We start from the raw sequence: 72,089 nt of genomic DNA on the forward strand, positions 1-72,089 counted from the left end.
GCAAATTTATTGTAAATCTAAGAAACTATTTGCAGCAGACACCGCGTTGGTTACACTCCGCCTCTACAATGTTCACTACATTGTAATTGCTAATGGCGTCTATGCATTTGTCTTTTATGTGTTAAGAAAGCCAAAATACAATCTCACTTAGTCTTAACTTGCACCTAATAATGTCCATAAAAAATTATAGATTTAAAATAAGAAAACTAAATTGTAGATAGGAAGATTCTTACGTGCCATTTAATTCCATTTTGTTATTTACTACTTTATAAGTTATAAGTTAATCCTAGTTTTCCTTTGGCTATCGAAGAAACTTTAAATTGTCAATTTGATGAGTTCGACAAGAAGGTAGAGACAGAGCGATCGATTTCGCCACCTGGAAAGTGACAAATGTTGGCTATGTTAGGACAAACTTGTGTCGTCACAACTTTCCACACACTTACATTAGGTGATTCTCGACTCATTATCTTAGCTGTTTGCTAGTATATAAACTACATTATTACCTACTCAATAAACCTGGAACTAAAATGTGGAGAATATTTACTTTAAAATTATTATTTTAATTTTTATCGCGTCATGTCATGGTCGGTCATGGTGTAATGTCATGGACATGTCTTGTGTGCCATGGAAGTAGTAAAATAGAAAGATTTAGGCCTACTCAACTCAATATTACCATAGATAAAACATACTCCCCCAACTTGTGTTGGTTAGTCTATGATATTACTCTATAACCAACAGTATATTTTTCACAATAGAAGAAAATAAGTTATTATATATTTGAGACCACGTTTGAATTACGAGATTTATCGAGCACTTTAAATGGTCGAGAATGTGTATAGACCAACTTTTACTCGTGTTTCGATCATTCATTTTCGCTGCACTACCAAGACTAATTATCTTCTTAATTAAAACAGACTTTGGATATGTCTTTGTTACAGTTAGGAACATCACAAAACTCAGAGCATTTATTGGGTTATGCCTTAAATTTAAATAGTTACTTTGGTTGTACAGTTTTGTTTTTTGAAATTAGAAACAGTTGACAAAACAATAAAAAATCTTCGTTCGTTTATGTCGGCAAAATTCAAAAAAAGATAGGAAACATTACTTTTGCATAGTAAACACTCTTTTTCCCGAAGCAATGTAATGAATTTTCACATGTGATAAACATGTAACGAAAACAAGGCGTTTCACTGTAGTGTAGCGAAATTCTTTTTTATAAATTGTTACTAATTAGAGTCACAAATTTGAGATTTTCCTTTTACTGATTATACTCTTGAATGTGAGCTAAAATTTCACATTCCTTAAATCTCAGCTTTCACAGTTGTTGACATAGGACGACTAACGGTTAATCTAAAGGTTTAAATATTTGTTTTGGAAAATGATGAAAATACATTATGTATGTCTTACTGGATATACTAATATGTACAATATCTCAAAGTGGCAAATTTAACATCCCATGGTATACCCCCATTTGACTCTCCTTAAGTGTAAATTTAGTTTTATACCTTTTATTTAACCCCATTCTGAGAGTGGATATCCTACCAATCAGTTAATATATTTATTTATTAAGTAACTAGCTGAGTACCCGTCCTTCGTACGGGGTTGGTAGCCTATACAATGCTTATTGTAGTTAAATACTTGTGCTTTGCATTTGCAATGAGAGAGGACACGTTTTGAGAAAATTTGGTTTACTATAATCTACAGTATACTATAGTACATAGAACATCTACCATAGCCATAATGTTCTACCACTTCACCTAAACAATAGAAAGAAGTAAAGTTCTCACACTCAGGTTTTTGTTGCTGCTTGGTTCAAATTGGCTGTTGTCATAAATGTATAAAGAACTAATGGTGCTGCACCCTGTTGGTAAACCGTATAACCTTTTAATGCTATTGAATATCATAGAAACAAATTGTGTAGTTGAAACAGCTGGCAAAATTATTTAATTCCTTTTAAATATGAATACTCATAAGGTTAACATGGGAAACTCCAGAGCCGCTGGGGCAGAGCCCCAAAGGATTTTTGAGGTAGGAATATGTCTATATGTTAATCGGGAATGTGAGCTATCATCATACCAAATTTCAACACAATCCGACCAGTAGTTAATGCGTGATTGAACTTCAAACAAACAAACAAACAAACAAATAAACAAACAAACACACAAACTTTCACATTTATAATATTAGTATGATATGATGATGTGTTTAATTAGAGTCGATCTTATGCTTTTACTAATTTGACGTAGCACAAACAGAGATACTATAGATTATTTACAACAAACAATTCTTTGTACACATACTTGATGAATATTTGTTTCCCCATTAGGAATACATTCATCTCATGGATTTGTTTGGAGACATTTAACAAACTTTATAATCGATATTGAGGTACCAAAACCAATTGGTCAATAAAATCCTAAATAATTCAAGCATATCTCTTGAAACGCATTTTTATCGTGTGCATTGTAGGGAAAATCTACGCATACTTTCAAAATATATTTTCCTATAGAATGGCAGAATCTATTTTTAAATTAACATAGGCTAAACATAAGAACAAAAATGAATTTTAAGTTTTAAAAACATTAACATGGGCTTTGTAAGTTAAATACCACTGGACGACCTCTAGTAGCTATAGTTGAACATTCGTAAAACTCAAAATATTTAGTCTCAACAATAACTTTATTTTATTTTTATTCAAGTAAAATATAAACCATTAGACAATAATGAATTATTGATTATACTGTATTTATAATTTATAGTGCAGAGCTTAAAGCCGCTAGTGTTCGTATGGTAATTTATCATCCCAAGAGGCAGTATCTGCCCCTCGTAGCTGGGCTGAAGCCAACGTTTTGAATTGGATATTATATTCAGTTGATTAACTTGACAATATCTATAAGCTTTCACCTTTCACGAAAATATTAATGCCATAATATTAAAGTCATCTTTTTAATACGATCACCGCTCAATAGTATAACAAGGGAATGTGGGATAGATTACTATTTACTTATACTCTGTATTATAATTCGTAAATCTTTGATATTTTTTCAGTGAAATAAACAAAACGTCTGTCGGTGAATTCTGAAGCATACGTCAGAAAGGTATGTGGTGCAAAAAAAATTATTTTGACTTAATTGTTTCCTTGAGAAAAATAAGCCAAAGTGGAACAGGAAAAATGCAATGAATTTAAAAACAATGCTATTGCAATTTTGGTTTTTGTTTAACAATTCTTTGGGATATAGCCTACTTGTTAGTCTAACTAAGGCCGGTTTTATGCAACGCGACAGTCGTGTGTCGCGGCGCGACTCAAGTTCTATTGAGTTAAGGTGCATTGTCCCTGAAGCGACTCTTGCGATAGTAGCTGAGCGACAGTAGCTCAGCGATAGTAGCTTGGCGATAGTAGCTAACCATGTCATTGTCCCTGAAGCGATTGTTCTAGAGCGATTTTGTTCATTTTGCTGACTTTTCGAGTGAATTGGTGCCATGAGTGCCATGACACCAGCTAATTTTAAAACGTTTTTATTAGCTCACTTTCTTGTCCGGTACAAACTTTGCAATCAATAACTAACTTCCCGACGAGCTAGGGAATTGAAACTTGAAACATAGCTCAAAAATGGATGATAATGCAATATTACATAATTTAATTTTCATATTTCCCTTGGGCTAAGCCCCATGGGCTTCCAAATTTTTCATGTTTACATTTTGGAAGAATGTAGGCCTAAATATATCAATTGAAGTCAGCTGTAAATACTAAAATTATTTCTAAAATTAGTAGAAAATAATTATAAATAAAAAAAATTTAAAAAAAATACCACGTTTTTAAACACACTCAAAAGTAAAAATCCTTATATACGTATAATACGTGAAGGCGTTTTCTACGAAACACTACTCCTCCGATAATAATGGACGAATTTTTACAAACGATGTGTCAAAATGAAGCATTTTTTGTGTAGACGCCCCCTTTCACCAATTCCCGTAATAAAAGCCCTCGGGCTTTGCCCCACAGGCCATCGAAATCCCAATGTGTTTCTTATGATGAAAAGATTTTGTTTACTTAAACAGACGAATAATTTGTAATAATTACAGCTGTTCATAGTAAACACATTATACACACAAGAGCGTTCGTTTTCAGTTTCAATAACTGGAGTTGAGTGATTGATTAAATTATCTTTGAGTTTACTCTTTTAAGTCATCGGAAATTATGACTGTTATTCGTTTTGAAATAACGCCTGTAATACTTTGCAATTGCTCGAATTCGAGCAACAAGTGCACTAGTAATTTATAAATATGTGGAGAGGATAAATACTTGTAAGATTTAAAACGAAAAACGTGGGGAGCATGCAATGGATAATAATAGTTCAATAGGTGAAGATAATTCTAAATTAGCATGCGCCCCACGTTTTAAATCTTCAAGAATTTATTCAATACTTATTCTGTACTAACAGCTTTTCATCTTATTCAGGGGTAGAAAGCAGTTTTGTATTCTTTGAAGACATTACGACCAAAACAAGTCTACAGACAACACAAATCGCTCAGCGACTGCGACTCTGACTCCCCTCAGAGCAGACCCGCTACAGTCGCTGTGTTCAGCCGCTAGCCGCTCCAGTCGCAGTCGCGTCAAGGACAATGGTCCCATTTGAAACAACGCTAACCAGTGCGCAGCTACTATCGCTGAGCTACTATCGCTCAGCTACTATCGCAAGAGTCGCTTCAGGGACAATGCACCTTTAAGGTACGTTTTGCTTGGAGCGACAGGTGCGACGGTCGCGCAGCGACTGTCGCCGAGCGGCTGTCGCGGGACACTGATCTAAGGGGTTTTGCATAGTCCTGTTTTGCTTGGAGCTACTGTCGCTAGAGCCGCGAGCTGCAGTCGCGGGGTACTGCTCCAAGACCAGTCAGGAGCGACAGTCGCTTAGCGACATTTACATTTCTGATTGTTTTTATAGTGTATAACATTTTGACAAGGTCGACGACCTTTTATTTTCGCTATATGGCGTCGTCGGCAACCCGGACAACGCCTGGGATTAAGTTAAATTTTAGTGGTGAGGGAATTAAACGACAGTTTATTAGAAGTAGTGGCAAAATACCCTGCGCTTTATGATTTAAAACATATCTCCTACAAAGAATAAAGGTAACGTCTGGTTGGCAATAGCTGGTTAAGTCGGGAGGTTAGTTTAATATTATGTTATTGTATTACAAGTTATTTTAATATAGGTATTTTTTCATCTACAATACAATCAACAAAATATAATTTTCACTCTGTGAGGAGGTTGTTTATAACACTGATTTCCAATTCAAGTTATGCTTGTGTACTGCAATTAATGGAGAAATTGAGCAATTTTATTACATTTTGGCTTGTGACATGGCAGTTTTGCAATGTTTCTCATAACAAATAACTAGGCCTATAAATAATACTTTATTGTTAAGTTTTACCTGTTTTATTAAGTGAATTTATCGAATTTATTTAGTGACTTTATACTTAGTGCGCACTTTTGAGGTTAGGTGCACTGACGGTACCACGTCTCGTGACGCCAGGAAGAAGAAGTTGTCGCTCCAAGCAAAACAGTCTACCACCCCGCGACTGCCGGGGTGTCAGCGACAGTCGCTGAGCGACTGTCGCACCTGTCGCTTCAAGCAAAACGTACCTTTAAATGGGAGTATTTATGCACCGCGACAGCGACAAACTGCCGCGGAGCGACTCTAAATACCCGCGACAGGTTTTAGAATCGCAACACTACAGGGTAAACAACTTAATAATCACTTCTACATCAAAACACAACACACAACATTGGATTGAGAACAGATTGATTTCTTTAATTCCCCCACCACCGGATGTGAGTTTACGCGACAAAAAAGTGTCGCTGTCGCGTGACATTTTTGTCAGCCGCAAGACGTGGCGCGACTCGCGACTCGCGACTGTCGCAGTGCATAAAACCAGCCTAAAGAAGTAACTTGTTACAAAACTACTTTGAGAAACAAAACTCCCTGAATGTATGCGCAATTAAGTAAATAAAAATATAATAATTTGTACAACTAAACATTATAATATACATAGTAATATTACGGACTTTGTTTTAGTAAGGAATATTTAAAAAGCTTGAAATTCTACTCGATAAAAATATGGCAAACTTACAGTAAGTACACTTAACAGATATACATAACATATACATTCGATTAAGATACAACAACTTAAGAGGAAATTATGCTTTTTCGTTCCTCGTAGGAACGGAAACTTATTAAATACATATATTTATAAACATCCTAAATATAATTATAAACATGTGCTCTTGATAGAATATACTTTAATTCCAAGTTATTTTTATTAAAACACTTATTATTTGTTAACTTGGAAACAAACAAAAATAAGACAACTTAACCTATACATAACCATAAATTGAGGAATTCACCTATTAAATTAAAACCGTTCGTGTATTTTGTGGATACTATGGTCTGTACATATAACAGAACCATGTGCAACGGATACACTTCATCTATCAGAAAATCTGACAAAGGGTGTAATGCACTTGGGTCTGTTCAAGTTGATGAATTTACGCAGCGCATCGCATAGATTTATCTATCTTTTTACCAAACTACTGGCCCGAAAAGGAATGGTTTGCAAAGTGTTAACATTGTAGCTGTAATCGAAAGTTTTATTGCTGTCGGAAAATAGTAACCTTTGTGATCCTAATAAAATACTTTTGTTTTGTTTGTAAAATGACTCACTATGTCAGTCGGTTCTGGATTTGTAGATTTTTAGCTTACTATTATTTTTAATTTAAGCTACGATTTTGTTGTTTTTTACTTATAAATAAGCAAATAATTCCTTTGCCTACAAGGGAGTGATCACACTACTACGCCTGTAAACAGTACGCAGAATGCTCTTTTCCGCTCGGTAAATAACTAAATAAGCTGATTTTATTGTTGGCGTATACAGAGTGTCCCGTAATTTAACAGCCAAACTCCGGGAAATCGTTCTATGGGTCAAAATAAAGAGAAAATCAAGAATAACATATTTTCCAAAATCGCTTCGTTAACCAGATATTCGCAATTTTGTATTTTTCACATTAACATTTTTATCTTAAAAGTTTTTTAACCGATCATTATGAAACTTGGTACGTATGTTAAGGTCATATAGACCCATGCTAGAAAATTCATCTTGATTCATCCTAAAATTCCAAAATGGCGGCTATTTTAATTTTTTAACCTAAATTACTGGAGAATGGCTGATTTTTATTATAAAATTGCAAGAACACTTTTATTTGGCATTTTTAATTTCTTATCAAACGATGCCAAGTTCAAAAAGATCAAATAAGAAATAGCTTAAATATTAAGATTTTTTAGTTGTAAAGTGGGGTAGAAAAACACTAAGCTAGTCAGGTTTGTCCCATATTACAAATAAAATCGTAATATTGAAGCTATTTCTTATTCGATCTTTTTAACTTGGTATCGTTTGATAGGGAATAACAAACAAAGTCAAGATTTTCCTACAACCATAATTAACTTATCGTAACATTCATATTAACTTTTTAGTTGTACTGTATATTAAATGCCATTTTGGTTGTTTGCTTTTTAGGTTGTGTTATTTGTTTACCGGTCGTTAACCTACCGGATCCGCTGCTGTGGTTAGGGTAGAAACGCCAACGGTGATATCAGCTGATTTGCGAGCGGGAATGAATAATTAGAGGGTAAACGAGCTATTTTGCGTTTTGTTTTGCAGGTGTGACAACGTGATAATTTCCACCCACTAGTAGGACAACATCTTACATGCGCAAACGGACATTACTGGGCTCCTAATCCACAAATCGCCATTGCTCCCTTTCTACCATATAAACTCACGAAACGATGTGGTCATTATTATATATGTATTTACAAAATATTTAAATCGGATGTAAATAAGTTAAAATTGGCGACAAAATTGTTGCATGGTATTTCTTCAGTTTTTATACGCATTTTAGTTCTTAAGAGATTGGGACTCCACAACAACAACCACAATCCTAGAGCTTATGAACTAACCAGGCCCACGTGTTACTAAACATCAAGTATTTTTCAAATTCAAATCCTGTTTCTTCGACGAATTTTCCAAGTGGTTTTGGAGTTCAATATTTAATCTTTATGTTTTCCATCTGTATTAGAGGGTCATAAGTAAAACGTTGCATGCATCGCCTTCCACTCTTGATCTTAGTAGGGAACATTTATGTTACAAAATGAAATATCTACTTTCTCTTATCTTAACAGTCAAATTCCTCGGATTTTCCATTTTATGATCGATCTTTAAAAAAAGAAAAAAATTCGTATAATAGTTTCTATCGGGCTTAGGGGAGCAATCTGTCAAATGTAATGCATTGGTACTCTCATAGGTAATGGAGATTTATGTCACAGCATAATCAGTTTCCCTCCTCGTATGATGCATTGTGGGTAACCTGTTTACTTTCTCAAATTAGTAGAACCTTGATAACAAGACTCTTATAGGGATTATAAAATAAGACTTGTTATTAAGGTTGACTTCTTACTGAGGTTTTCAATAACATGTGATTAGGGGTAAACTAATTTCAAGGGGATTTGAAAATGACCCTTATTACTAAGGGTGACTTGTTATCGAGGTTCTGCATTTACTATTAGATTTAATATTAAATACAAATTTAATTCCTACGTACAGCTAGCCGAAATATTCTCATTTACGAACTAGAATGTAAATTTATTATACTACTTTATTGTTAAACGATCGAATTACTTTTACTTGTCTATTTAAATTATGTAAAAAACACCAAGAGTCGGTTAAACAAACGGCTTTTTCTGGGCATACTTTTTTAATAATATTGCTTTAATTGTATAAATCCATACATTCACATAAACGAGCATAATATTAAATTTGTTTGCTTATATTTTAAATATAAAAATATGAACTAAGTGTTTTTTTTTATAAAGAGTTTTAAATCTCAAAGCGAACTTATATTAAACTTGTAATACATAAAATTATTTATTTATTTTCAATCAATTTTAGCAATGTAATGGATCCATGTGTTTTTTTCAGTATTGTTCTGTATATGCAATGGTTTTAATCTCTGTTTAAATACTGTTCTAAAATATTATATTGTGTAAAAAACCTTTCGAAATGTTGTTAGGGAGGTTAATTATAGGAATTTGTATAACAATAACGGACACCATGCTAATAAATAAACTATTCAGGTTTGGATATAATTTATAAACTACTTACATAGAAACTACTATAATTTACGTCTTACAAATAAGATGAATACGTGTTCCCTGGTAATATGTTATTTCAATCAAAACTAAATAAAGCTTTCAATAAAATATGGCTGTTAATATTAAATGCAATGAAATAAATTATTCAGTAATGACAACCAGTATAAGTCCCACAAATCATTCAACTTTCCACACAATACTATCTCATACAATGGAGAACGTCAACCTGACTACGACTCTGGCCTGGAGATATGCCATTGTGGAAACTTAAGAGATTGATGTGCATTCAATGAGAAGTTGGTCTGATGCGGCCCAATATAAGTTTGTGGGTCAAAATCCTATTGCAATAGTTCCCATCTATAGACAAAATCTCTTTACCTAAACTCACCCATTGAATAGGACAAAGTTTAAGTTATTTATAGTTCAAACGTGCAGTCTTTGCAGGCAATTCTTTAGTTTGTCCCCAACTTATTTATCTGCTGGAAACACTTTTTACTATACAAAACTCAAACGAAAAAGCATTTAATTAAACTTAAATAATTGCTATTCTACAGCCAATATAAAATATGTCTATAGGTCAGTACATTACAATAGATAATAATAAGTTTAAATAAAAAAAGTTTAAAAGTTTAAATGAATAAGTTGACTCACGTTGATTAAACCATGTCTGTATGAATTTAATATTTTGATTTATATGACGGATTGTTAAAAAGATTAACTTCAAACGTAAGTATATTAAACTATAACTTTTATTAGTAAAAGAAATTTGGAATTTCCGCTTGAGGATGACAATGAATGTCAAGACGAGATGTTGATACGTGGAAGGAGTGGAATACTATTTTTTTTATCTTCAGAGCCCTTAATGGACATAGTTTTGATTTGCATAAAAAAGTTACATGCTGCCCACTTTCTATGCGTTTTTCAATCATTATTTAATGAAATTAATGAAACTACTTGAAATAAATATACTGTATCCAATAGTGTATTAAACATGTATTTGAAATATTGACAACCAAACATTAAACCGGTTTCTACATTGAGTCCATTTAAAAATGAATCCAAGAGTAGATCAATTCAAAATTTGATTGCAACACCGGTGGTATATTTCTATTGCTATTTCCACTGCAACACAGTAATTGATTTGCGATGAATAATTCAAATATGGTTCAAGCTTAACACTGACGATGACAAGGGTCGTAAGTTGGGAAGGTGATAATATTCTTGTGACAGGTTCAATGTAATCCTATTGTAGCGTGTCTAAATGTATTAACCTTTATCTGATGTTGCTGACAATGGATATTGTCATCTCCTCTTTTTATTTCCCTTTGAATTTATTTATTAAATAATTTTGGCAGTAGCTTAAAAACTGAGATTTAAAAATATGTTTCCTTCACAATGAATTTACGTCATTTACAAGTAAATGTTTTCGACGGTTCAAATTGATTATTTAACACAGTTAGTTTTTAGATGTCAAGAAATCATTGTTAAGAAACTGGGTACTGTATTTGCTACGTAGTGTCTCTTGTAGTACTCATTATTAATTATTGGTTCAAAATTCAAACAGTGTTTACTGTTGAATAACGTAAATAGGCCCTGAAAAATTAACTGAACTGAAAAGTGGGAACTTCCAATCTACGCAAAAGCAGAGACCAAATTATGAACTAATTGTTTCCACCAGTTTTTCCGTCACACCATCTCGCGCAGTGCAGCTCTTTTAATTAGTTTTGTAATTGTAGGTTAATTGGATGTTTATATTACAAAATGCTGTTTATTTATTGTAGACATAAAATTACTTCGTAACATATAATAATTTGAGCAGCAGGAATAGAATTAAGAGATCATTTCTGGTAGGATTCCAAATACTAAATATGTTATTATTTCTAGTTGCTTAAACTTTTTATATTTATTTTTTAAAGTTTTATCATGTATTTTATCACATTGTTTTATTTTTTTATAGTTTATCGGGAAAATGATTTTCTATTTTTTAAATTCAATTACAAGATGGTAATATCCACCCAAATACTTTGTAAAAAGAAAAGGATGTTTAAAAAGTATGGATAAAAGAACTAAAACCACATTATTTTGTTAGTTGCTTAGGTATACCGCGTATGCTTTTAGAAGGTGATTGAAACAGCTAAATCATTCATTATTGACATTCGGTCGTCATGGGAAATTGTAGATGAATATTGAAGTGAGTGAGAACAAAAGGGAATGTCTTGGGAGCTTGAAGCTTAATAAGTAATTATTATCTTGAGTGGTTAAGGCTTTTGAAAGTGCAAATATATTTAAAATAGATTTTCAGTATATTTCATATGATATGAAACTATTCATTCATCGTTTTGATCATACCACTAAAATTCTTTGCTCTACTTTCAGTCTATCCTAGACTAAGAGTGTACACATGTTCAATCTTTCTGTGGTTTCGTGAATATTACAATAGGTGTATACACAATTTTATCATACACTGCTCATAACGTTACAAACAAGGAATATGAAAACGAATATGAATAGAAATTGATGTAGGATACTCATAATTGTTTAACTTATTTATTTACAATTATTAATTTTCTTCCAATAGCTATAAAATAATTTAAAATCTATAACACGATATCAAAAGCTATCAAAGACTAATTTGTTTACTAACTTTGTGTTGCTTAACATTCAAGCTATTCTTCGTATATATCAAGGTGTTATTAGTATTAGTTTTGTGTCCGAAATTTTAATTTTACGAACCTAATGTTATAGGTTACTCGATTACATAGCTGTAAAGTGTTTCTTTGCTCACTTCGTACCTAAACAACGAGCAGGTCATTGCAATATGATGTTTAAACTGTATTTTTTTTCTTAACTGCTATTCATACACTTAAGCAATTCTGTCATTGTATGAAACCCATTTTTCTACCGCATAATGCTTATCAGATCATCTGCTCCTCCCACGAGCCTGCTTGTAAAATATAATACCTTGTATTAATCTCTACGACTCATACATTTAAATAAATAGATAGGCCTAGTTATAAATTCTATTAAATTTCATTTAAGAGTTTATTGTTACGGAAAATGTATTTTTCTACCATTTACATTTTATATTTTCTTTAGATATTATTTCAGTAGTAATGTACAAAAAAGACACACAGACAGCTACAGCAATATCCTACCGAAATTTGACATTTGTAAGTATAATATCCAGGCTACAAGATCAATATTCCATATTTTATTTTAAGAATGATTGCTTTAGTATACAATGCCGTAGGCAAAAATATTGCTCATCCTCGTTTGAAATTCAAATGTTGCTAAAGTATATTTTAAAGTTATAATTACGATCATTTATGTCATATTATCCAAAAATACGTATACTCTTGTGTTTTGCATAGAACCTTGTATATTCGGTAGTATCAGTAAACTAGTTACATTACTCTTATAACAAGAACAATGTTAACAATGCAAGCCCTTGTAATTACATTTTCAGAAGGGTATAATTCTGTTGCTTCCAAAGTAACTTAGTTATAACCAAGAGCCAGTTCTAATTTGTTGTCGTAAGCAGTATTACAACGTTACAATGATTTAACATATTAGTTGGCTTCATATCAATATTAAAATCCCATAACAACTAAAACACTGTTTAAACATCGAAAATGACCCTTAAGAATCTAAAAATCAACCTCGTGTAAGGATTTTAAAATGTAATTTCCATTAGTCATATTTTGTCAAAATGTTGGCACGTAAAATGATGCACACAGAACAAAAAGAACTACAAACTGCCCCATGATCATTAAAAGTAAAAATTACAACCCCATGCTAAGCTTGGATTGAATTCTTAAATGTATACTGTTCAATTTTTACCAAACACATTTTAACTACAACAAAAACAGGCTAAAATAAGGAAATTAAGTTAAATTGTCTATAAACACCGTAATAGATCTTCTAAAATAAATCTCCAACAATGATATTATAGTATCACATGTTTGTTGTTAGTTTAAATATGGGATTTTTTAGGTATTATTTTGAACCTGGGATTGTTTTTCTCATTACTTCAGGCTAGACCTATAGGTTGCAGCATTATCACTTGAATAAAATCCATTAGTGATTTGGCGGTATTTGAACGAGGGACCTCAGGGACTGAAGTTCCACGCTCTAACCACTAGACCAGCTCGCTCCCCAAAATAGCATAGTTCAACATTGTTTAGTACACCTGTAGCCTAAGATCTCATCTTAATGGAAACAACGCATTTTATGTAATCATGTGGTGCAAGATCTATATTAGGACACAAAACTTAGTTATATTAAGAGTTGTGTAGCTTATTCTTAAAGCTATTATGATGTGTATTTGATTGTGAAGGAACTAAAGACAGACCTAATTCCATCAATGACACAAGAATTTCCAATTTGGATGTGCAAAACCTTACAACGCCAATTACATGCTAATCGAATTGTTTATTGAAGCGTTTAATTAAACTAGTGTTCCCATGTCGCTATAAAAGGAACTATGATCTGCAGGTTGGTAAAAAGCATTGAAATCTTAAAAAAAAGTAGATAATCGCATTTTTTATGTTTTTATGTCAAATAAATCACAGTTTATTTTATGAAGTAATGGTTTTTACCATGAGAAACTAATTTAAAATAGACACAACGCAACTAAGTCCAGATATTATCATGTAAAAAGCCGTCAGTGATTCAAGGCATTAGACTAGACTATACAAACCCCACACCTCAAAGGTAAAAAGTAAAAAATATAAACAAATCAACTGAGGAGTAAGTTACAATTAACTCCCCATAAGTCTGTTACATAACTCCCCTGCTTGTTTTACTTTAACACCATCACATTATAGAACGCCCTAACACAGAACCGTTTTATGAATTACTTCATCCTTGGCCTAGGGATCACAGCACTGTCATATGGACGAAATTACTGGTGATTACCAGAATTTGAACCCGGGATCTTGGGGTTTAAGGCCTAGCACTTTACCACTAGACCAAATTACTCCCTAGCTTGGACATGACACTCACAAACACGTTTTTTGCAAATATATACACTTTGCAGTCTATTTTTTGTCCATAATTATTTTTCTACATTTTCCCTTTCAAGCAAAGTACTGTATTTTTGCCTTGAAAAAATATACAGGATGAAAAAAGTCTCGGGATGGTTAAATCAAAAGGTAATAAAGATATAGCTCTAAAACTTGGAACACAGTTACTGTAGCATTAAAATCATTTTAACACATTATTCAGTGATGCGCTACCTCCTCAGGGGCACGGCCTCCTAGGAGTTAAAAGGAAATCTTAAATGTAAGCATAGTTTGATAAGCACCCGAACTCAAATTAAAAACCGAGTCAAAAATAGCAACTATTCAAAGATGCGTTGAATTCGCATAGCTATTATGCGCCACATCCTCAGGGAGGCACCTAGTTATTCGGAAGGAAATCATTAACGTATGCATATCAAATTAAAGGTTTTAATTAGTAAAATACAATGCTACAAATTTGGGCTGAAAATAAAAACTATTAAAAATGGCTGCCGTTCAAAGATTCAAATTTTTTTGAGATATCACAAAGATTCTCAAATATATCATTGAACGGTTTTCATAAACTCGTTCGTCCGTGAGTTCAATTTTGCGGCGTTATATTTTACTATTAAATACCTTTAATGTGATGTGCATATTAATCTATGATTACATTTAAGATATTCTTCCGACTCCTATATGGCCGTCCCCATGAGGAGGTAGCGCATCACTAAATAATGTGTGAAAATAATTTTAATGTCCTTTGTCCAGTACCAAGTTTTAAAGCTGTACCTTTATTACTATTTGAATTATTATTTAACTGTCCTGGGACTTTTTTCCAGCCTGTTTTGGTATTAAACTAAGATTACCAGACGATATCAGACGATGGTGACCTATGATTTATGTATATAATTCTTGTATGCAGCAAAAAGTAAACAAGTAGCCTACTATTATAGAGAGTATTGAGATCAACTTCCACTCATATGAATACAATTGAGGTAATTATGTTTTATATCCCAACTTCGGTTGTTAAGATAATAGGCCTACTTGTCAGATATCTTTTGTTACAGTCTACTATTAATAATTAACCTCAATACACTATACCATTATATTGGTATTAATATTTCGTATCCATGTCAACTAATATTAAAAGTACCTGGGGACCGAGCTTTGCTCAGGTAAAATCATTAGTTTAATATGAAAGCAGTCTTAGTATTGCAGATACATTAATCCATTCCCAAACTCCACACTGCTCGCATTTACTATTTCGTTCACCACTTCCTACGTCGTGGGTCTGTTTCCTTCCCTTCCCATAGCATTTTAAGATTGCAGATACCTTAATCCAACCGTCATAAACTGTTCCCGCACTCCGGACTGCTCTCCTTTACTACTTCCTTCACCACTTCCTACGTCGCAGACCTGTTTCCCTCCCTTTCCATAGCATTTTAGGATTGTAGATACCTTAATCTAATCGTCATAAACAGTTTCCGAACTCCGGACTGCTCGCCTTTACTACTTCCTTCACCACTTCCTACGTCGCGGACCTTTTTCCCTCCCTTCTCATAGCATTTTAAGATTGCAGAATTTAATCGTCATAAACAGATCCCACACTCCAGACTACTCGCTTTGACTACTTCCTTCACCACTTCCTACGTCGCGGCCCTGTTTACCTCCCTCCCCATATCATTTTAAGATTGCAGATACCTTAATCTAATCTTCAAAAGCAGTTCCCACACTCCGGACTACTTGCCTGGACTACTTCCTTCACCACTTCCTACGTCGCGAACTTGTTTCCCCCCTCACCATAGCATTTTAAGATTGCAAATATCTCAAATTAATCGTCATAAACAGTTCACACACTCCGGACTACTCGCATTTACTAAATCCTTCACCACTTTCATACGTCGCGGACCTGTTTCCCTCCCATCCCATAGAATTTAAGATTGCAGATACCTTAATCTTATCTTCAAAAACAGTGCCCACACTCCGGACTACTCACCTTCACAACTTCCTTCGCCACTTCCTATGTCGCGGACCTGTTTCCCTCCCTTCCCATATAATTTTAAGATTGCAGATACCTTAATCTAATTGTCATAAACAGTTCCCACACTCCGGACTACTCGCCTTGACTACTTCCTTCACCACTTCCTACGTCACGGACCTGTTTCCCTCCCTTTACATTGCATTTTAAAATTTCAGATACCGTAATCTAATCGTCATAAACAGATCCCACACTCCACAATGCTACCCTTGACTACTATGTATCGAGTTCAGTTTAATCTTTGCTTAATAGTAACAACTGATGTTTTTACTTTTGTACTTTATTTTGTTTTGCTAGTATACTGTGGATAGATAACTTCTGCGCATGCGCAAGCTGAGGTGCCCGTGGGTACAGAACGTCACGTTATGTCTTAAAATGTAAACAAAATGACAACAATGGCGGAATGTTTTCTCATAAGGCCCATGTTAAATTTTCAAAAGTTTGTACTCATATTATGGCGAAAATAGATTTTTCCTGGCTGTACCACTGGTCTAGAACTTATTTTTGACCCAGAACTTAGTTATTCCGTAAATATAAACGTTTTCGTTAGGGCCGATTCCCAGATCGAAGTAACAATTATTCAAACTTTACTCGTATTATATATAGGATATTCAACGAAAACACTTATAATAGGCAGCAAAGCATTGTTTATCATACACATACAACAATAAATCTGTGATTTAATATCTCAGTTAATAGTTCAGAAATGATCGCTTTCAACATTCATCCGAATTATCCTCCGTTTTTTTAGGAGGGATTCTTCCACCAAACTCTGAAAAGGAAAGACGGGATCATTTTTCAGACCCACTTATGAGTTGCAGTGTGGCGTGGATTAAACCCTCGATCCACTGTGTAATAGTTTTAAAGTAAAAAACAATTAAGTACATTATTCTTGCAATAGTTGCAATTCATATACTGTTTAGTAACATACAATTTCAAATATTTCGTTGCCAATAGTGTTTCGAATCCTCCAAAATTAATAGTGTAATATTGTTCATGACGCTGAACAACAAGGTTTAAACCAACTTCAAGTTAATACTTAAGCTGAGCTAAGTTGTTATCTAATCATAATTTCAGTTGCTAGCCTCCTACTTGCCCTGTAAACTTTGACGAGTTTCTCTCAAACTTTGATTCAATATTAGCCAAAAGAAAATACATCATTATTAAGTTTATGTAAATGTATTGATTCTGTGCTGCTGAAAATAAATTAAAATAAAAACTTATTATTTAACTGAGTACCTATTTAGTAAGGTTTATGCAACCGTTAATTTCTAAATAGCCTATATTTTGTAGATTTGTTTGTCTAGGCCTGGTTGAATCAAAATTACGTACCGAACCTGTTGGTTAATATAATCTATAGGGTCTAATAAAAAATAAAAAAATCATTAATCAAATACCAAATAAAACTGAACTAAACAGGGGTTGCAGAACACGTATTTTTCACCACTTTAGGTACTGTGAATCAGCTGTCAGATTATTTGGTGTTGACATTCGCTGGTAATGCACTACTATATTATCGTTATTGACAATTTGTTAACTTATGCTGTTGTGTATGAACCACAACCTTCATTCAATCAATTTATATTGATTTGCCTGTTGCTTTTCTCACTATCTTCTCTAATAGTATTTCTTGTTTATTTTACAGTGCGGATGAACATGTTTTTACTAATTGAAATAGCGTGTACTCACTTGAATATTGATAGAAATTTATTTAGTTCCAAGCCGTAATACGTTATTAAGGTGGGTTGAAGCGCTTAGAACAACCGAAAAATTACGAAAAAGAAGCTCGAACTGCGAGGACGCCCGAAAACATCGAGAGAGTGAGAGAGGCAGTAAACACGACTCCATGCAGATCTGTACGAAGACGCACTAAAGAGCTAAACATAAGTCGCGATCCTGAATGAGGATTTGTAAGAAAGCTCTCCAGTTTCATCCATATAAAATGCAGATTTTCCAGGAACTGAAAGTGACTGATTAACGGAAAAAAGGGTAGACTTCACAGTGTGTATACAAGTATTGTTGGATAGAGAGAAAAGTGCAATATTAATGATGAGTGGTGAAGTTCATCTTCACTTCCACGGCTCAGTACGTTACGTTGATGACGTACATGACAACGTAACGTACATGACAAACCTCTACACTCTCCTAAGGTAATAAGGTATAGTTACTATGATTTGTTATCATTCAAGAGTCCGTTTATAAACAAGATGAATACAGTATATAAATTATTTATTATTAAAACTTTCTGTCAAACCTACACTAAAAATTACCCTAGATATGACAGTTCCAAATATCCATTACAAACAACAAACAAATTACTCGTTAAAAGTTAAACAGTTCACCAAGCTTGTATCCAACAAAGTAAGGCTTGTGCCAAGTAATTTTGGGAGACCAAATTAACTGGGAACAATTTTGGCAAACAATCACAAACCACTTTCTGCAAAGTAATATTTATAAAAATATCCTGTATTTAATTTTAAAGTAGCCCTTTATAGATATGCCATTGCAAATCATGTTGTAGAATTGTTATTGTTTAATTAAATAAACATGCTTAAACTTCTTTATTATTATTGGGTAACTTGAACCAAGTATTTACAGATTTTTTACTTGAGTATAATGCAACTATAAATTATTAAGAATTATTAATCCTCTGAAATCATATAGCCTATGAAGTTTGTTTATAGGCAAGCATTTTCTTTTTATGTGAGCTATTACCTAATGGTAAAAGAGAATAATACATTAATAGACATAAATATTGGACTTATATTCTATTTTTGCTATTTTCTACCCAATAAATATTATTTCGTGGCTCAAAAACTGTGAGTATAATGGAAGCTTAGCAAAATTAGGATTTAGTTTATTGAGCTTTTTATAAGTAGTATAAAATAACAATACTTTTGTCCGGTTAAAACTGAATTAACAAAATACATGTTTACAATTCATAATTCAAAGTAACTAGCGGACCCATGTGAAGCATTCGCACTGGATCCTTCTCCAGGTGATGTTTGAAAATGGAATTCTTAAATAAAATAGAATGGTTGGTAAGTATGTAAAAATGAAGGCTATTAAGGAAATATACAGAGTGGCTGGTCATCAGTGTTACACAATTTTTTTGGCGTAAGTACAAAGTAAATGCAGTGTAATGATGCATATAAAAGGTTCCAAGTCCAAAAATTAGCTTCCCAAAGAATTATTTTAGGTATTTCAAAAATAACTATGTTTTCAAACTTAATACAGCTATTTCTCAATTACCGGTAAATGGATTTGAGTAGACAATGTCATTTTCGTGTTCTACATTAAATTTTGAATAAGAATAATAGAAAATGACGGAGGATCAGTTGTAAAAACCCCATTGTAAATAGATTCAAAGATAATAATTAAGATGTTTCATAAAAATTTAAAAAACATTGGTCTATTGTATTTGTTCACACCCTGTATACAAGAAAGTGGCCGATTATGTTAAAAACTGCGCCATTTTATAAGCTTTCTAACCATATGCTACACTATTGAGGTTTAGATATTATGTTGTTTGTTTTAGTGGTTTGAATATCAGAAAACAGGGAACTTTTTTACTGTTTTTACTGTTCAAGCTGAAACAAAAATACAACTTTTGCTTAATACATGCCGGCTTTCTATGTTTTAAATGTTAAAGACACCCTGTTTTCTGGTATTCAAACCACTAAAACAAACAACAGAATATCTAAACCTCAATAGTGTAACATATGGTTAGAAAGCTTATAAAATGGCGCAGTTTTTAACAAAATCGGCCACTTTCTTGTATACAGGGTGTGAACAAATACAATAGACCAATGTTTTTTTTTTAATTTTTATGAAACATCTTAATTTTTATCTTTGAATCTATTTACAATGGGGATTTTACAACTGATCCTCCGTCATTTTCTATTATTCTTATTCAAAATTTAATGTAGAACACGAAAATGACATTGTCTACTCACATCCATTTACCGGTAATTGAGAAATAGCTGTATTAAGTTTGAAAACATAGTTATTTTTGAAAAACATAAAATAATTCTTTGGGAAGCTAATTTTTGGACTTGGAACCTTTTATATGCATCATAACACTGCATTTACTTTGTACTTCCGCCAAAAAAATTTTGTCACACTGATGACCAGCCACCCTGTATATGCCAAACAATTCATGTGGAGTTCTTGTTTGGACATCTTTTAAGTGAATAATCTGATTTCAACTCCAGGATTATTTATCGTAGAAAGCACAGACTAATTATTTTGGTCGCCATGGATGAAGGAAAAACAAATCAATTGGATTTGAGTCTGTTTTGATTAATTTAATTCACATTTTAGCTGATTGAAACACGTAAATAAACATTTTGAAGTCTAAATTATTTACTTACAGGATGATATAATAGATCCATTTTACAAAAAAACTATACGTCGTGGGTAAATATAGCTTTAAAACGAGACGTCATTTATGGATATTGGTGAAGAGTTAAGGAAGTTATGGTGTACTGAAAAAAGTACAAAAGAAATCATAATATATATACAAATTAGAATATTTGTGGGGCAGTAAATGAATTTTCAATGCCACCAATATTTTTTACAGTGTTCAACTTCGAAATGAAGCAATTAACATCTAAAACTTTCTTCAACATCTTTGAATTTTGTTTGAATTATTCAAAGCCTACATTGAGGAAACTTTTACTGTAAAGAAAAGTGGCACTGGTAGAAGAAGGATTGCATTTTGGCTTTCGAATAAAATTAATATAGCAGTACATCTTATTCAATATTTACAAGCAAATCATGTCTAGCTTTAAAAACAATAATCATCGTCTGAAATAAGAGAAAGTATAAAAAGTAAGATTGTTTAACTACTGTATCAAATTAAAATGTCATATACTACTGTACAGTGTTAACTAGTATTTGATAGTAAACATGTTTCAAAAAGACGTTGTTTTTATATACAGGGTTGATCGAAGTTAGTGTTAAAATTTTTATGTGTTAAATTACTTAGTATAAGTGACAAAAATGACACTAATTTAGATTTGCATACCCTCATAAGTATGGGACAACGGACAAATAAAGATTTTTCCAAATATTTGTATTTTCTAACATAAAATGGCCATAAGTGCACTAAACAATGTTTGTACTTAGAATGTATTGTCATTTTCAGAATCCTTATTAAATTTCCAATAGTAATAGTACAGAGTCACTGAGATGAAACATCTGTATAAGAATTTATTATGCAATGGAAGTTTACATTTGATATTCGATAAAAATGCAAAAACTTCTACCTACGTTTTTCTACGCCAAACTGGACTATATAGAGTGTTAAATATCACTAAAAACTTCTTCGATTATTAATCTTTAAAATGGTGTATTTTAATTTAATGTTTCGTTGCTTTTTCATTCTTAAATTTAAGAGTTTCTCTTGAAAAACACAGAATGGCCAAAATCGAATTAATTTAAAATAACGTGTATTTGCTTGAACAGTATGGTGATAGCTGCATTACAAATTATGTTTGAATATGGTTTATTGTAATTTTTAGAATCCTTGTGAGATTTATTATAAGAATATTAAGGATCTATTAGGAATAACATCCATATTATGTTATGTTTTATAATACAATAATAAACTAGTGTGTTTATTTTTGAATACATTGAATATTGTTTAAGGTGTTAATTACAATATATAATACACAATATATGACAGTGGTTGACTTTAACCTGTTAACATTACATGATGCAAACAATATAAATAAAAATTTGTATAATATAATCATAAAATTAGTAAACTATTAGCGGAATTCGTTGGCCGTTTATACTTATCACGTAACATTCCAATATACAACCTAAAAGCAGACTAGTAGCATTGCAAACTGTACTCGCAGTAAGTCTTCATTATGGCGAATGCATCAGACAAAGTTGGATTGATGATCACGTTAAAACATTGCACTGGGCTGCAAAAAGCTACTAACCTTTTAGGAGTTTGTTTTTTCGTTACAAGGGCTTTATTTATAATACCTACTACTAAATGTATGCACAATTTACTAACTATAACTCCATCTTCAACAGATGTTTTAGCCGAATAATATCTAATGTTATACTGAAAGTTTAAATTAGTACGATACTAGTGTACCTGTTGCTCGAATTCGAGCAATTGCGAAGCATTACAGGCAACTCACGAAGATTATGGAAATACTCACGATCTACACAACAGTTAGATAAAATCAAAATCTTTTGTGAATATCTTATCTTTTCTCAAAAAGCTGATCTTGTTTTTTAGTGTTTCTACAGATTTTTCCCTCTCATAGCCGCATTAGGTTGTCTATAATAACGATTATAAATGATTATAAGCATAACGATTATAAATTTCTTTTCTTCTACTTTGTTGTGTTCTATGACTTTTTCTATGTTTCCATTGTTTGTAAATCGGTTATTTCAATGATTGCTCAAGAAATGTAGCATATTGTTAATTCAGTTTTATTTTTAGCCTATATCAGATTGTCCAGGATTTCCCGCTTTTTTCCATTGTAATAATTTTACCAACCCAAGTTTCGTCTACAGATGCAATACGCCAAAGAATATCACCTACGTACAATCTCCAAAAAGTGGTAAAAAAGGCAGAAACCAAGCCATACAATAGATATAAGTTATTTCCTTAAGAAATAATTTTAAGAGTTAACTTACTGTGATATTAGGATTTTCCACTATTCCACTGATTTAGTAATAGAACATTATATTGCAAAACATGACACGATGCAGATAGAAATCGATTTTAAAATCAGAAAAACCCATTGCAAATACTGTACTTCATTTTGACAAATTCAATAAATCACCATTTAAATATTAACAGCTGTTTCATTAAAAAGTAGTGTAGAATTATGCATATGGTAAACAAATTTGAAGAGGCAACTTTAAAGGCTTCTGGGGCAGAGCCCCAAGGGAATTTACCTCGTTCCTCTTTTGATGACTCATCTATAAACCAAGACCTTTCTTTAGAGACCCCTACCAAAATTCTACGCCCCGCCGGTCTCTCAAATTAGCTGGGACAAAAACCCAGTTTTTCCTCCATAAGAATAACATGGGATGGGAATTCAAAGGCCACTGGGGCAGAGCACCAAGGGAATTTACCACGTTTTTCTTTTGATGGCTCATCTACAGACCAAGACCTTTCTTTAGACACCTCTACCGAGTTTCTACGCCCAGCCGTTCTCTCAATTTAGCTATGACAAAGAAAAACAGTTTCAAATTAATATATAGATATCATGCTCAAGTTTCCAAATAAAACTATTTAACAGGTTCACGTCCCTTGCAACTAATAACTTCGTTATTTAGCTTTTCAATTTTAAGGCAGGAGCTATAGTGAACGTCATTAGGTACAGTCGATGAATTCTAAAGTAGACCCTTCATTAGCAATGCCACACTCTGCCAAAGTTTTACATCCATATCTCGACATTCATGGTGAAATCAAATCAAATCATCTTTGTTTCGCACAGAAAACCTGTATAATAGCGTCACAAGAATATATAATTAAACTAAATTATAAATGCTGTTAGAACTAAAAACGAAACTGATCAGTATCTTAATTCGATCGGCAACTTAATAAAATCTTTCACAGTGTAGTAGTCTAGTAAAATTATGATTTGACCTGGGAAAAAATGCTTCATAAGCCCTTGAAGTGGTATTCGACTCAACAAATGTTACTTTACAACATATCCAAAATCCGACAAAATCCGACCATGGGAAAGTGTCTAAAAATAAACTTGAAAATGGCGGCTATTTTTCTTAAGAGCAATTTATTTTAAAACACCAATAGTCAGATAAATATGGGATATGGCCTTAAAACAATGCAAGAAAACATTGTATGGTTTTATTTGGTATAGTGTTAGGTGTGCAGAGTGACGTACTAAAAGTTGCCAAAAATCGGTCTACAGGAAACCGCCTCTAATGACGATTAAAAATGGCAGTTATCAGAAAAATTGGACACATTAAAAAATATATAACATGCATTTTTAATGCATATTTTTTAGATATTCACTTATTTGTTATTTTGTTATTTATTATTTGAGATTACCACCGATATTTATTGTGTGGTTAGTCCTTTAATTTGATAGGGAATGCATTTTGGCCGCCATCTTGGATCTGCCATATTGGATGCGCCATATTGGATATAAATATATATTATTAAACGTAATGATAGTGTTGTGACACATCATTATAAATTAGATTTTCACGTTGATTTCAATGCTAAAATCCGTTTTTAAATAATTTTGTTCGTTTTGAAGATACGTTCAAACGAAAATTCTCCCTTATCCATTTCTTATGGACGTTACGTAGTTTGGACATTTTTAGATATTGTTTTTAGATATTTTTAGATTTGGACATAAGATAATTTTTCTTATATCTCCAGTTTTTACTAACGCTTGCAGTTTGTTCTAGCCTTAAAATATTCGGTGATAAAAATGTTTACATTTGATCTATTGATCATTAAAATTGGACGTGTTATAGACGAGCTACAAACCCTAACACAATATTAAATTTAACTTTTTAGAAATAAGTTTTTATTAAAAGATGTATATCTCCGGTTGCTAATATGTCACCAAGTTCTTTCTTGTCTCAAATTACTCAGTGGATGTTTAGCTTTAATTTTATGTAGCACTTAATAAAATCCGACAAATTTAAAATGAGTCATGAATCTTTATTTAACAGTAAATTGTTTTATTTTACAAAATTTGTCTTTAGTTTAGGGCATGTATCCCCAATTCTAATAACTCCCAATAAGTAATCCATGGCTGAAACAAACTATTTATTTAAGACCGTAAAGATTTTTGGGAGTTATTTAGAATTGGGGATATATGTCTAAAACTAAAGACAAATTTTTAAAACCAAATAATCTACTGTTAAATAAAGATTCGTGACTCAATTAAAATTCATCAGATTTTAATAAATGGTTAATAAAATTAAAGCCAAAGATTCACTGAGTAATTTGAGACCAGAATGAACTTGGTGACACATTAACAACCCGAGATATACATCTTTTAATAACAAATTATGTCTAAAAAGTTCAATTTAATATTTGATAGGGTTCGTAGATCGTTTCTAAATCATCGGATTTTAATGATCAATAGCACAAATGTAAACCCTTTTATCACAGAATATTTTAAGCCTAGAACAAACTGCAAGCGTTAGTGAATACTGGAGATATAATCTATATATACATATATCAATATATATATTTTAACAAATTTTCAAATTACGATACGTCCATAAGAAATGTATGGGGTACGACTTTTTGTTTTTTAGTCTTTTTGCATTGCCTGTTTTGATATATTTACTGTTTCATACTATAGTTATTTTTCACATATTCGTTCAAACGTCTCAGAATAATGTCCTTCTTGGTGAAAAACTCGTACTACCGTACAGTATCTGATATACCGTCAACCCTAGAGTGATTATTGAAACTGGTCCATTCTTCTTGTATAACCCATTGCGCAACTGTGGGTGAAAACATAACGGACTGTCTTGTTCTGCTTTTTGAGGGGAGTGCTAGATCAATGAATGTAAGAACATTGAAACAAAATGATAACAGTTATTCCAATGAATAGTTTGTCCAAGAAAACCTATTAAATTTAGTTCTTTTTAAGTAACTATGGAAACTAAAATGTACATACAAATATGCCCTTGTAGTTTTAATAAAGTCTATTCTTGTAAATATTTGATATTTCAACATCCAATCTCAAACCGCCAAAAGTCTTAAAACAAATATCACAAAAATATGAAATTTTGCCGCCATTTTGAATTTGATTTTTTAGTTATTTCCCATGGTCGGATTTTGGGTATGTTATAAAGCATTATTTTCTGTGTTGAATACCACTTCAATCGCTTGTGAAGCAATTTTGCCCAGGTTTAAGGGTAATTTGTCGTATTTTTCCTGGACTATAGGGAGCTTGTTCTAAGAGTATGCGTTTGACCGCTCTCCCAAATTTGTCTTTGTCTTGCTCCACTTTCAGGGGTTCAGGCAACACATTGAAAAACCTAATACTATTATAAAAGAGGTGTCTCTCAAAGAACCTTGTCCTGTGATCTATGATTTAAATAATAAATTAAAGTTAGTAAAGCTGTAAGTAGCCTATTATTAGATGCTTGCTAAATATAATAACTTGATTATCCTTATTAGCACAAAAGGCGTAACCAATAACGTTATATGGATTATTTCTGACAAAGCTGATCACTTTAAGGATTCTTACTTTTTTTGCTAACTGAAGGTGAATTGTATAAGAGTTTGCCTTTTTAATCAATATTAAAAAAATAATAATTGAGTTGTTCTCAATTTTGGACAATACCCAGATTCAATACACAATACGTCACCGCAAATTAAACAAAGCGCACATTTTTGTTTTCTAGCTATGACTTGAAGGACGTTCAGCTCAAAGATAATATATTAATATGATTACTATGTCACAAAGACCCTTATAACTCAATCTAACACAACCAGCACAAATCGATGTTTAAAAACTGAAAATACGTCACCTTAGTTCTTATACGAGGAAACATTATTTCCTATACAATTAAATAAACAGACTTGGTTTACAACTCAAAGCAAATTCTTCAGAGAAAGGCAGCCACATCAAAGCTAACCACTAACTTGTTCATCTTGCGCGGTCAAGCAGCCCTGACCTATCAACTGGCCAAAGTTAAGGAACTTTACAGGTCATGTTTGGAGAGTATACGTATACTAACCTAAACTAACACATTAACACGTCAAGAAATACATATTATTACACTAGTAATGAAACTGGTTACTTTAAAGGTACTTCTGATATACATTATGTGACATTTTAAATTATTTGCCATGTACGAACAGTTGCGCAAATATGTGTAGCTATCAATGAGGCGATTTACTTAAGAGAGGTACCTTTCAATGATAACTCTTTATTGTATTAGGCTCATCAATGAAGTAAAAACTCTTAAATATTTGCTTTTGTAAAATTGCAAGAGAGTGAATGAAGGAGTGGATAAACTCAAGTCCCAGATGCAGGTTAACTTTATATAAGGCTTTCCTAAACAAGTTGTATCAAATTCAGGCGAAATGCGACGATCTGTATGCGGGGTGCAACCATCAGCGGTTGATGAAATTACTTGGTGTATTTATTTTTCATGCAATTCTACTTCAAATTCTATACACTAAATTAGTTCCATTTGATAGTTTTTCTAAATTTATTTTTATTTTATAACAAATATAAATCCTCGACTAAGCATCTGTTTTTAGGCTGTTTGGCCCTTTATAGTTCATATATATTTCAATTTTACACTTCTATGAGCAGTAAAGCCAATTTAAAGACTCGTTTGCGTCTTTGAGTACTTACTCACATTTATTGTACTTGGCGCGAATACTCATTCACTCTGTGATCTAATGATATTTGCATAACGTTTTAATTAAACAACTACAAGTCCTACAAAACATACAGTTTAAAGCACGTTTATCTCTTTAAATGTGTAAAATGTTATTGTTATGCTTGTTATTTAAAATGTTTGTTTATGCTTATATTCATTTAATTGTATAAGCTGTTTTTACAACTAATTTTACAACCCAAAGCACACAAAACTTATGGCCACGAAAGAGATAATTCAAACTTAACACTTGTCAAGGTTTCTTTTTAATTTACCGTTGGATGAGCTAAAGTGAAAAAGATGTAATCCTACTTGAACTTATATCCTCATTTGACAAATTAAAACACTAATCTATCTTTAAACCTTGTCAAGTCTTGGCTAGATAACCAGGTTTACCTTCATAACATTAATTTAACCAACGAACGAAATCAATCAATTGAACACATCGTAGCTCAACGCAACGGGCATAGTTTGACAATTTTTACCTCACTAGACGAAATATTTCTAGCATGTAGGCCTACTCTACGTAGTCCCATTCACAATGGGAGTTTTAAAAAGGCATGTAAGCTTATTAATACTTTGATAACGAAAATCATAAAATAAGTAAAAAAAGATATTACTTTTTCAACAAGTTTATTCCATTTCTTTATTTTATACCAATACTGTACCAGTTCACGTGATATCTCTCCATATTACCCTCTTTTCAGTGAACTAGGTCATGATCTTCAGATCCAAGGTGTATAACATAGCCTTACTGTAACATTTATACTATTCACTCGCACAACAGTATCTTGACATAGACACGAATATCATTACACAAAGGAGTCTGAGCAAATCATCATATTGTTAGTGATGTGCAGGTCTATGATGTTCAGATCAAAGGCGTGTAACAAAGTCTTGCTGTAACATTTATGCTGTATACTCATACAACAGTGTTTACAAAAGCATATTTTTATAGTAGATACGACAAACTAAAAATTACTAGTTTGAGAAATATTGACAATAATCACTCACGACCGATTTCCAGTTGTTGTAATCATCACGTAAACAATTCATAATCAAACTGATGAAATCCTTTGACACCAATAAAACATATTTGAACCCCCATTTGTAAACATTGAAAAACAGTTTAGCAACAAAAAAGAAATGAAATGCTAGATCATAAAATGGATCAAATAAAAAGCGTATTTTATTTAAACAACTTTTATTTGATATAAGCTCACAAATCATACATATCAAAGTAGGAAGGCCTGAGCATATAGTAATGGCAATATCACTTTACAATGAAGTGTGTAAAATATCCGATGAGCGATGAGCAAGTAGGAAGTTTAGCATGCATAGATGAACAGTTGATATTACTTAATACTCGGATGGGAGAAAAGGCAAGGGTCCAAAAGTCTTTTAGTTGAAATATTGTTTCATTATTAATGGTTTTCTACATACAAAAAAATAGCTTCTTAGTCCGTTTATTTTTCAACTTTGCTAACTCTTTTTATGTGGCTCATTAATTAGTTTAACTCTAGTTGACATTTGTATAATTATCCTACAAGAATACTTTTAATATTCCAGGTCCAAGAAATTAGTTAACTTCTTTTACAGTTGTCTTGGTTACTAATAGCATAGCAAAATAGTGTGCTAAAAGATGAGTTAAGATATTCTTCTGACATATAAAGGTCAGATTAAGATAATGTCAAGTTGAAGCGAAGACGTTTCAAAGGTTAAGAAAGATCTAGTTTCATATGTAACCAACTTAACAAATCATAAATTTCCACTATCAATATATGTATTACATATGAAACCCTTACATTCACGCATTTATTATTGAACACAAAGAAATATTTATTTGACAATATTTAAAATAAATATAGCCTAATTTATTAAGTTGAAATACGTTCCAATTTTTCAAGATTTGTTTACGCGTGAGAATCCTCTATTATACATTAATGTAATGTTCGTCAGTATTAAAGTAATTTATGGTGCGTAACTTTACACATGGATAATTTTGGTAAAGTTCACATTCTATCAACCACCTTCGACATTGACAAGGAGGGGAAGACTTTGATCAACCCTCAGTTAATTACACATTCCACTTTGACTGTGTCCCTGTAAACGTTAAATGTCACCAACAGTCTAGCAGGCGTTTATATTGAGCTTAATTTATATACAGACCTCTGTAAGAGCCTTTCTTTCATATTTAAAATTCTTCCCTTTTATTATTTTATTTTGGGTACTCCACGAAAAGGTTGTTATATGTAATTAATATACCAAAGGATTTGAACAAGCTACAAAGCAAAGAGAAACACAAAAACACATACCTGGCTCCATCAATCAGATCAAAATCGCAATTACAGTGCGTTTACATGATAGTATATTTGGTTACTAATCTGGAAAAACTATCTTTGCCAGTGCGAGATCGTGTTTAGATCAAGCACTGGCAAAGAGCTTTTCGGTCGATTGAACGATACTTTTCGTCATGCTTCAAACAAGTATGATAATTGACTCTTCATTAGCACACCAGTTGACAAATCTGTTACGAGATACTTGAGGTAGCAAGTCATTTGAAACTTGACTTACTCTGTCCAACATTTTTAAGGACAAATTTCCTCTTCCGCTAGCCATTATTTTAGAAATCACAAAAACACAATGCCATGCACTAATATGCATCACACGTGTAACATCAATTAGAGGTTAACTGTAACCAATGATTTGACAACAATAAAAGTCAGCTCAAAAGTAATAATATTTCTAAAACTGGTCGGAAAGGAACTGTCCGGCAAAAATAGGCATTCACCATAAGATTAACATGAAGCTAATTTTAGTGATGTGAAAAGACAACAAGGGAACATATGTTATTTTAAATTAAAACAGCAAGTTTCCAGCCACATTTTAGTATGTTTCGTTCCCGCCTAGTATGACGAACAAAATTTTTTAGCGATACCAATGTCCAATAACGATAGATATGTAATTGTTATTTTAAAACTTTCATTCAGCAAGGTCAGGGAACAAATTTTACATGAATACATGAATCATGAATACAAACCGGCTATTTTTACCTTCGGAATAAAAACAACTATTACCTTAGCACTACATTTATTTTGAAAGTAGTAGTCCTTTAGTGTTTTGTAATTTAAATTACATAAAACTATTAAGCTTATTTTATTTTTGTGACGGACCTAAACTAACTCAGATTTTTGCTTGGCTTAACAATTCGTAAAACAATCTGTGGTAAATTGGTTTAAGCTAAACTAAGCAAATCTATTCAGAAGTTCCTCTAACTGTTTCTAGCAAAATAACGCATTCATTAGGAAACGCCTTTACAATGTTCTCAGCATTGGAATTGCTAATAGCAGACTACTGCAAAGTTTGTGTCTTTTGTAGAATTTTAAGTAAACCATGAAGTATTTCCACGTGAATCGTATTGGAAATAAACGGTTTTATTGATTAATGGAAATGTGTAAAATAGATCCAGGTAAATAATTAATATGATTGGCATACGAGAGGTGTTTATAAAGCTTCTAAAGCTTTCTAAGACTTCATCTATGCCTCGTAATTTCTGAGGCATCGATGATCATGTATGTATAAAATATTATCTTAGAACCTGGACTTTGTCACTGGTCATTAAACAAAGTAATAATACTACCTTGAAATAAATTAATTAGAAGTTTGCAACAAATAACCCATATTCTCCACTATACGTGTAGGTTCCGTGGTAACGCTTCAATGTGATTATGTCCTTTCCTTATTGTAGTTAATATTTTCCACATGTCAATAGAACATTATTTTCGTATTTTTTTAATCTTATAGCAAAGCGCGCTCTGTAAAATTTAAACTTGTTAGATTTTCTTTTAGTTAAAATCAACCACTCAAAAGTTAACAGTAGTTATGTAACAGATTAACATTATTTAAAACATATTCATCCTTAGAAATTGGACAGAAACTTAAACCATTTTTAAATCATCATAATTAAAACGTACGTCTTACAAAACAAACTTCAGAAAACAGAATGAGAAGATAGTTTTCTATAGTTTACTACACTAACAATATTTAAACAAATTGAAACTTGGACAAACTTGGACAGACCACAAAACAAAGTTAGAAAAATCATAATTAAGACTTATAAGCATCCCACAGTCGGATTTACTTATAAATCGTATGTCTATTACTAAACATGTTTTAACATATCAACTAAACGCATACAGACATTTCCAAAAATAAAAAAAAAGATCTATCTAATCTCACACACCACCATTAACTTGCCAGCAGCTCACAATAATTGTGATGCAATCCAAAACTCGCAACTACAATACATCGTTAACGAGGGTCAAAGAAGAGGATCGTAGTAGCTCTGATGCAGATTTTACATTTTGTGAATTGTTATTTTTGTTTACTTTTATAATTTTAACTTCAACAACTTTGATGAATGGTCTTACTCTTAAAACACCAAAAACACTCTTAACACTCTCTGTACTTAATGACAACTGATCCACAGTAGACAGTTTTAATTTACAATAATTAGAAAGTTAAGTTCTACTAATATCCACTCCTGATATTTACTTCCATTGGAAGGTTATTGGGAATTCCAATCTGATCTGTTTCGTTTTTATATCCAACGAAATCCGCACTTTTCAATTTCCTTCCTTCTGTCAGATCCATGCAGTCTTCATGCGTATCTTTTGACACCGATCCTCCCAAAACAGGAAGTTCTTGTTTTAAATACCTGTTGGATCATCACGGATTAATAAAAATCAGAGGGGACTTGTAAAGTAAAGTGATTTTAATCGTAATCGCAGGCTCACACAACACATATTATGGGCAAAACGTATTGCTACAAAAAACCTTCTGCTTGAAGAATCTGTTTTAAACTATTGTTTGTATAGTTTGTATTTATTCAATATACAACAATCTATTATATCTATCGATAGTCTCTAAGGTTTTAAAAAGCTGTCAGAGATATAGTGAGTATTTTTAATGCAGCTTGGTTAAGCTTGGTTAAGCTTGTTAAGCAGCTTGGTCTCCATTTAAATTTTATGGATTAAACGTGCTGACTATTTAAACACATGTATGCCTACTCGTATATTATTAAGTATTTTGTTATATTATATTACTTGTCTTTCAGTCTATTTTTCTAATAACAGCGGTGAACTCTGGTTACTGAGATTATTGGTCAAAAACACATTAAAATAAAATCCTATTTTCTTTTATATTTTTAAATCGTTATTTGTATATTTCCCTATCTCAAGTTTGACACTGGAAACTTACAAGTTAAAATTTGTTTTCATCTATCTTCTTTTGGATTATTTTACTAAAATAATGATTAGTATTTAAAAATTCTATAATCGCTTAAAAGCTTATAGGCCTAACTAATTCTTCTATTTATTGAATTTTGTCTTTGAAATGTGTTCTTTTAATCATACAGAACCATATATTACTTGTTTTCTGATTTTATAACGACAAAGTAACCCCCTCAGTATAAAAACGCACTAATACCGTTTAGTCGACGCCATCGCAGTGAAAAGTTGCCATCGTCAACATAGGTTTTACAAATGGAACTAGACATTTACTGCTGCAACTCCAAGTTAACAAATTTGTTAGTAATTTAAACTAAATACCTACCTGGTAATTAAATACGTAATTAAATGCCTACCTTTTATTCTCAAGTTTGACCACGAACACCTTTTTGAAGCAGTTTTCATCATCCAGTTTGACAAGTGTTGTGTAAGTGTCATCTTTCTCCCTTCTCAACATGATGCTAGTATTGAAGTACAAGACATCCTCTCTCATCACCAGACGCTCTATGGGAGTGAAGGGTAGAAGATCCGCTGACAGGGGGATTCCTCTGGCTATCAACACCACGAGTGTATGAATCGAATAGTCATCCAGGTTCTCATAGGCTCTCACTGCTACCCCTAGATCTACTTGAAGGTTGAAGTAACTCCAGTTACTGAATGGTTTGTACTTCTTCAGCCCACCGAAAGGATCGACTGTAAGAATATTAAATGGGTAAATATTTGACTATGGATAGAACGAAACATTATATTCCCATGTTTAAGTTGAACCTGTTTTTATAAAAATGAAAGGGTATGAATTGAGCCACAGAGGGCACGGATTACTTTCTTGTATCGAATACGGAAATTTGTTGACCAACCTTAACTAAAAGAGCAACCTATTACAAACAGTAATAGTTTTGTGTCCCACCACCATTCTTTGTAACAAAAACGAAGTAAGAAAATAATGTTATGCTACTAGCCCACTCTGTTATGCTATTACACCACCCTGTTTTGCTACTTGCCCACGCTGTTATGCTACTAGCCTACCCTGTTATGCTACTAGCCTACCCTGTTATGCTACTAGCATACCCTGTTATGCTACTAGCTCACCCTGTTTTGCTACTAGCCTACCCTGTTATGCTACTAGCCCACCCTGTTATGCTACTAGCCTACCCTGTTATGCTACTAGCTCACCCTGTTTTGCTACTAGCCCACCCTGTTATGCTACTAGCCCACCCTGTTTTGCTACTAGCCCACCCTGTTATGCTACTAGCCCCCCCCCTATTATGCTACTAGCCAACCCTGTTTTGCTACTAGCCCACCCTGTTATGCTACTAGCCTACCCTGTTATGCTACTAGCCCACCCTGTTATGCTACTAGCCCACCCTGTTTTGCTACTAGCCCACCCTGTTATGCTACTAGCCCACCCTGTTATGCTACTAGCCCACCCTGTTTTGCTACTAGCCTACCCTGTTATGCTACTAGCCCACCCTGTTATGCTACTAGCCCACCCTGTTTTGCTACTAGCCCACCCTGTTATGCTACTAGCCCACCCTGTTATGCTACTAGCCCACCCTGTTTTGCTACTAGCCCACCCTGTTATGCTACTAGCCCACCCTATTATGCTACTAGCCCACCCTGTTTGCTACTAGCCCACCCTGTTTTGCTACTAGCCCACCCTGTTTTGCTACTAGCCCACCCTGTTATGCTACTAGCCCGATTTGTAATTTTTTTTTGTTAACAGTTTTTGTAAACAGTTTTTGTAATTATCTCTCGGGATATTACTGGGTAAGCATTTTTAGATGAAAGCGTTATATGAAGCTACCAATATGACAATGTGAGGTCCATTATTTGTTAGGCAGTATTTACATAAGTAGGCCTGATATAACGGCCAAATTAAAAAGTACAAATACCCTGTATGCCTGGTTGTCATGATTTTAAGAAAATGTTTTGTTACTTTAAAAACTTACAGTCATGAGTGTTGTTTGTCTTTAATCTTCCTACAAGTTCAGTTACAGTTCTATGACCAATCGTCGCTTTAGGAACTCTTCCTCCGACTAGACTTAGGCACTCGTCGTCTTGTTGACCTAAGGTTTCTTCAGACTCGTTGGGCACTCCAGATCTAAAAATAGCAGTTGATTAAATGTTTTCTCATTCCTAGATGTACTATTAGTACTTCGTTTTATTGCACGTTTGGGACATAAAATATAAAAAAAACTGCCTGACAAATTTTACTATTTTTTACAGACTTTTGAAAAATGATTGAAGAAACGTTTTTATACTCCGTGTGGCAGCAGGTATCTCATTAAAAGTGTAATTATTTATGAATCCAATTTCTAAACAATTATTATTGCGTATAACTTAAATCCTAACTAAAGAACTACATTATATAAATTTACTCGTGCTAATGACTCTATGACATGATAGTTACATAATTCGCAATAGCATTATGGCAGTCTCTCAAACATGACCCAGAGTTTACCACTGAAACATCCTCAGGCAGTTGAATGTTTGGAGTCTCTTATCACATTCGTTTCAAAACTCATACAAACAATTTTGCAATTCCTTCACTATTTCTCAATGCAATGTCAAATTTCCTTGACAAATATAGACACTAGATTCAAGGAGGTTTTGAAAATCTGGAGCTTAAATATTCTCAGATTCTCAGATTATTTAAAAACCTAGAAAATGACTTTTAGCCTAACCCTTTTATGTACATCACAGATTAATACTAAATCGATCACCGATCATCACGGAAACTACATACGGTCCATCTTTGTTCTCTAGAATAACGGTCTTCTTAATACATTCTCCACTTCTTTTGAGGTTGTATGTGAAGACAAAAGTGTCAGCCTGAGTTTTTCTGACCCAGATTGCGTCACTGTAGTAGAGAGAGTCTCTAGTTATCACCAAATTCTCAACAGGTCCGCAAGACACCTATCCAATGGTGGAAAAACCAAAATTGATAAAGCAATATTTTTGTTTCAAATACGAAATATGCATCTATTGATACTTATTATTATTTATTATTTGATTGACGAATTTAATTGATAAGAATGTCATTTTTAACTTGAGTTAGTCTTTAAAAACCATTATCAGTACTGTATATATTTTCAATGAATTAATTTGAATTATTTTTCTTTAGATAGTTAAATTAAAATGTCTGGATAACTGAGTGCTTATGGTGCTTACCTTCAAAACTAAAGGTCGCTGGTTTGATTCCAAGCGAGCTCGTTGGAACTGTACACAGCTGCCTTTTGTCTTTGGGCTATCTTATTACTAAATAATCTATCTAACAAAAGAGTTTGACGCTAGTTAGTAACAAGATGAGGGATTGGACAGTTCCTTCAGCCACAAAAGACATAAAAAAGTGTATACATAATTTGCCTCCAGGATTGATCTATTGACATAAACACAACTTGGACAACATTTGGCAGTCTGGTTTTGTCCTTGGCCGGCCTCACGCGCATGTACATGATTTGTAATTATAAATGTTTTCGTGTGTGTTTATGTGTATGTGTGAAGTAATTTTGACGACGGCTTATGCAAGAGAATATGTTAGACATTTGACGACTGAAGATAAGATTTCAAAATGGGGTTTTAACCTCGAAACTATAGTCATCCACGACAATAGAGGACTGATTGACGGCAGTTTAGTAACCTCATTTTATGTAAAAAAAGTTAATTATTTTAAACATACAAATAAATAAATTACCTTTGAATGTTTAGGCAAATCACATCTATTAATCAATTAATTTGTTAATTTTGATAATTTTGTAAACGTTATCTTCAAATCACTGCATTGGTTTAATCCGTAGCTGGAGCTAAAAGTGTATTATGTACCAAACCAAAGATCTTGTAAAATTTGAACAGCTCTACCCCACATGATGATCATGAATTAATTATTTCATAACAAGTACCAAGAACAAGATTTAATGAAATAATTTTGTATTATCTTAAAGATGTGTTCGAAATGTGTCGCAAGAAAAGAACTCATGCACTTTACACGAGATTGATTCCATTTCATAACTCGTTGTCTGACTTGCCATACCTTCACAGCCTGTACACTCCGACCATGACTGGTGATGACCAGAAGACGGTAACATCTCTGACCATGCGAGAACGACCTGGCTACCACCCCTATAGGCTCCCAGGGGTTGATGGTCACCCAGAACTTGCCAGGGATGAACTCGCCTGTGGTGCCGTTAGTGGACAGAACTGGGAAGGTTAATACTTTTTTAGAGTTCTGAAGTGGTGTAAAACGCTGAAAAACCAAGTGTGTAATAGAAATATTAGATTGGTTATGGCATTTAAAATCACACTGAGGGGGTTTAGGTTATAATTATTTCCACTGATTTGTAAAATTATTTGACTTTTGTTTATGACATTTTTTGTATTATCTGTATTTGTAAGTATTTTTCCGCAATAATACCCCCATAGTTATTATGCGAAATCATTTTTATTTGAGAATATACTTATGAATAGTTTTTTGGGAAAATCAAATTATTTGATTTTATTTTGTTTATAAGTGTTAACGTTGGTGTTAAATTGCCATTCGGCGTACCTTGATCCATGAATAAGTTGTTATTAAAAGATATAATTTTAATCCCGAATTACATATAATGAAGAAAAACTATGTTTGAACAATCAATAAAAGTTTTTTTTATTATATTGGTTATTTTTACGAACTACATGTTTCACATTGTCCTACGGAAAGACAAAATAGTGTAATCTGACTACATAAACATAGTACAATGTAGTAAATACAAATACCAGTTTTTTCATTAGTAGAAACATTAAATCTCTGAGGTTGAAAAAGTAATTAAAAACTTCAAAATCTAACTCCATATATTGTGTGGTTAACCAAGGGTTTTCATGTGTCAGATGATATGTTTTTATTTACTCAGTACATTTTAAAACTTACGCATCATCGTAGGCATTTTGAAGTGGACCAATGAATAGCATTCATGGTCGGTGTTAGCTTGAGCTACTTCAGGTTCTGATTTATCCTTTATTGTTGGCCTGGAGAGAAGATTGAAATTAAAATATTATGCACAGTACTTGGCTCTGATCTTGACCAAATTACAGATTTTCATTACCAACAAATTAGTAAATATTAAGTTCTGAGAATTTATTATAAGCTTCTATAAGCTGTAGGTAATACATTTTTTATCATCGTATTATTTATTTATTTGTAAAACTTTATCTTATTTCAGGCCTACGCTTATTAGTTACTGATAACTTGGAGGAGCTAAAGGAGTACAGGAGAAATTTTTTGCAGAATATTAATTCTTTTTCTTTTTTTGAAAAAAAATGGTAGAATTTCTTTATTTGTTGGAGACTTTTAAAACATGATCGAAAAGGCAAGTTTTAATACTCCTTGTAGGAGCATGTACCTCATAAAAAATATTGAAAATGGTTAACAATACCTGCATATAGTAATCCTTTGTTGCTGATTTTGGCAACTAGTTTCGGTTCATTATTGAACCATCTTCAGGCCTCAAGGTGTCAAATAATCACTTCATTCGAAGGTCGTTAATAACAGAGTTCAATAAATAAGACATATACAAAACACGATACACGGAACGGACACACATTACAAAAAACACGAAAAACACGAAGGGACATTGACAATCGATCGTAACCGGGCTGAGGTAAAGTCTAGACCTATGTATTGTATATGTCTTATTTATTGAACTGCGGACATTAACGACCTTCGAATGAAGTGATTATTTGACACCTTGAGGCCTGAAGATGGTTCAATAATGAACCGAAACTAGTTGCCAAAATCAACAACAAAGGATTACTATATGCAGGTATTGTAAACCATTTTAAGTATAATACAGTAATCCGGAGGCTAAACAACTATTTAAAAAAAAAATATTTACTGTAAAACGGTGCAATAAATAATTAACAAAGATATACAATTATTTTGAAATTTAATTTTTTTCTGTTTGTTGTTGGAAGCTAGGAAGTATTATTTTATCATATGACCGATCACACTACTATCATTAGAAGTTGGGTTTGTCATAATCTTCCTTTGTTATTTAACCACTTGATCATATTATAATTTTACAGTTTAAATCACAGTGTGCTACGTTAAAAATCGTTTAGTTTAATCGATTATTTAACTACTTAACTTCCTAACCCACTTCTAGCTGAAAACATATAATTTTATCTCTCTCCACCTTATTACCTGTGACCGTCAGTGAGAATGTAGTATGTCATTTTACACGTCTGTTCCTGGGGTACTCTCTCGGCCGTCACAAACGTATTCTTCAGAGGTCCTTGCTTGACCATCGCACTCCCGTAGTAGTGTAGGGTATCATCCACCATCACCAGACCCATGGACGGTTCTATGGAGTCACAGTCAGTCAGGGTGTGTCCTAGAAGGACCCCTCTAGCAAGGAAAACCACAGCGCGCTGACAATACCAGATGTTGTGGAAATCTGCGATGGCTGCAGAAAGAACGTCGTGAATTGAGATCTTGCTCCATTCTGTCACTCTTTTATATCGTGGAAGAGGAGTGTAATCTGCAAAATAGTATTATTTTACCAATCCACTTTAATATTTTGAGGAGTTTGAGTGGTAAAACATGAGTTTATTACCATAGCCTACTAATAAGAATTAATTCTCACAAAAAATAAAAGTACAGACGAAACATCCAATCGTACACTTAAGTGGGATCTAGCGCTAGTGGATAGTGTCTAGCGCAAAGTCCAACACCCCTCGCTCTCATGTACTTACAACACTCACCGGCAGCTAGTGCTAGACACCACTAAAGTGTACAGTATCATTGAATGTTTCCTTTGTACCTTACTTCTTCGTAAAAAAGTTATACATTTTGAAGAGTTATAGTATAGTATTTATAGGGTGAATTTTCATTGTCCCCCCCCCCAACTTTTTTCTACATTTTTTCAAATATCAATCCCAGACCACTTCCAAACATTGTTGGGTAGTAAGTACTTCATTTTGACAAGGTGGTCATTTCCGGCCGCCATCTTGGATCCGCCATATTAGATGAATTTTTTTTTTCAAATGTAAAGGTGGGGTTGTGACCCATTATTTCGAACTACATTTCTACCATGATTACAATGCCGCAAATCGTTTTTAAAAATCTTGATTCATTCCAAAGTTATGAGGGTTTTTTAAAACTTTATTTTTAGCCCATTTTAACATTGTGGATTTACAAACTAAGACCATAATCTCAAAATAGTGCTAGATAAAGATAAGTATACACTACCAGTAATTGTCGACCTATTTTCACTTGGTTATGACTAATGTATCTTTTTCGGCCGCCATCTTGGATCCGCCATTTTGAAATGTGATAAATTATTTTAAATATGAAGGGGGTGTTGTGACCCATAATTTCTAACTACTTTTTTAAGCTGAACTTAATTTCATCATCCGTTTTTCATTTTCATTTTTTGATTTTTAAATTTTGACATTTTTTACAAAAAAATTTCAATATTTCATAAATAAAACTTGATAACAAAAAAGGGATTGCGGCATTGATGGGTCACAACACCCCCTTCATATTTAAAATAATTTATCACATTTCAAAATGGCGGATCGAAGATGGCGGCCGAAAAAAATACATCAGGCATAACCAAGTGAAAATAGGTTGACAATAACTGGTAGTTTATACTTATCTTTATCTGACACTATTTTGAGATTATGGTCTTAGTTTGTAAATGCGCAATGTTAAAATGGGCTAAAAATAAAGTTTTAAAAAGCCCTCATAACTTTAGAATGAATCAAGATTTTTAAAAACAGTTTGCGGCATTGTAATCAAGGTAAAAATCTAGTTCGAAATAATGGGTCACAACCCCACCTTTACATTTGAAAAAAATTTTGTATCCAATATGGTGGATCCAAGATGGCGGCCGGAAATGACCACCTTGTCAAAATGAAGTACTTACTACCCAACAATGTTTGGAAGTGGTCTGGGATTGATATTTGAAAAAATGTAGAAAAAAGTTGGAGGGGGACAATTAAAACTCACCCTGTATACGTGATACGCTGTAAAATTACATCCATTTGATATAAGTCCTTTACCTTCTAGATTCGTAGAAAGAGGCCCTTTCTTCTGGTCGAAATACAAAAGAGTTAAAACCATCACCAAAACCAGGATCAACGAGGGTAATATCACACGTCGTGTGGAAGGGTGAAGACTCATCTTATCACTGAAATAATATACCTGTTAGTAATTTTATTTTTATTCTTTTAACTGATTACAGATGTAGAGTTGACGGGCCAGCTTCTAATTGGTTAAGTACCCTAGACAAGCTTAGTGGTTTGCACCATGCTATTCTTGTAAGGGAGAACTTAGTCCATTGTCCATCTTAAAATTTTTAATACCTTCTTGCTCATGGAAGAGATGAATATATATTTTTGTGTACTTCTATAAGTTTACCAAGGATAAACACGGTTAACCTGAAAATGTATTACCTTTTATATGTTTTAAAATGGACTTTTATGAAAGGATGCTTTGCTAACCTTGATCGAATACTCCTCACATGTTAAATATTTAAATATATATGTCTAATATAGAGTCTATTCTAAAATATAATTGTTTCCTTGACAAAATGTAATTTCTGTGTTTATTAGGAATATTATGAATTTTTAAAATAAAAATAAATCAAACGACACATCCTACAAATTAACGATTAAATTGTCCTGTTTGGTAATTTCAAACAAATTAATTCCAATGTCAGTAACACGTATGTAATCAATTTAAATTTTTCTGGAATCAATAAATAATAATTAATCATTTAGTTCTAGTGTAAACTATTGTATGTTACAATTCTAACCTCAAAACTAACCTTTAATTTAACCTAACCGCAAACAATTCTTCTACTCACCACTTCTACACACCATCTATTCTACACTTGTAATCATCTATACCAGCTTTAGTTTCTTAAACTACATTTAAGCTCTATCAAATACACAATTACGCTAGATGTACACGTAAACACACATACACAGGGACCGTTTCAACATAGACTCCACATGCTAAATATTCACACCTGTGTAACAACTGTTCACGACTCTGATATACACTCGTAGATAAATATTTAGCATTAACAGTCATCGCCTGATGTTTACCAATGTCTAGCTGAATATTAGCTTGCCGTTTTATATAAAACATTAAAGACATGCACTTTCATGGAATATACAATAATTTTCCATGTTATGCGTCAACAATTTTTGTTGTTGGGCTCTGACTTATTTTGGAGAAATATTTTAAAAAGATAAGATACAATTATTGTGTTTTCAGTTTGCCATTACACATTGAAGGACGATATACGGCGATAAAAATGCACATAAAATGTCCATTGATCGTTTAAGAGTATTGCCTTTATAATCATTTTGCTACGCAAGCAAGTTAGATTTATATTTGAACAAAGTGCTAGTGAAATTCGGAACACAATTAGTAAAACAACCAGTAAAAGAGATTAAGCCAACCGGGCAAATTTATTCCGCAATCTGTGTTTCTATTCGCGTAGCATAACAATGGCTTTATCAGACCACCCTTACAACATTCGTGCTGTTAGAATTGCTAATTCACACAACTGTTTTATACATGTACTTATAGAATGAATCACTGTCTAAACAGTGTAGTGGCAGATGCTGTAGTGATTGATTGACTACTTGTTAAAGATTACAACCTATTTTTTTATATAAAAAATGTGCATTTCTTATAAGTTATCAAATATCAAATCCGTTTAATGCTCATGCAATTTAACTCATTGCAGCATAGTGTTACAGTAAATGTAACACCAAATGTTTGTCCATTGTTTCACAGTGTTACACTTTGTGTAACACCACATGTTTTATTTTTTTCCAACCAGACACACAGCGCTATTATTTCGGAACTGTTCCCCTGTAGTTCAACACATCACCACTAGATAGGGTATGTGGGTATTTGAGGGAAACCTATTTATTTATTGTGTTCAGAGACGTTCACATGTGATCGTGTTGGTGTTTACTGTTATCATTGATACTTTCATGATTATTGAGGTAAGTTTATTACTGATTATACTTATTCTAAATGGAAAATGAACTTATGGTTTCGTTATACAATATAAAGTTGTTTTCCCATAATTTATTTAAGTTATACGTTGCTAGGTGATAGGTCAAAACAATTAAAAACAAGCATTTTTGCATTTGTCATAGTTCCGTGCAACATGGGGTCACAGAACTAGGGATGGTTCCGTGCAGCAAATTAAAAGCCAAGTTACTGATTTCAGATGAGTATTCAACGTTTTATATCTTCATCGGAGTTGCAAAACTATCTCAATTCACCTACATGTGAATGTTTGTTTTTATCAAATATAACTTCACTGAAATATTTTGGGTTTATTCAAAGTTAAATTTGCTACAATATTTGTTGTTTTTCGTATCAAGTAATCAAGTTAGGTCCAACACAAACTAAGAAAATCGTGCTAAAGCTATGTTATATTTTAGATCGGTGTAAATATTGTTTTGAACATATCCATTCATGTTTGCAGTCTAGAATATGGGTAAATATTTCACTCAAGAAAAAATGACGTGTCAATGCAGAACAGTGTCTCAATATGTTTTTGTTCCCCACGAATCCTACTATTTAATAAGGCCTCCTTCAAAAGCCTTTCCTCAAATAACAAACAAACATCTATGGGACACAAAGGGTAAAGTTACGCATCACACCAAAGTAGCAAACTGTGTTATCAAGTTGGTACAACTGAGTGAAATCTCCTGTCTTTGTGACGTGTGTAAACAAAATATTCATTAATAAATGTTCTTCAATTTTTAATTTGTTTACCATGAAACTCCGTAACTTTCATGACATGGGATAGTATTAGAGCTGGCAGTTTCTGAAAAAAAAGTTACAATTTACCTCCATTTATTTAATATTATAACTAAATTCTTTGAGTTAAAGCTTCAACAATCAACCTTTTAAGTTCTCTAAATACTATACGAGTAGCTGTATTGTCACTTTCAGTTCGACTAATTTTAAGTATTGAAAATACAAATTTGATAGATGATGTTAGTTCCTATACACAATATAAAATAATTTAATGGATTTTGCTGAAACCAACTCTGCAGTTCATTTCATTCATGTAAACCCTAAGAAAATTAAATTCGCCCAAATCAGCTTACAGCACGATGAAAAGGCTTAGCAGAATCAAGTTTTAATTGTTCTAGGTTTAGGGATTGCTATAAACCGATTTCGTCCGTGCATACAATTTGAGGAATGATATGGGAGTTATTGCTTAGGGATTTAGCTAGGCCTATTTGACTTGCGGTTTTGATACCCTAAAACCTTTATTACCTGTAAAAACCAGACATTAAAAATGTTTTTAATTAACTATGGAACTGGCGTATGCCGTTTCAAGTGGTGTAATATGCTTTAATTAAAGATTAAATTTACCTTAAAGAGCGTGTAGAGTAATTTGATAAACAGTTAGTTTGCATTTGTAAATAATTGGATTTCCTATCATTATAATTATTTTTTAAGCATAGCAAGATTTTAAAATCTAAAAATCCAAACATATGTCAATAAAGGATGGATGAATAAAGAGTAGCCTGCAGAAGACAACTCTGTACGTTTCTAACAAGACCGTGGTTTTTATCACCTGTGCAGGATTTTGCTTCTCTTGGAGGAAAACCATTAAATGGTAGATAATACATTTTAAAATTATTTCCTATAAATCGACACAGTATATCTACTGCGCAGGTTTTGTGTTATAGTATTTCAAACAGCCTTTTTCATAACCTTTGTTTAATTTTCATTTGGTCGAGGGTATTAGCGAAGCCGTTGGTCTCATGATAAGACCTGGACCCGGGACCAAATTACTTTTTCGTTTTGATGTCCCCAGAGGCCAAAACACCATCCGTTAAAATTCATACACTCACCATCTGTTTTAAATAAACATAGGCTAGGCTAATATTTTTTTAAGAAGTTTTATTCTTAAATGTAAGCCCGCCTTGGTTCCATAATTTTTTATAACTTTACTTTAATAACTCTTGGGATAAATACTGTTGCTGAAACTTCTACAGGCCATTGTTGTTTGTATGTGTGTGTTTGTGTCTGTTAGCACGATAACTCCAGCATAATTTATCCGATTTAGATGAAATTTGGTAAAACGTGTATATAAGCCTGCATTTTTATTCGAACGTGTTTGCGAACAAGAATAATCGGACTATAGGAACGGGGGTTTATGGGGGGTTTTATTTGGTAAAAAAGGTTTTCCCAATTTTTGACCCTAAAAGCATAAGATTTCGCAATTTCTTTCCAAGCCATTTTGTAGAGCACAAAAAAAACTTACAATTTAGTGTATGGAATCATTGTTGTATACTTGATAGTTACGGAGAAAATTACTAAAAACTGTAAATTTAAAATGCCCATGTAATTCTTATGAATATCAATTTGTTGTATTGCTTGTTTATAAACAAATGTTGATCAAATTTAGAAAATTTATATATTTTATACTTAGTCATTAGGTATACAGTACTATCAACTAAAAAACACACCTTACTGCCTTCTCTGTAGCAGCTAACCTTAGTACTCGTTACACTATTATTTTTTAAATAGGGAATAGATATGCAAATTGTAAAGAGATATTTTAGAGAAAATCCAATCAGGCAAATGGAAATTGGCTTAGTCTGCAGGTTTGCTGTGGCCGTATAATTATGTATAATCTTACATAGGCTAATACAAGTTTTTATTTACAGCCTCAAATTTGACTATTGTATTTACAACATTTTTGTTTATGGCAAATCCCACTTATAATTTCCTGCAGGGTTACCAGATCCATTTTGTACTTTTCCAGTTCCTTGTTAACTATGTTTTGGTCTCACCGGAGAGCGAACATTACGGCTTTAAATCTCAAGTCATTATGAAGCAGCTTAGGTCATTGTCCAATGTGATCCATCCTGTCCAAGACATTCTGTAGGTAATATCTTTGTAATATATAACCAGGGTTGTTTTACAAGGGAGGGTGGTTAATCCAACACCTCAACCCCCAATATGAATGGAGGACCGCACCTTCTGGTCAGCGGGTCCATCAGACCACAGACTAACGAGTCTTTTGTTGTAACTAAGTATTTTGTTTCCTTAAGTCTATGATCGGACCTAGCCGGGAGATCTGGCAAGCAGACCCACCGACCTTCCCCCTATCTGCCACCTGGGGACGCTCGGTATACGCTGAAGTAGGAAAGCGCACGGATACTTTATTACAAGATACATAAAATACTATCACTAAGTACAATATATACTTAATACTAGATACTATGGTGTAATTAATACTAACATGTTGTTTAATCTTCTCCAGGACTTGTCCTTGTACTGTATTCTGCCTCCACTTGTCTTCAATCGGCTCACAGTGTTGTTGAAGAACTCTTCAGTTTCTTCCTCTTGAAGGTTCTCAGAAATTCGATGTCCTCATCCATAGTTGCATTCATATCCTACCTTTTTTGGCACCATGTGGATAATTTTTGTTTTACTGGAAAAAATCAACATCAGGTCTCCGTGTACTTCTACAATCTTGCATTTTCCCCAGGAATTATTACTTGGTTGCTTACTATAGGGATCGTCTGCTTGTTCTTAAGCAGCAATAGTGACAAGAACAGAAGAATTCTGTCAAGATTTCACTGATGTTTCTAGAATGTAGCAAATACACTTAACTTTCTTGAATCTGTATTCTTCCTCAAAATAATTTAGTGAAAATTTCTTCTTGCAACCATTTATTGTATCAGTGAAATAATTAAATAAATAGTTTCTATGGAAACATATATTTACTGTCAGCATCCCATTGTTCAAGAACCAGACCTTTTTAATGGATAAATGCAAATGGATGGCAGGGACTGTCCATTTTTATAAAAGTTGAATCCAAATTTAGAATGAAACAAAAAAATTAAATTGATCCTCCAATTGAAGGATGTCTATTAATGATTTACGTTTTACACCGACCTTTAATTGAGCCAAGCAGAAAGGTCTACTTGTTGTAAACTATACAGATTTGTGGTTACAATACCTAAGTGGATCCATTCTGGCTTGAGTAACACAAAACTGTATTCTTTTTACGCCAAAAAATTTCTTTTTTTAACTCAAACATACTATAGTTGAAAGTACTATCAGATCAGATAAAGTGAAATTTTATTTTGCCTAGTAGTGTAAAATTTTAGTAATTCTTGTACAGATGACTCAGGTAATCCTGCTATAATAGTTATAACAATTTATTACATTTACATGGAGGATCCACACGGCTCCCACAGCTTGTTGGCACAAAGAGTGTTTATTGAGTTTAAAGAGTGTTGTTGACTCATGGGTTTTATGGGGTAAAATTGGGTTTTCCAGTTTTGACATAAAATTTAGCAATTTCTTTCCAAACCCTTTTTAAAAAAAATAAATAATTTAGTAAATTGAAGCGTTGTTGTATGTCTAACAGTTACAGAGAAAATTTAAAAAAATGTACTTTTTAAATCCCTAAGTTATTCTTGTAGATAAAATGCAATCTTTTGTAGTTTACTTGCCTATGGACATGTTGATCAAACTTGGAAAATGTATTAATTTTTTTTATATCCAATTAATAATTGGTCAAAACCACTTTTTACCTTCCCCGTAGCAGCATACCTAAGCACTCGTTACATCTAATGTTTAATGTTTTTAACTGGGGAAAATATATGTCTTACTTATTGAAAAATGTTAGTAAAACTTTAATCAGAGAGGTTGAGATTCGCTTAGTCTACAGGTTTGCTGCGGTGGGGATATCAATTTTAACTGCTACAGTCATGGTGATTCTTACATTACTAAGACCTGATAAGCTGCTATAGATTGCGTCAATTCGTAAAACGTTTAGGGTTGAGAAGAAAATGCTTCGAAATAGGAAATAGGTCTGACAAAAAAGAACCAGGCAAATGTAAATTTTATTATTCTACAGGGTTTCTAAGGGGGGGGGGGTATTATTTAATTAAATCCATTGATAAAAGTTATTTGAACATCAACCCGCATATTCTGTGTTAAGGGATAAAGTTATAGGCCTCAACTGTCTAGGCTTGTCCTAAGGTAATGTGTAAAACGCTGTCTGGCTGGAGCCTAGGATTTGATAGAATTTGAATAAGGTATCTAGGATTTGGTACCTAGGATTTTAAGGTGGTGCAAAAATTAGTCATACAATAGTTAAATAGAAAAATGGGTTGTTTTAGTGTAGTACGTTCAGCCTAAATAACAACATGTAAAAGCTCAACCACATGCGTAATTTCGCGATTTTTGTCCCTATTGGCAGTTTTTGATTCGACCACGAAAAGTTTTGGGGACCAACTAAAGTTCGCCGCGTTGGCGTTTATAGATTTGAACGGACTCTGATTCAAATAGAACCGCACTGCTTTACAGCTGTGAGTTTTTGTTTGAAAACCTTGCTTAGGGCATCATATTCAAGTTGGTTAACTTTACATAGCAAATAAAAAGGGTTATATTTAGTTCGTTTTACAATGTTGGCTGAAAATATTAAACTGATTGTCGAAATATTTTTATGGTGACCCGACTTCTGTCCATTTCTGCATTATACAGTAGTCCATTTATTTTTCCCAGTAATGCAAAAATAGTTTACTGTAGAATATTAGAGTATTTTAAACTTTACTTTTAAAGGAGTACTTGATTAAATGTTGCATAGCACATGTCAATTTGGGAGGGCGGTAGATTACTTACAATTATTTTTCCTAATAAAAATGTGGTTATTATATAAAAATTATTCACCAAAATGTGTAGTTTGTCACCTTGAGTTTCAGTTTAAGTGCATGTGAAAACTAACCCATTATTAAACAGCTGCACGTCAACGAACTCGGTTGAATTATAAATTAGATTTTTTTGTAAATTTGAGATCTATATCTTAGATAGGTTACTTAAAACCCTTGATATATATATATATATATATATATATATATATATATATATATATACGATGATGTATATGTACAATAAATAAGGGCTTCGTTTAAAATTTGAATAACGCACTCATCAACACATTTCTTTTATTTAAGCTTATAGTAGTGCAAGTCAAAATTAATTCAGACAGTTAAAAGTTTAGATTTTCTATAATAATATGAAATTGATCATCTGGAATCCCTTAAACAAACAGAGAGCACATCATCTATCTAACACCTTTCTTGAGTGTTCCAGACACTTATCTATACAATGAACCTCTCTGGCAAGACATTCAATGAATCTTCTAATGCATAGAGTGGATTATGTCAACTATTATCTTGATCAATTTAACAATTGTAAGCGTCAATTATCTATTTCTATATTTTTGATGAGCATTTAAAATTGCACGCTATGACAATTGAGCTACAATAAACTTGGTATCCTTATCAATAACTCACATAGTTTTTGCAGGAGATATTTAGTCACCAATCTCGTTAACCATTTAAGTTCTAACATTAGCCTACAATAATTTATGAGTAATATCGTACTGTTAGTATTAAGTTTCTACTGTTGAATAGTACTGATAATACTGCTGTTTAGTGATACAACCTACGACTCAATAGTTTACTGATCAATTGTTTTCAGGTCAATATTCACTCATATGAATGAAAGACTTGAAAAAAGCGTTTGACTCAGTGGACAGAAGTCGATTGTTGCGCAAACTTGAGCTTGTCGGGGTGCGCGGCACCTCGCTCGTTTGGTTTAGCAGCTACCTTTCTGATAGGCTACAAACTGTCGCACTTGGTGAAGTGTCAAGCGATGTTTTGCCAGTGGAGTATGGTGTGGTCCAGGGTTCGACCCTTGGTCCTGTTTTATTCCTCATTTATATTAATAATATTTCTAAAATTCAAACAGAAGGAAAATTAACATTATTTGCTGATGATACTCTAATATTTGTAACCGGAGCATCCTGGGAGGAGGTTAAAAACAAGGCTGAATCAGACCTCTGTTTACTAAAAGAATGGCTTGACCAAAATGTATTGTCCCTTAATATATCTAAAACAAGATTTATGCCAATTTCATTACGCAAGATAACCGATTACAAACTTGATAATCTAACTATTCATGTCTGTGGAAATCATTTAAATAACTCTTGTTTCTGTAGCAAAATTGAAAAAGTTGATTCATACAAATATCTTGGTATTGTTTTTGATTCAAAGATGAAATGGTCGGAACATGTTGAATATCTAAAAAATAAATTACGTAAATATATTTATGCATTTAGGCAAATTAGTCATATTCTCAAAGAGCAAGAAATTAAAATAGCATACTATGTCTTTTGGAATTATTGCTTTTGGTGGTGCTTACAAAACTATCTTGCAACCCGTTTTTGTAGTGCAGAAAACAATACTTAAAGTTGCTTTTAAAAAACACTTTAGATATTCAACTGACGATCTTTTTGTAGAATCGGGAGTTTTGACAGTCAGGCAGTTATTTTTAAAATTTATTTTAGTTCACATGTGCAAAAACTTTGATGATATTTTTGTAAAAATTACTCATCCCCACAATACGCGCTTTTCTCGAAATGTTGGTGTAAGTGTTCCACAAACTTTCAAATCATTTTCAAATACGAATTGCTTTCACTTAACCCAAATCATTTATCGTAACATGTGTAATAGATATCAAAATGTCAAGATTCTAAATGCACCGTCTCTCTCTCTATTTAAGAAGCATGTAGTAGGGTGGCTTGTAGGACTTAGTTCAGAGGACACCGAGGCCGTTATCGCGTTGGGCGGACTTGACCGTTGACCCTACACAATCACTGATACACCACTTTCACTGACTGACTAATACACCACACTCCATCTCTCCTCTTCAATCTTCACTAGATTTTTATAAAATACCTTTGTTTGCACAAAGAGTTTTTTTTTTATCGTCAATTTATTCCAGAATACTAAAAATCCAGCTTCAAGCAAGAAAAATAAAAAAAAGTTTAAATTACGATTTTTTTTTCCTATATATTTTTTACTTCCCATTTAAATAAATCTTTTCGCAACTCGAGTCTACGCACAGGCCCTGCCTATGTAGACTTTTTCCTTTCTTATAGAATGTATTTTTTTTTTACACTTTATTCACTTATTTCTACAGTATATAATTTTTGTTTTGTTATCTAGTTAGTAATGTTTTGCTGTATCATATTTAAGTAAAGAAAAAAATACAATGTTCTCATCTGTAAATAATTAATGGGAAATAAAATATTATTTCATTTCATTTCATTATTTCATTTCATTATTTCATTTCATTATTTCATTTCATTTCATTTCATTTCATATAAGTTCCGGATCTTTTGCTGTATCCACACTCATTCGACGCAGCTCCGACTTCAGTTAAGATTATTAACTGAAACATCACTGTTAATAAAGTCACCGAAGACACACTGAACCCAACTGACGGACAGCGGGATTGCGAATGAAACTGAGACTGAACTGTGACGGAATGTGACGGTAGGCCTACTGATGCGTGTAAATCAACATTTACTAGGACCTTTTACACTCTAGTTGACGGATTCAGCCCTTATTAAATATAACTTAAGCTCAATATAAACGCAAGCCTGCAAGACTGTCGGTGACATAACGTTTACAGGGACACAGTCAAAGTGGAATGTGTAATTAACCGAAGGTTGATCAAAGTCCTCCCCCGCCCGTCCATTTTGAGGGGGTTTCTTGTGATACAATATTATACAGGGTGATTCTAAATAATTACTGTAACACTTTTGAAACTTTATAAATGAAAAGCCTACAACCTATTAAAACGGGTTTAGGATCAATTGAAAGATGAGATTCTAAAGTTTTGTTTACCAGCACTTTGGTAATTATATTTGCAAAATTTGCATCCACAGACATTTTTAAAATTTAACCACGGTTTTAAATTAATTATACAATTTAGAATCTATGAAAGTCATGACGGAAGAAATATGTACACAATAGAAGTTGATTTAGAAAAAAACAATTAACAAGATTATGGCAACAACTATAAATTCTCTGTGCCCCCTCTAGCTGCACAGCACACATTTATTCTACGATTGAAGTAGTCCCAAACTCTAAAAAAAACAGAACACTTTTTAATTTTTGAAGGTTCCTCGCAGCTTGAGCGGTAAATTATAGAACTAATCTACCCATAGCAGTATTACATAAAACTTTTGACAAATCAACTTAAAGTATGAAGTTTTGAACTTTATAGAGGTAAAAGTGTGTAATTAATTTAAAACCGTACTTAAAATATAGAAAAATGTCTGCAGAGGCTAATTTTGCAACTATGTTTACCAAAGTGGTGTCACACAAAACTATAGAATCTCCTCTTTCAATTGATCCTCAACCTATGATGATAGGTTGTATGGTTTTTCATTTATAGAGTTTCAAAGTGTAACAATAATTTAGAATTGCCCTGTATTGTAAACATTCCTCAGTTTAACCTTTCCTGTTACTATACATTTTCTACACAACTATTTAACCATGATTATAACAGCGTCTCACAAAAGTGCTGACGTCATGCTTCAGTTAATCACCTCCACCTAAGTGGCAATCCTTACATCCAACGTTAAGTGGCTGTTAAGCCCAATACAGGTCGTAAATGTGGTCGTTATTGCTGATCATTACTTCAACGTAATCTCAGTAGTAACTATCACAAGACAACATTGTGAGCAATGAAACTAAGGAAACGGTTAACTGATGACCACTTAATATATAAAACAGGTTATATCAATTTATTCTTTGTCTGTTGTTTATATTTTAATAAGGAGCCTTTTCTTATATTCTGAGGGTGGTTTCATTGTGTTTTTATAGTTGTGGGGCTTTGTAAAATTACTATACTTCCTCACCTGAGGACATGCTCGGATTCCAGATTCCATCAAGAATATATATATTCCTAGCTATATATTTTCTACTTTTTATGTGATAAAAGCCGCGTCCTTGCTTAACAATACAAACACACTCTTCAAGTATTAATTTATTGCAATTCGTAGCATGTTTTGGGTTAAAGATAAAATAAATTCAATTAAAAATTACAATTTTGCAAGACTCTGGAATTGTAACCTAAAATGGGTAACTTTTCATAAACTATAGCATGTTTCCTGTCACATAAAACTGCTACGGTATGAAATTGATCTAGACTAAGCAGAATTTTAGATTGGTATCAATCACAAAGCCACAAATGAAGATCAATGCAAACAGCAATAACTGACAAGCTTTGCACTCAAATACATTATTTTAACAGGGAACTTCGAACTAAAATTGGCCATCTGCAGAACAGTGTTTAAGAGCTAAGAGTGAGTTACAATGGCAGTGTCCGGCGTTTATAGGAAGTGAAACACTTTAGGTCCATTACGAAGGCCAGTTCTTGTAATTTTAAGTAATTGTGGTGTGCAAGAGCCGTTACATGATCACCGTTCAAGACCATTGTCTAACTATTTGATTAGTACAGATGTAGTAAGTTTTTAAATTAGACCATTACATGTCTGAATTTTTTTAAGAAGTATCACTAGAACAATCAGGCACTAAATTAAAAGACATACTCAAGTCATTTTATATCTGCTAGATAACAAATATTTGTGTATAGTTTGTACAACAGTTTTTTAATCGTGTAAAAAATACGAAGATGAATTATTTTTCTATCATATAAGATAGAAATGAAATAAATAATTTTTCATTAATTAATAAGTGATTATTCATTGACTCAAACTAATTTTATTCCCAGAAAAACGGTTCTCAACCAAGGCAATAAGGTGACATTGCAGGAAAATTACTCAGCTGATTGCCAATTAGCAGTTTAATTGGCCAGGATTTTTCATTATCTCTCTCTGCTACCTGCAGATGACACTTTATTATTTCAGTTTCGTCCATTCCTGTTTCTTAAATAAACACTTGCCATATATTTTTACTACATATTTCCCTAAACAAGTTTCAAATTAGTAATTTTAAGTAGTCTCTATGGGTCAACATAAAGCCCAGTTATTGATATTTAACTCAGTTTTAGTTTACACCAATCCATTCAATTTAAAACATGTATCGTATTTTTTCTATAACTATATTTAAGTACGATGTCAATGACGACGTGCTAAAAGAAATTTCTTAAAAATATTGGATTAAATTCTCTGGCCCTAGGAAAACTAGTTTCTGTCCAATATTGTTAAACAGCTTATTACGTTAGTGGTACAAGCAGGCTGTAATAGCTCGATATAGCAGATTCAGCAACATTCAGCAGCTAAGCCGTGGATTTGCTGAGTTTCACGAACAACTTTTTCATGACAAACCAATGTCAACGTGATTGCCGCATAAGTAATTTATACATAGGCAGAAAATAATGTTGATAATTTAAAATTGTAAATATTGTTTAAAGCACTTGCCAGATTAAAAACGTACCAAGGTTTATAAATATTGATAATGTTTACTAAAGAATTTACTTTTACAGCTAGAAAGCATTTGAAAATTTGTAAATTACTATGAAAACTAGATTAGGTTCATTCCCAGCATTTACAAGTCAAGCTTGCTTCTCAGTCTTGCTTATCTGTTGGCTGACGAATTTCTCTTGAGTGGCATCGATCAAACTCCATCTGTTTATTAACAGTGTAATTTCCATTAAAAACATACACAATTAAACCTATTAAACTTTTATAGCTGAACAATAGAAGTAATAATTTGGCACCAACCTCTTTAGATGGGGCTTAAACAAACCATTTCAGACGGGAGCAAGTTCTGAAAATATATAAATAGAAAACTACAATCGATGTTTGGAAAATTATAAAATTTTATAGTAAAATAATATTTAAGTTTTAGCTCCATAAACCTTGAAGTTTTTTTAACCCAGTAAGCTATATTGTTAACTAAATCATACTACCGAATCACTTGCTTAAATTATTTGTTATTCATACGTTAGTAATACTAGAAGTAATTTCTGATTTCAGTAAAATATGACAATACAAAAAAATGTTAATGGAGTTAAACCTAGACTAAACTTTACATACCTCGTCTTGCAGTTTAAATATAGTGTTTGAAGTCCACTACATATGTTTCGCCGTTATGGCATTCTCAAGTGGTTACAGAAATATTTTATCCAATTTGGACTCGTCAACATTTTACTTCAAATACGAAAATATTTACATTATTAAGGGAGTTAAACCTCTTGATCATCTCCATCAAGTAAGTACTACTGCAAGTCTAGACACACAATAGAGCTTTATCTTTTACAATATTAGTCCTCCAATAGGTCAGTAGGTACCAAAATCATAGTTATTTTATTGATGCTATGTATTATATGTTATTTTTCGTTTTATCAATCCAGATGTGGAGAACTTGTTAAAAGACTTTGTGGAGATCGCTCTACCAAGTAACATTTCATGATTTGTTTTTTCTCATCTAAATATTTATTTGTACAAATAATCAATTAGAATAATATTTTACAATGGCGTATAAGGAATAGTAATAAAAGTTTACTTTCCCTTTGAAGCATATAATATATTGGACATACTCATATTTTCACTCTAACCTTACATCGTTTTCCATTCAACTATGGAGTTTTTTAACATTTGTAAGGTAATCTAAATTCAAACTAGTTCTAAAACGTCTTAATCGTTTGTATCAAACGTAAGATGGATGTGTTTTGACGGCAATTCATTTATCTTTTAAATAGGAGATTTCTCTAGACATTTATTTATCCTTTTTGGTTTAAAAAATATATATATAAGTAAATATTGTAAAGATGCAGCCACATTTTGAGTGTTCTGTTCCAATCGTTTTAAGGTAATTGACATATATTCCAATTGACAGTATATGACAGTATTGAAAGTATATGTCCAATTGACATATACTTTTTACTTTCCAAAATATTGTATATATTTACAATGGAAAAAAAAACTATACAGCAAAAAAGAATTAATTATTTCTGAATTTGTAAGGATCACACTCCTTTTTACACCAAAAGAAGCATTGAACAATACCTGCGTAAATTTGATGTTCTAGAGTTTGAAATATTCAAATTATTCTACCTACATTATATGACATTCAACTTAATAAAGCTTTATCACATTACCAAGGCAGATGTTACAAATATCTCAGACATATATGTGATTATCTACAAATATCAGAACGGAGAAACAAACAAAACATTCTGGCATGTGGTGTTTTAAGAGGTATTATTTTTATACCTAATATTTCAAGATAATTGTTTTCAAGTGAAAGTAATAAGATACATTCTTAGTCCTGTTGGTTCTATGATGTTAAATCTCTCTCAAAATGAGCCCGTTATATTGCTAGGCCTATGTTCCAACGTAAACTTTTGTAATCTAAAGTTAGATGCACCTCTAAGAGTTTAACACCTTGACTTAAAGTGGTAATCCGTAAGTCAACACATACTGTAAGTGTTTTATCATGAGAACCTTCTCTTAAACAATATTTTCAGTGTTAAATTGTTAAAATAACACTTTCTATTCAATTTTCCTAATGAAATTAAATTATACTGAATGAAAATCTATATATTATTAATACGCTACATGGAACTTTGTGGACAATAAGGCTTTTTTGTTTTAAGATTCAACCCCACATATTATATACCAAAATGTTCGTCTAGCTGTGTAGATTTCAAACTGACCTTGAATTTTTTTTCTTGGGCTCTGACCCCGTGCCCTTTAAAGTTCCCATTTTATCCTTATGAAGAAAAAATTTGTTTACATTATGATCAAATGGATAATTTAATTTCTGTTAATATTTTAGTTGCAATTTAAGGAGATGAATACTACAAACATATACTAACTTGGTTGAAATAGTGTTGAATATTTTTATATACTTATTGAAATACTATTTGAATTTGGGGTGGCGTAAATATTACAATGGGAAAAAGCGAGAAAGCCTGTACAATATGATATACTAAAAAGAAAACTGAATTAATTCTGCGCTGCATTTCTTGAGCAATCATTGAAAGAGCCGATTTGTAAACTATGGAAATTAGGAAGTAGAATAAATGGAACTATTTTATATATATATATATATATATATTTATTATCATTTATATGGACAGCCTAATGCAGCTATGAGTGAGTAACATTTGTAGAAAACACAAAAAACAGGATTAGCTTGATATGTTGATTATATCGAACTCTTATGTACATCGTGAGTATTTCCATAATCTTTGAGTTGACTATTTTAAAGTCATCGGAAATTATTACTGTTATTCGTTTTAAAATAACACCTGTAATACTTTGCAATTGCTCGAATTCGAGCAACAGGTACACTAGTATAGATTCTTTTGGTTTAATCTTATGTCAAAATATGAATTTCTTATTAGTACACGTGGATTTGTATATTGTATCCATATCAAGTAAACTTAAACTAAACATTGAGTTAAAATCTTCATCTCTTACATGTTACCTCCTCTGTGTTATTATTTTATTTAAATCTTTCATCTTATATATTCAGTACTGTATTCTGTTTTGTTTCTTTTATCTGGGGAGAATAATTTATCTGTGTATCAAAACATTTTAATCTTATAACAAAATTCCATTTATTTAGAAATTATAGTATCAACAACCTCTTTTTCATTTGTCTTTAACACACCATGGCATGTTCACCTGCATTGAAACATACTTTCACTTGATTGCGTTGAAATTATCGCGTGTAAACATCTCATTTCTACTTCTACGTCTAAGTGTAAGATTATGTAGAGGGAACAGGTTGTTTGTTCATCATATTTTGTACAGACGTATACTCTTGCAATATCAAATCTTTTCTTTAACAACATAACAAAGTCTTACAAGACAATGTTATCTATCTTCTTGGATCCACGTTATGTAGGTAAATTACTTGTTTGTTGTTTATCTTTCCTACTAACAGTGTGTGTGTTATCTTTACCAAACATAGTCTACAAAGGTGATTCTGTTTGCATAACACAATGTCATGTTGAGATATCAGTTGTTTGCTCCTTATCTTTGGGTACAGTCACTTGTTCTCCTGCTACTGTCTCATATGTTAAGCAAACATAGCTTTTACCTCCGTTTGTAAAAATCTTTTCTTGTTGAAACAACAGTTTTTTTTTTTTTTTTTTTTTTATTTTTTTTTACTAAAACTATAAAGATTTTTCCATTTTGTTGTTTAAACACTTTATCAAACAACGACCTTCTTGAATATTTAAAGCATGTTTTTAAAGAACATGTTTTTTTTAAAGCATGATAATTTGTGGAGTTTTCAAACACATCTTTTTAGAATACTAAATGTTATATAAGAATATTGATATGTAAAAGTGAAAACAAATTTAATTTAAATGTTACTTAACTATAATTTATATAAAAAGTTAGTTCCATGCACTGTTGCACGTATGGTTACATTAGTTTACTATTTTAGTTATACAGGGTGGTAAAAAAGTCCCTGGACAGTTAAATATTTTAAAAAATAATGAAGATAGAGCTACAATACTTGGTACAAAGTTACAGGGCATAAAACTCTATTTTAACACATATTCAGTGATCCAATAACTCTTCAGGGGGACGGCCCACAAGGAGTCGGAAGAAAATCTTAAATGGAAGCATAGGTCAATATGCACATCACATTAAAGGTCTTTTTTAGTAGAATACAATGCCGCAAACCGCACTTCAAAAGGTTGATCCTGCGCAAAATGACAGTTTTGTTCAAAGATTCATTTAATTAACATTGCTATTATAAGCTTTCTCCTCAGGGGGCAAAGCCCTAGGAATCGGAAGTAAATTGTTAACGTAAAAATAGGTCGATATGCACATCAAATTAAAGGTCTTCAATTGTAGATTACGATGCCGTAAATTCAAGCTCAAAAAAATGCCTGAGTAAAAAATGGCAGTCGTTCAAAGATTCAAAATGGCGGATTCAGGAAATCTTTGAACATCTGCCATTTTGCGCTGGATCAACCTTTTGAAGTGCGGTTTGCGGCATTGTATTCTACTAAAAAAGACCTTTAATTTGATGTGCATATTGACCTATGATTCCATTTAAGATTTTCTTCCGACTCCTTGTGGGCCGTCCCCCTGAAGAGTTATTGGATCACTGAATATGTGTAAAAATAGAGTTTTATGCCTTGTAACTTTGTACCAAGTATTTTAGCTCTATCTTCATTATTTTTTTTAAATATTTAACTGTCCAGGGACTTTTTTACCACCCTGTATATTCTCAACAGTTTTTTTTAAACGTTGAAGAAAGTTAGTAAGTAGGAATCCAAGATAATTTGTATCATTATTGTATACTTTTATTATACTTTTGAATCAGTTAAGAGGGTGTTTAAAGTGAAATGTTCTACAGTGTTAGGATATATTAAAAGGATATTAGGATATATATAATAGATTTTTTTTAGTTTCAAAACATGTTAAGTTTAAATATTCAAATACCGTTTGATATTATTCTATTTGGCTTTTGGAAGTTTATGAAAATACGAGCTCCTAAACTGTATAAAGTTAAAAGCATACTTGTCAGAAAAATATACGATGAAAAACAAGAATTAGGTATCAAGTTCAGTATTTATTTATTATTCATATCAAAACACTATTATTCGTTATCATATTATCAAGTAAATATACATTGTAATTTTAAATAAAATATGATTCACGTATAACATAATTCATATTAGATTTTTTTCGAGATATATTACTCTACACTCTCAGAAGTAGTAATGCAGATTTATGTGACCATAGATAAGTCTACCCCCTTGTATACAATTTATTATCAGTCGATTGTAGATTATAAACATGTGCTCAATGTTAAATATTAATTTAAAACTATAAGAAACAACGATTAAACTTTTACAGTTCTTTTACGAATTTAAATATGCTCTAATGTTTATATCCCATCTGTGTATTTTCCTTTATTCCCTTAAGTTTTTTTTTTTATTACCTACTAAATTTCATTGGCAAAGGCCATAAACTCATAAATCATAGCTTTCAATTCTTTAGAATTTAAACTGTCTCAGAACCTTGGACATCAGATTAAATTTCAAAATGTTGCTTAAGGTTGTGCACAAAATCAAGATGCATCCGCAGAATTACTTTACGGAACGAGAACTAAGCATGATTACTAAGCAAATTGCCAATCAGCGCTAATTATTTGTCATCTTACTCCACATTTTCCATTTATCTCCCTTACATTACGAGAGTTGTTGGACAAGAGAGTTTCCGTCACATGAAAAGCAATGTAAGGTATTCTAGATCAATCCCTTTACAAACTTAGAAACAATTTTGAATATACATTTGTGTTCGTATTTAAAAGTATATTTTTTTAAGTTTGGGGCTTTATGATTGCTTTGCTGTAATTGTCTATACATTTTTGTATTGGGAAAATATTTCAAAATCACATATGGATCATCTTCCCTGAGAATAATTAACCAACATTATTTTCTTCATCAGCTTCCAAAGGATCCATGGCGCGTGGTTGGTTTAGTGATTATATCTTGCTTGTCGTCTAGGGTTCAAATCCCACAGAACACGCTTCTATCTAGTTCATAATCCTATAAACTTGCGGTTTTGAAAAAGATTAAGCTTTAAGACAGCCAACAAATATCCAAAAAAGATAAAACTTACAGGTTATTGAAACATTGCTTTTATTAGAGTGTTATTGTACAAGTTTTATCCTATCTTAATCAAGTTTGTTAATGAATTTTGGCATAAGGGTGTGACTTTATACTGTATAGTATCAAGCTTATAAAATTATGGTCAAAGTGAACTATTAAAAACTGATTGGTTACTGTAACTTAATTACTACGCAACATGCTTAGTTGCGCTGTGTATTAGTAGTGAATAAATTAGACAACAACGTAGTAATGTTTCTCATGTAAATGTTACGTATAGCTTAAGAACATAATAATGTATTAGTGCAGTAGAAATAACTGAAAATATAGCTTAAGGTGGAACTAATTGCAGAAATGATTCTTGCTGTGAATGGTAGGTAGTATGCTTCTAATCAACATACTAAAAGTATACATCCGTACTGTGGCGCAAAATACGTTTTTTTGGCCGCCATCTTGAAAAAAATGTCAAAATTTGAATATTCGTAAAAATAACTTTTTGGGTATCAAATTATAGGAAATTTAATGCTGAAAAATGTTATAATAGTGGTTATAAGCACTATTTAGAAATCGTAGTAAAAAATATCCCTGCCGCAGCAAAGCTGCAGACTAAACGAATTACCATTTGTCTTAATTGATTTTCAAATAAATCTAGTAATTCAGTTTTAAAAATCTTTATACAACTAAATCTAGACTTCTACTAGACCGATTGTATTGCCTAATGGGTCGTTGGAAAGCTTAATTTGTGTAGATTTTCAAATAATTATGAAAGTTTGATTTTTTTAAAGATTTGCTAGGTGAAACCAAGATTTGTTGAGGTTGCAAGCATGATCTTTTGACTATAAATCGATGATAAATAACTCCATTTTTAAACAATACAGGTTGTTTGTGATTTAGCAGTGTGCTTTAGGTAGATCCAATCTTAATAATCAATAATTCCAATGGAAGCTGGTATTTCACTGAAGGTTTTAAGATAAAACAAAACATATAGGATATTTTAACTGCTGGAATACATTTTTAATTGAAGTAAAAAATGAAAAATTCCAATTTAATTTGTTTCGTAGAGTAATACATTTGATGGATTAATGATGATGCTTGATGACAAATATGTCCTTGCATAGCTTTGAGACCAAAATTATGAAAATCAATCGGGTAGAAGAGCCAAACGAACTAAAAAAAAAAAAATTTATCTCCCGTAAGTAATGTACAGGGAGGCAGTTTGTGCATGACTCGAAATATACGTCAAAATGAGTGCTGATGCTTGATAGCAAATCTATGGTGCGTCCATAGGTTTAAAGCCGGATTTACACTATGTAGCAAAACCTGCTATATAACTTTTGCTATATACTATTGCTATATAACTTTTGCTGTATGAACAATTTACGGACAATTTTTGTGATTCTATGGTGCTCGTGCTATATGCTATATGTAGCACAACCTCTTTCGCATTCCGTATCGAAATGTGCGTTGAAGAGACATGGTTCGTGGCAGCTATCGCGGGGATCTTGGAAGTCAGATAGAGAAGCGGAAGCGAAGATTCTAGCAAGTTTTAGGTTCGACTGCTTCTTGCTTCGAGAAATAAGTACAGTATAGCAGATTTATTACGGGACCTAAATGATGACGAATACGCTGACAGTCCATGATTAAAACGGGAAATACGGCTTCAAAAACGTTTTACGTATAACCACAACACCGGTTGTCCACAGAACAGTTCAATTAAGTTTATAATTGCATCCCGATCCTACGCACTTTCCGTCACTTTCCGTTTCCAGTCCATTGTAAACAAAGATCGCTGAGCAAAACCGTCCGCACCCAGGAGGCTACAACTGTGAACTGTTGGCACTAAATGATAGCAGATGCTAGGCAAAAAAATATATGTTTATCATTGCTAAATATGGCAATGTTAGATGTAGCACGTATTTCTTTTGCTATTTACCGACTCCCGATGGATAGCACAATTTTAGCTACATATAGCAGGATCTGCTACATATAGCAGTGTTATATAGCACTTTTGAAAAGTTACTTTTTCTTCTTGCAAATTTTATACAACATTGCTAGATGTTACACAAATCTGCTATATAGCAGGTTTAGCTACATACAGTAGTGTAAACCCGGCTTAAGGCCAAAATTATGAAAACCGGTCTAGAAGAGCTAACCCGACTTGGAAAAGAAAAACCAATTGTTTTTATAGATGGCAATAATTGATTTACCAGTATGTATAATCTAATCATACGAAAAATGAGTTAATAATTTAACAGCTTATCGTTATATTGTTATTTATTAGATTTTTCTTTGATTAAATATTGTTGTTAACAATTTGCATTTGTGTTTAAAGTGTGTTCCTTATGTTAAGTGTGTGATTCTAATGTTATGAGCTTAATCTGTACCAAAATATTAGTGAGTAAAGTGGTGTACGGATTTTAACCCCATTATTTTACTAGAGACTGTTGTATTTAACCCACAATGGGCTCTGTTGCTAGTCTATTAAATAAATAACATTAGGTTTAACGAAACGAGTACCTAGGTTTGCTGCTACAATGGAACTAATTAAGTGTGTTTTAGTAAAATATTATTGTTTAGTATAAAATAAATAAATCTGCAAAGTTTTATCAAAATATATCCATAAAGAAGCAAACTACAACATTTTACAATATTCTCCATAAGAATAACATGGGGATTTAAAATTTCCAATTTTTTGAATTTTCTCCGTTACCAATAACCGTACAAAAACACTTTGATAAACTTAACTATTGGTTTTTTAAGCTCTTTAAAAAGGTCTAGAGAGAAATTGGGAAATTTTATGTTTTAAGGGTCAAAAATGGAAAAAAAATTTAAAGTATAAATTAACTTATAAATAAAAAACCGTTTAAATGGCACGTTTTTAAACGCACCTTTTTTCACCCATAGTGCATCACTGTTAACAGTATATCTTAAATTCAACCATTATATTCTTTTCCAGCATGATATTTTCTATAATTTGATACCAAACCAGATTTTTTAACAATAATTTAAAATTAAACACTTTTTTTAAATGGCGACCAAAAAACCGTATTTTGCGTAACAGTACAAATGTATATTTTTAGTATGTTTTTTATAAGTGTATTACCTATCATTTATAACTGAAATAATTTATGTTGCAATTAGTTCCACCTCCAACACTATTTCTACTGCACTATATCGTTTTAATAAATTTGGTATACTTAAATTTTAAGTCACTGTATTTTATATTAAGACCTAGTGATGTTTTATTTTGAAACATCTATATTTCGTACAATTATACAAATTGAAAATCACACGACACAATATTTTCATCAATATTAAAAGAAATGCACAAAGCAATTATGTAAATATACTAGCATTGGTCTCACAATTCATTTAACTTTCCACACAACACTATCTCATACAATGGAGAACGTCGACCTGACTACGACTCTGCCCTAGAGATATGCCATTGTGGAAACTTAAGAGATTGATGTCCATTCAATGAGAAACGATCCAATATAATGCTTAGTTGGCCAGGTTCTTGTTGAAATAGTTATCTCCTTTTTGATATTAGATTTTTCATTTTTTATAGGCTATAACTTTTACATCGGTTAAACTACGGCTTGAATAAGTCATACACATTTTTAATTAGTGTATCCGTTAAGGTCAAGTTTTTGGTCAACGAAAGATTACAACGATCTTGAACATAAAATTGCCTATAACTATTTTAAATAAATTAAAATAATTTTTCCTCATTATAATTTTATTAATTGCAAGTTTTTTGCACTCCTGAGATCTAAACGTAAAAGGCCTACGTCATTAACGAGATGCTGGTTACAGTGATATGCCTGAGAAGTCTCTTGTTCCACGAGTTTCATGTCTTTGACAAAGATACTGTTGGGTTACCCAAGTATCAACACAATTTGGGCATGCTCTGTATCGTCTTCACAGGCTCTGTTTAAAGATTTAAACTGACATAAAAGGCTCAAACATAAAGGTTGATGCGGTAAAAAGGCCAGTTATAAACCCAATTTTATTTATACCTTAGTTTTCTGTGATTATTCCAAGAATGTATATTATAAAAAAATAGCCCTAAATTTATGCATTAAAAATGAAACTCATTTTTAAGAAAAAAGTTAAATGGTTTTCACTTAGTTGCCTCATATTGTGCTTCATTACAAAAAATAATAAATAAGTTACTAACCCAGTATTCTAGTATTATAGTATGTGTAATCAATAATAATTGATTACGAAGAATGTCATTAATTGATGTTTGTCACAATATACAAATACATTACATACTGACATAAAGAAATATATTTTCAGTCATTTTGTGAAACTTATTAGAACAGAAAAACACAGTTAACTATTTCAGTTTGTTTTTCTAGATTAGGGGGAATTGGACTGTGATTTGTCTCTTTGTGACTTATTTCTCAAAATTTTGTATTTGAACGTGTTTTAGCTCCGACTTCATAGTGTATAAATAATAGCCCTGACGCAGCGAACCTGCAGACTAATCGAATTTCCATTTGCCTAAATTGATTTTCAATTAAATCTATTTTAATAAAATTAGTTTCAACGAGTGCCTAGGTTTGCTACTACATATGAGTATAAAATAAATACATTTGCCAAGTTTGATCAAAATATATCCATTAACAAGAAAACTGCCCAATTTTACAATATTCTCCATAAGAATAACATGGAAATTTGAAATATACATTTTTTTAATTTCTCCGTAACAAATAACCGTAAAAAACACTTAAATATACTAAATTATTGGTTTTTTAAGCTCTTTGGAATTATCTAGAGGAATTGGGAAATGTTGTGTTTTGAGGGTCAAAAATTAGAAAAACCAATTTTTACCCCCGAAAGTCCTCGGAAAGCCCCGTTCCCATGGTCCGATCATGCTGGTTCGCGAACTCATTTAATTTTATCCTGTCTTTCAACTTGAAACAAAATGTCATCAAAATTGGAAAAAAAATTACTCAAGTTATTACGTTCAAGGACACATATATGAATCTATACATACATATAAACCACTAAAACGGATAACGAAAAAAGTTGGTTGACTTGTAAATTATGAGCATACACTCACTGTAACTAAGATGATTTAAATTTCTAAAAATATCCAGTTACGAAGATTAACCATGTTATTTAATTGCGAGTTAAGGAGGTGTAAAGATAGAAGCGTGTTTTAATTCGCCAACCGAGGATATAAGTTCCAGTAGAACGACCTCGCCTCGCTCTGGCTTGTCTGTGAAAGCAGTAAACTTTATGTTTAACGTGTCTCGCTTAAACCAATCGTACTTTGTCGTAAATTTAACATTCGATGAGCTTACGAATTATTGCATGTTGACGTAGGTACACAAACTACATACGTAAAATGTTACTCGTGTTGGTGACGACAGTATTTTATTTGTACAAGTACTGTTCGTTCTTGAGCTATAGCGGCACACCTAGTGTAATGTTCAATCAAGCTTGTAATGTTCCAGGCACAAGCTTAACAGACCAATTTGAAAGCAAGTAAAAGATTATAGAAAGCCGTTAATCTCTAGGAAAACGATTACTAATTTGCAATGAATTTAAAAATGGAGTTACTTAAGTTATCGATTTTTAAAACTGAATATTAAATAAATTAAACCAACAAAAAGCAAGAATACAAATAATTTTAAAAATATACTAGAGGACCCATGCTGCTCCTCAGCGTTAAAATAAATATAATTATCCAAGAAATAATCAAATTTTTGATTTTTGATTGAGTAATCCATTATCTTGAGCTTAACATCTATGGCTTAAGTGATTCAAACGATCAATAGCTGAAGTTTAAGCCTATAATTTACTGATTATTTTGAGTCTAAAACATATAAAACTTAAACAATTCTGAAGTGATTAATTTTTAACCATAGAAAACCATTATAAAAATAATATTTATGTTGGTTGTTCACCTTGTGTTTGCTTGAAACTCGTCGATTTGAATAACTTTAGTATAAATGAAAGCCGGTATTTCAATGAAGATTCTTATACCAAAAAATATAGGATTATAAAATTATAGCTGGTGAAATGCATCTTAAATTGAAGTAAACATTCAAAAATTAATCAAATAATGTTTTTGGTCGAGTAATACAGTAGGTAAATATATGCCGAAGCTTGATGTGAAATCTTTGCGTGCATACCTTCAATTCGAGACCTCAATCATGAAAATCGGTCGGGTAGAAGAGCCCACTCGAAAAAGCTCGAAAAATTGGTCGGGAAATCGGAAAAGAAAAACCAAATTGTTTAATATATAAGGTATTTTAAGTTGAATTGTTATGTGTATGATTTAAATAAATAATAGGTTGTATCGGTATTCAGATGTGAATGACGTTTCAACAGTTATCAGTCTTATTGTTCTATTAGCGTCTGCATCTGACACTGTTCTTCATCTCCTTTAAAACATTATTCATTGTATTTTCAAATTACCAGTTGAAGTTTGCTGATAAAATACTAATAAAATTTTATGTTCAAAACAGGTTTTTGTCCAAATAGGTCAGGTTTTTCATCCCCTGTAAAGCATTTACAATGTGTTTTGAAAAAAAGCATAGTACAGTATTGAGTTTATATGCAGTTGAGCTTAACACACTGAAACATGTAGTAGAATTATTGCAGGTTTACAAACTGCACTGAACATTGTTGTCGATAGTCAAATACGACTGTCATATTATATAATGGATTATGAATGAGTCAGAACACCAACGATAATATATTGACCAACATGTGCTTCCTGAGGAATTGTCCGTTGGACCGCATGTTAAAATATCTATGTTTAGATTATTGCAATATGGTATTTACTGTATGTGTTTTTACTTGGGGGCTGTAAATTCAAGACCTATGAATTTTCAAATTATATACAACTCTAAACTGATTTATTAATTAAGGTAATTACTTTACTAAACCAGAAAACACTATACACTATACCTTTTACCCAAGGAGACTCTAATGCATTAATTTGGTACCATTCCTGTAGAATTTACAGATTCATGAAGTTTTAAATTATTTCTTAACCGCTCACCCATGAGGCTAGTATTTTATTGTGATGGAATTCATTTACAACAAATTTAGTTGGAGGCATTAATGGTGCAGATTTGTTCACGTGCAAAACAATGAAAATATAATAGAATATTGTGAATAGAATATATTGTGAATAATATAAGTTTGGTCATTATAAAGACTAAGCAATTGTAACACCGCTTGTATATTTATAGCATACAAATCCAGTAGAACAATGTACGAGGGTTGTTTTTTTTCAACCTACGATAGGCTATGAACCAAAGACAAGTCCATATAAAACATTAAATTTATTACCAAAAGTTTGGTCCATTTATGGTTACTTTTTGACATAATCACCAAAGAGATTGAGACATTTGCTATATCTGTGCACCAGCTTTTTAATACCCTCTTCAAGAAAAGTGGCCGCCAGTACATTCAAAAAACAAAAAAAAATTCAAAAAAACAAAAAAATGTCAAAAAAATAAAAAAATCAAGAAAAAAATAAAAAAGGACTTTAAAATTTCTAGAAATTCAGTAAACAAAGCAATAATGGTGACTATGTGGTTTATTTAATCATCCTGTCAAACTGTTGAACCAAGTCATCTGAAACGACAGTAATGAGCTGGTTCAACAAGTTGGAGAATGGTTAAATAAATCACAGATTCACCATTATTGATTTGTTTACTGAATTTCTAGACATTTTAAAGTCCTTTTTTATTTTTTCTTGATTTTTTTATTTTTTTGACATTTTTTTGTTTTTTGATTTTTTTTTTTTTGTTTTTTGGAATGTACTGGCGGCCACTTTTCTTGAAGAGGGTATTAAAAAGCTGGTGCACAGATATAGCAAATGTCTCAATCTCTTTGGTGATTATGTCAAAAAGTAACCATAAATGGACCAAACTTTTGGTAATAAATTTAATGTTTCATATGAACTTGTCTTTTGTCCATAGCCTATCGGAGGTTGAAAAAAAAACAACCCTCGTAGGCCTACATTTGATTTATTTAGAATTCCAGTGTAAATTATTGCAACTCGGTAGTCTTTGATTCATTCATAAAAATATCAATTCTTGACATTCCTTAAAACATGTTGTTATTTATATAAAGATTTTATTATTATTTTAAATTCTTTTCGTTTTTAAGCTTTTTCACCATTGCTCAAATTAACCATATTTTACATAAGTTACCCTAAACCCCATATTTAGTTTTGAAACTAAGCTTGGACAATCATAACTTTTTTTACTACAAATATCTCATCGTAAAATTAAATTCAATATTCTTCTTCAATCCAAAAGCTATTCCAGGAGCATTTTACGACGAACCGTTGTATTAACAGATCTAATAACAAGCCAGGATGTCAAGACATGCAATATTCAACAGAGCTCAAGTGGTTTACAGTCATATCGTAAAAGTAGTACCTGGTGCGTTCAGGTATGCGTAAATTTTAGTTTGGATGTAATTTACCCATTATTAATTTACTTATATATAATTCATTTTTTAAATTTAAAAATCTTTTTACAACTAAATCTAGAGTTCTACTGGGCCGATTTTATTAACTAATGGGTAGTTAGTATGGAAAGCCTAATTTTTGTAAATTTGCAAATAATCATGAAAGTTAGTTTTTGTTATGATTTATTGTAAAAAATAAAAAATAAACATTTTGTCCTTAAGAAATACATTGAAAACGGGGGTTTTCAAATTTTTTATTTGAATGCAACTTTTAGCTGCCTTTTTTGAGTATTTTTTTTTAAATGAATAGCATACATTTTTAGGATAATTTATTCACTTTCAGAGATTACCTTCAGCTTTGGCCGATTATCTTACTATTTAAAAGTTATTTGCGAAAAAAGCTTAGCAGCCTCCGAATTTATAGAAGTGAGAAAATAGTTAGTTAGATATTTTTTATCTGTACAAGTCAATCTAGACTTCTACTGAACCGATTTTGATAATTAATGTGTCATTGGAAAGCCGAATTCGTGTAGAATTGCAATTATTAAAAAAGTGTGATTTTGTAACCATTTTGTAGTAAAAAAATAAAAGTCATTCATATTAAATTCATAATTTGAGTGTTAAGGATATGATATCTTACTACGGTATATTTAAATTATTTTAATATTTATTTGCATGGTAAATTAAATTATGTTATTTTAGTTAAGATCACACTTTTGATTACTTCACCTTAAGTTATCCGGAATACTAGAACCAACTTTTCTTAACTTGACTTCAACCCAAATAAATCGCAGTAAGAAGAAGGATGGTGATAATTACAGAAGAGTCTGGTAAGCCGTGAATGATGAAGGAAAAGGAAGTGTCTAAGGAAGGAACTGTCTCAACAAAGGATCAGGATCTCACAGTTGTTGTCAGGCGTTTGTATCCTTTAAGGCTTAAATTATACATATTAAAGTCGTTCGTCATAAAGAGTAAGGTAGTGTTGAATGGGAGTGAATTTAATTCATACGTTTTCCACTAATGAGTTTCTTACATAACGTTTTATGAAATAGTTTTATTGTGGATACAGTAAGCGATTTAGTAAACATATTAGTCTGTGGAGCTTTTTTTTACTCCCTCAATTCTAACCTGCAGTTCAATTAAAAATACTATTCGACAGATGCATTCAAACAAAAAACACTCTAATAATAAAACAAGAATTTTATATAGTTAGATTTTTTGATACCGGCGAAATTAAAAAAAAAAGAATCTTATTACACCCACGGTCTTGGACAAAGTACAAGTATTATTGCCATAGTCAATGTTATTATTAACTAAAACCTTCAAAATGACCCATTATTAAAATAAAAAAAAAACATTAATTCGTCCTATATTTAAAAATATAAGTTGACTTTTAAAAATGTAACTGATTTCGTTTTGTTTCTTTTTTTAAATGTCTACTAGAATATTCTATACAATTAATATACCGAGCATATTAATATAACTATGAGTTTATTTACTAATAATCTACAGAATTGGTTGCAAAAACAGCCATGTTCAATAGAAATTGGATATTATACCATCAACCTAGATGGAATAAGTCATCCACTTAGTCTTTTTTATACTAAGGTGGATCACCATTTTTTAATAAAGTAAAATTAGAATCATCCTCAAAATAAAACAGCCATACATGGCTGTAAGAACGCAGGAAAAATTCATTGACAATATTATTATGATAAATATTACATCCAACCGAAATAAATTTACATCCGAATAATTGCCTAAATTTCAGTAATACTTGAAATAACTGAATTTGTGTACTTAACAGCCACATGCTAAATTCAAACATGTACCAAACTTGATATATTGTCTAAGAAGATTGTTTTTACCTAATTAATCCATATATTGGTGAATAGGTCTGTATATTGGTTGCGTCGTTTTCACTACAGAGCTATTCACTCAGCACTGAGCCTGAACTAAATAAACTCTGTAATCGGATCCTTTGTATTCTGTACAGTAACCAATACACCTGAAGAGTATCTTTGCAAAGAACTAAGTAAATATTTAAAATGTATTATACCTTCAGTTCAAACTTGTTGTAAGTTGTTCAAGGTCATGTTTTTTCGTCAAACCATAAATTATTATTATGTCGTTAAGCTATATAGTTATACCAACTATACAATCTATCTTCTTTCCATACAAATAAGTACAGATCAAAATTAACCGTTGTATTCCAAAGTATTTTGACAAATGAAAATTAACCAATGATATAAAATATCAACTGTGAGATATTGATTTAAAATTGGCTACATCGATGTTTACCAGAGAGTAAAGTATTTTCTGTTTTGACCATTATCCTGAACCAAAGAGAAGTAATGGATGATTGTTTGATATCTAAATGAATTCAGGTTATGTAAAACGTCACAATTATTCTTATTTTACGTCCAATGATTTGTCAGATTTTACATGACGGACGAGTGTAGGGGACATGATAAGGATCATATTATACCAACATATCACGAGTTGCAATGAGTATTGAACTTTGTTCCTTATCCTTCCTTGTAAATTTATCTTTTAACAGATTATACATGATAACATTGTATGTAATTGTGTTAAAACGATTTTAAAGTTAAATATATGCTAACAATACACTCATTTTATTTTGGTATATATGACAGAGCATTTGGCCGTTTAAGGCCTACAACTAAATCACTGGACCTTTAAATGGCAATAATATTGTGGTCTTTGACCTACCACCTTATACTCTCAAATTTTACTTTTTATGCTAAACAAAGATTATTCTACTAACTTAAACTGTTTCTTTACTAATTGATTATTTAAGATATTATTATCTCTTTACAAAATGTTTAAAATATTCACTACAATATACGTAATTACATTACAATAATTCGGATACGAAATTCGCATTAGTCTTAACTAGATCAGCATCAAAATTATAAATATTAAGAGGATTATAAATCGTAAAACACAAAGGACAAAATGTTTAAAATATGTGATATGTTATTTTTCCGTTCACTCCAAGTGTAGGTAGGGAAACATTTATTTGGACACTTATTAGAAAAATTAAGTAATATCCAACTAGGTATATGTATAGGAAGTATAGATAGGTAACTAAATATGGAAATAAATTAAGCAATAACTGGATAAATTCAAATAAATCCAAATGTGAGGCAAGGTAGTAAATAAATATCACTTGCAGGAAATGGCTTCTTGAGGGTTGTTTGCAAAATTGATTAACACCCCACCATTGGTCATTATTTCTTAAGTGGGGTATCAACACAACA

At 32.1% G+C, this 72,089-nt stretch overlaps 1 protein-coding gene across 2 annotated transcripts; it reads right to left on the reverse strand.

Annotated features, from left to right (window-relative positions):
- Positions 1-28,835: 28,835 nt before the first annotated feature.
- Positions 28,836-41,896, reverse strand: LOC128987783 (uncharacterized). Of its 2 annotated transcripts, none has more exons than XM_054408801.1 (9): positions 41,741-41,896; positions 40,935-41,062; positions 39,073-39,409; positions 37,801-37,898; positions 36,928-37,094; positions 35,644-35,813; positions 34,847-34,998; positions 33,254-33,590; positions 28,836-32,326 (listed from the first exon to the last, which is right to left on the reverse strand). In XM_054408801.1, the coding sequence occupies exons 2-9, from the start codon at positions 41,053-41,055 to the stop codon at positions 32,140-32,142; spliced, it is 1,569 nt and encodes a 522-aa protein (XP_054264776.1). In that variant the 5' UTR covers positions 41,056-41,062; positions 41,741-41,896; the 3' UTR covers positions 28,836-32,139. The 2 variants fall into 2 exon arrangements, with proteins under 2 accessions (XP_054264776.1, XP_054264777.1); XM_054408802.1 differs by having other exon boundaries at positions 41,702-41,896.
- Positions 41,897-72,089: the final 30,193 nt, after the last annotated feature.

The sequence above is a fragment of the Macrosteles quadrilineatus genome, unplaced genomic scaffold (genome assembly GCF_028750875.1).
Source record: "Macrosteles quadrilineatus isolate MER2022 unplaced genomic scaffold, UCM_ALF_1.0 Scaffold_2__2_contigs__length_208266976, whole genome shotgun sequence".
In the NCBI taxonomy this organism is placed as follows: Eukaryota; Metazoa; Arthropoda; class Insecta; order Hemiptera; family Cicadellidae; genus Macrosteles; species Macrosteles quadrilineatus.

Coding starts and splice junctions, on each gene's coding strand:
- LOC128987783 (XM_054408801.1), bottom strand. CDS start 41,055: ATGAGTCTTCACCCTTCCACACGACGTGTGATATTACCCTCGTTGATC. Junction 37,095..37,800: donor CAAAATGCCTACGATGATGC/GTAAGTTTTAAA, acceptor TAACCTTCCCAG/TTCTGTCCACTAACGGCACC. Junction 35,814..36,927: donor GGAGTGTACAGGCTGTGAAG/GTATGGCAAGTC, acceptor ACCATTGGATAG/GTGTCTTGCGGACCTGTTGA.